General features: G+C 38.0%; 1 protein-coding gene across 1 annotated transcript; it reads left to right on the forward strand.

Annotated features, from left to right (window-relative positions):
• Window positions 1–20,430: 20,430 nt before the first annotated feature.
• Window positions 20,431–51,158, forward strand: LOC131030754 (DNA repair protein RAD51 homolog). The gene is made up of 9 exons (XM_057961663.2): window positions 20,431–20,897; window positions 21,035–21,179; window positions 21,292–21,402; window positions 21,554–21,645; window positions 22,128–22,222; window positions 22,317–22,430; window positions 50,415–50,544; window positions 50,658–50,779; window positions 50,910–51,158. The coding sequence occupies exons 1-9, from the start codon at window positions 20,799–20,801 to the stop codon at window positions 51,031–51,033; spliced, it is 1,032 nt and encodes a 343-aa protein (XP_057817646.2). The 5' UTR covers window positions 20,431–20,798; the 3' UTR covers window positions 51,034–51,158.
• Window positions 51,159–72,089: the final 20,931 nt, after the last annotated feature.

Raw genomic sequence — 72,089 nt, forward strand, 5'->3', positions numbered from 1 at the left:
ATATGGGGAAAGCTTCATCATCTCATTATGTCTCCTATGATTACATAAACACCACATCATCCTTTGACTCCCTTGTTAGTCGCATAGAAGCTATTAGGAATCATGTTAATACTACCACCATTAAGGGAGAGAATAATCCTACTATACCCCAAGGAGGGAGAGTCATTCTTCTAGCAAAATCTAATCCTTCCGTTGATTGCAATGTCACCACTCATCGCCAAAGAGTCACAATTCAAGGGGTTCCTCCCCCTCCACCTTCATCCTCAAACACTCCATCTACATCCCGCTATAATATCCTTGACCGCCTTGGCAAAACACCTTCAAAAATCTCCATCCTTGAGATCCATAAGTCATCACCCATCCATAAAGAAATCCTTGAAAAATCTTTGCTTGACTCACATGTTCTTGATAACATCAATGCCTCACAGTTCCAAGCTTTAATAGGAAATCTCACCGCCTAACATCACCTTGTCTTTACTTCCAAAGACATCCATCCACTGATCCATCCCATGACAAAACCCTTCCATATTGAATCCATTATACATAAGCACAAAATCAAAAGGATCATAATAGATTGTGGATCTGATCTAAATCTATGTACATGAAAATTAATAAAACAATTGGGATACCCTCAGGACATTATTGATTCAAAGGGAAAGTTTCAATCAAAACATATGATGATGCAGAGTGAGTCTCTAAAGGAAAATTGTGTTGCCCCTCTAAGTGGGCCCATCAGTGGTAGAAATAACATGTCAATTTTTTGACCTTGACCTCCCATATAATATCCTCCTTGGTCATCCATAGATTAATTCCATTCAAGCCATTACCTCTACCTACCATCAATGCCTAAAATTCTCATATAATGGTAGGGAATCATGATTGTCACTGATCTATGACCTTTTCAATATTGAAAACTCCTTGAAGGGAAATATCCCTATCATTTCCCTTGTAATACTCTCACTTTAATACCACCCATTGACGTCTCCAATGTTTCCTCCACTTCCAATTCTACTCAACCCGAGATCATATGTCCTTCAAAATACATTTTATGTGGGACATCTTCCTACCTTCCTTAAGTCCTATGGGAGACCTAAAAAAATTCAAATTCAAAAGAAGCCTACCATTAAATGGAATAAGAGTACCTTTCAGCAATGGGGTTTACTCGAACCAAAAAGGCTTGAAATAAATGTCACTTCATGGCTCTACAAAGAAGAAGATGATGAACTTGTCAATATCCCAAAAGACAAGTATCCAAAGGCATCAACCATTATAGAAAAGATGAGATATCATGGACATGGCCTATGACTTAAATGGAAAGGAGAGAAAGAGCCTGATGTACCAATCTCCTACAAGCACAACTGAGGATTGGATTACTTCCCAAAACCTAAGTTAACCCTCGCAGGTGTTCCAACAACTCCTCCTTTTGATATCGCCAACTCTGATGAAGAGGAATTATATGAAATGCCTTTTGAATATCTTGATGACCTTTTCAATGAATCCCATGTATACACCATCACTCCCCCACCTTGCCTGATCTTTTTCTTGTGTACCCTGAACTTATTGATTGGGACCAATAAGGACCACCTACCCTTGACTTTTGTGTTGATGGTAATGCCCTCTTGACACATTTAAATATGTGCAACCTTGAAGATCATGCTACAGTTCATGGCATTCAATTCAATGGGGAGACATACTTTGGTAGTCAAGTCAGCTCCCTTAGTTGCAAAAATGAAATTTAAAATCAAAATTCCCCTAGTGAAAACCTCAATGAGGTGCTACCAGACAAAGAAAAAGTAAAAATAAATGACGTACCGCTAGTGAAAACCTAGATGAAATGCTAGAGGATGAGAGAATTAACTTTCCTACCATGGTTCCTCCATTGCAAGACAAATCATCAATTTTGATTGAGGAAACTAAACTAGTTTACCTAGGGACAAAACAAAATCTAAAGAATACATTTATTGCCAAAACTCTCACTAGCCAAGAAAAGCAAAATGTAATAACTTTTCTCAAATACACAAGTCGACTTTGCATGGTCATATACTGACATGTTGGGATTGGACCCTAATCTAGTAGTGCACCATCTCATAGTAGATCCTATTGCAAAGCCCATCAAACGTAGTTTGAGAAAAATGCATCCTCATATTACTCTTTTGGTCAAGGCAAAGTTACATAAATTGTTCGATGTAGGATTTATCTGACCCATCGATTATCCAAAGTGGGTCTTGAATATAGTACCAATTAGTAAACCCACTTGGGGCATCTATATCTACACAGACTTCAGAGATCTCAACAAAGTATTCCCTAAGGATGACTTCCCCCTACCTAACATTGACATCATAGTGGATCTAATGGTAGGACACAAGATGCTTTTCTTAATGGATGTTTTTTCAGGATACAACCAAATCAAGATTGTCGCAAAAGACCAACACAAGACATCTTTCAGTACTCCATGTGGAATTTTTTTCTATCAAGTCATGCCCTTTGGATTAAATAATGTAGGTTCCACCTACTTTAGCATCATAAATTTTAACCATTACAATTCACACCCCATATTTGTGCTCCTACTTTAGTGTGTCCCATTTTCATTCCCCCTAGGTCTGTTTTGGTCTCTTTTACTCCAAATTTGATGTCACCTGTTGACACTGCTAGGTTGACCCCATCTCATAGGTTGGCCTCTCCTATTTTCTAATTGGCTGGTCCTAGACCAAGCTGCCCCAAAATGTCCTGGTCCCCCTTAAAGTGGACACAATTTGAAATAAGGTAGGCATTTCCCCTCGCTGATGGAATTTGGTCCTTGTGGATACACTTGATTGTTGGAGGTTGGCCTAATCAATAATTTACCTAGGGAGCCCTATATAAAGACATCCTATCAATTCATTTTGACATCATATATATACCTTATCATTTGTGCATCTGTGAAACATTCATTATCAAGCATTTTAAGATATTCAAGGCAACATTTCATCTTTCAAGCATCATGGAGAAAAGTTACATCAATCTCCATGCAAGTATGTGTGTGTTTGGTTAAGTCTTTCATGTGCATGTGTTTGTCATGCCATTACATTCAACATTTGTGATTACATTCAAAGAGAATTGCATCATCAATCCTTCCATCGACAATTGCAAATCTGAGGTATATCTCCTAGCATTTACTTCAGTATTTACATTATTCAATTCAAGGTCAATTCCTAAACCAGGGTTTGACCTAAGACAAACCCCTATCCACAACACTTCCTTCTCTCTTATATGTGCAGGAAATAGGCTCAGAAGATATACTCAAGAATTCTGAAAGAGTTGATGGTGATGAACAAGTTCAGCTTTCAATAGAGTGAAAGTCAAAGGACTAGAGTGTATTTGTACTATCTGGTCCCAAAATATTAGGCCAAACTTTTGAGAAGAGGTTTTGAATATCTTCTTTTGCCCAGATCTCATTTTGTGGCTCCATGGGACATCCATATCTTACTATCTTCATCAATATACTTTAGTTATATCTTTGTTTTGCCCTAATTTCCTTATTCACGTCCAATCTTCGACTAAAAAGTGGAGGCAAACTAAAAAGCCAGTGAATCTAATCAAAATTTCATCCCTTTTCCTTTTTGGATTGTGGCTAGATCTATTCGATTCACCCCTCTTTCAATGTAGTGGTCCCCAAGGTAAAATTAGTGGTCTTACTATCCTTATTGGTGAAGTCCTAGTTTTACCAGCAATACATTTTTGGTGAACCCAACTTCTTGCATGCATGTTTAAGATTTCTTGTCGCGTATTTGATTTGTATGCACTTCAACATTAATATTTGCTTTCTTAAATCATATTTGTAATTAAATTGTATAAATTTAGAGGTTGAATTCACAAAAAACCTAATTTATTATTTTAAAATTGACTTGTGGGATGCATAATTTTTTAGTTGTGTTTTTAGATATAATTATTATGACATGTTGTGTTAAGATTTAGATGCATATAATATCCAATATCATAATTCACATTATTTAATTTATTGGTTAATCAGTCATTTTTATAAATAATCGCATTGCTTAATCATAGTTTTCGATCTTTGCATCCAAATTTCCCTCCTTTATGCATGAGTTTTATTACCATTAGTCCTTCATATAATATTCCAGTGAGAATAAGTTGTAGACTTAAGGCTTCCCAAGGTTTAAATACTAAGGATACGGAGCCTTGGTTGGATAACTTGTTCCATGTGAGTTTTGGTGCTTCCTTTGACCCAACAAATGACATCACTTATCCCATTCTCCTTGTACTGCTCATGATGTGGATGAATCACTAAATAGGGTTACTATCAACCAATTGGAGAAGAATGATACTGAATTTGAGAATCTTCAACAATTGAGGAGTCAACAATACCTAAATAGGGAGGCAATACCCTTGATTGAAGGACTAAAAAGAATGGTGCAAAGTAATAAGATAGGTGTGGATTTTTTGCATGGACTTTCTCATATTGTTGATATTAATATTATGCCAATCAAAAGTTGTGTTGAAGTCCTTGGTTACTCTCAACCCACTAGCCAAGTTAACCATGCCATTCCTATGCCTACATCCTTACCTAGTGTGCCTACATTTACATCTTCTATCATGACTACTTCCGCATAAAATGTTAATCCTACATATGTCAATAATGGGGGCAATCCTATTAATCAATGTTCTTGCATACCTCCTTTCACGAATCTTCTATTTGTTTCGCAACCATCTCTCGTAACAACATACCACAATGTTCCCCCTCCTAATTCTCAATGTCCACCTACTTACAAAAATGTTGCTCCTCCATCACAATCCAATATGTCCAATTTCAATCCATCCACTGAAGCAACCATCAATAACCTAGCCCAAACTATTACATCCTTACAACATCAATTGACTTTCATAACTCAATCCAAGTTTAATTTTCCCACATTTGATGTAGCAAGCCCACTATCTGATGATATTATTCATGCGGTTCCTCCTAAGCATATGTAAGTTCCTCAATTGGAGTTGTATAATGGAAAGGGTGACCCCTTGACTCACGTGAAGATACTTCAAACTTTGTGTAGTGATTTTGCTCAAGACTAAAGACTTGTGCCTAAATTGTTTACTTTAACCTTTAAATATTAATCCTTGCAATGGTATTGTTTGTTGTCTCCTTATCCTATTACTTTATTTCAACAATTAGATAATGCTTTCATTCAACAATTTTAAAATAACATTGGTCTTATGATTCCTTTGACTGGTTTGATTCATTGTAAGTAATGAGTTGAGGAAAAAGTGATTGATTTTATTGGTAGATACAAACATTTGCATTCACAAAGTGTCTGATCGTGATGTTCAAATTTTTTTTATTGTTAATTTACAAAAAGACATTAGAGATACTATTTTATTTTATGAGTTTACTTCTTTTACACAATTGTGTGCAGTGCTTCATCATTGTCACCTTGAAGTGATCCAATTTGGATCATCCTCTTAAATGGCTCTGATTGATAAGAATGAGAGTGTTCAACAATCATTAATGAAGTTTAAACCCACCAAAGGTTTCATCAAGATAAATGACAACATCGACACTCAAGTGGCAGCCACAACATCAGGTTTGCCCCCTTTATCCAAATACTTTAGAAAATAATTAACTCCTCTTTATAAGTTTTTGCATAATATAATGTTGAGGTTGATAAATTCTAATGTGTTGTAACTTCCTCCAATCAAACCAACTGAAAATTTTAAACCATCGCCACCTTACCATGATCCTAAATATTTTTGTCAATCTCACCGTCGACCTGGCCATGATAGTGAGAAGTGTTACAAATTGAGAAATAAGATCCAATACTGCATAGATAACAATATTATATACATATCTAGTGTGAATGTCAAAGGGAATAAATCTACAACTCCTCCTAATCAAAACCTCCAAATATTTACCAATCTACTGCCTTCTCATTCTACCAACATTGTTGAGTCCGAGTCTCTTGATTTTTCTCCTAATGACTTTGGTATAGAATCCAATAATGTTGTAAACCTTGTTTACAAACCTACACCTCCAAAAGATAGTATGTTCAATACTTTCTCCTTTCCAAGTTTGTCTCTTCTTTTGAGTTGTGTTTTGCATATCTTGATGTCTTTTCTCGCATTGAATCATATCTCATGTGAGTACATGTGTGTTCCTCTCTCAAGACCTTTTCTTTGCTAGGATTGCTATATATTTTATGTATAATCTCTCCTTAAAGGTTGTTTAATCCTTCTCTTTGTCCCTATGCTTCGGGGGAATTGATTTCTCTTATCCTTTCCAAGGATCCACTTTTCCTTTGTTGAGTGGTGTTTGCTTATAATACGATGTTATTCGTTGTGTGAAGTTGTTGTTTTCTCAAGGATTCTCTCTTATTCAAGATGTGTGTATCCTTGTGTACAACCTCTTCTTCACTTTTTAATCTATGTCTATTATAAACAAACCCCTCACTCTGTGTCAAAAGTGTGTTATCCTTTATCAAGAATCGCTTTTTCCTAGCAATAGGAGGAAGGTATGAAATTCTTGTTCTCCTTCATTGTGGTCAATGATGTTAATTTTATTCAAAATATCCTCTAGGAGGTAGATATATTTGAGCACAAATCTCTGCCTACTTTTCCTCCAAAGGATTCCCTTTGCACTTGTTGTAAGATATCACTTTTACAACCACCTTTTACTTGCTTCTAAGAGTCCTGTCTCTTTAGCTTGGATTTATGTACATTGTTGCTTAAGGGATATCTCCTTGAGGTTTCCTAACAGACAACCTTGAGGTAATTATTGATCTCGACCTTGAAGATATTATCATAAAACTTTAAAACTTATATGTCTTAAGTATCATATCCTTTGATTCTAATCAACCCAATGATCCCCTTCCACTTGTACATCCCGAACTCATAGATTGGGGGCAAAAAAGAACATAATTTTAATGTTAGATACATCATTCACATCACTCAATTTTACATAATTCGTTTTGTTTCATTCATTTATATCACATATGCATATTCATTAATCATATCATCATCATGCAGATATGTCAACTCGTCAACATATAAGATCATAATCGAAATGCATATAGAACATGATAGATGCATCCACTTCATCATGTAGGATAGAATACATCAAATAAAATTTAATATCCATTTCATTTATAAGTCATCTCATATGTATATAGCACCATTGTTATATTACCATCATCACATAAAAATCTTAAGAAAACACCCATTAGTTCATATAGACATCATTGCACATCACGAGCATTATAAAAATGAATAGAACATCATCATAAGCATGTAATCATAGAAATACTCATAGAAATACTAAGTATTCATCATAAGCATGTAGTTAATTGTAGTGAAAATGAATATCAATGTCTATAAACATAACAATCATCGTAATAAGTGTCGTGAATAGGACATCACCATAAATGTGCATATAGGAATAATATCATGGTAATGTTACACATCATAGATCATCATAAACAACAATGTATACAATCATGATAGAATCATCATCTAATAGTCATCTAGACAGTCTAAATCATGAAATCAATCATCATAGGGATAATCATATCACATGCATAGAAAAGTCAAATAAACTTATAACACATATATAGAGTCCAACAAAGTCCATATGCATATCATCATAAAATAATAAAATGTCCAAGTATACAATGATATCAATATAACCATCTCTAGTCAAATATGGTACATATAAAATGAATCAAATAAAATCTCAAACTAATTGGTACTCCCTTCAGATGTTGTTGGCCTTTGTTTACTTGCTCCACCTACTCCACCTGCTCCTCTTTCCCTAGATCTCCCCGTGAAGCATGTGGTGGCCCCATGACACCCACACTCCCCGTTTGTGCATGCCTAGACACTCGTTGGGAGGTCGGGACATAGCTACCGAATCTTTCATTCGGTGGCAAGACCTGCTCATACAAGCAACGCCAGTAGGAAATCTCCTTACTAGCATGAATCATGGCCATCATACTATCCCCATGTGCTCCTTGGGCTCCAATCTGCTCAACATGCTCCAGGAGACTCTCCGCTCTGCCATACCTCTCGATGGTTGTGTCTCTCTCTAAGGTAATTGATTTGACTTTCTCCTGTAGCTAGGCTAATTGGGCTCTCAATACTACAATCTTTGTATCATCCTATTGTTGTGCCCTTGCCATTTGGTGTTGTGTTGGTGCCTGCTGTTGGGGTTGATCTAGAGCATGTGCTTGTACTTGAGCACCACTAGGTTGAGTCACTCTCCTCCACCAGACCGACTGTGGTCCTTCCTCATCATCTCCTGAAAGTCACCACCACCTCCTCCAACATCCTCATAGCTCCAATAGCTCCTCTACCACCTCCATCTCTCCCTCGTCCTCCATCTCTCCCTCGTCCTCCATCTCTCCCTCGTCCTCCATCTCTACCTCCTCCTCTCACTGCAACCTTGCCTAAAACCCTATCACCACCTCTCCTACTTCCATATCTCCCTCTAGCACCTCCACCCTCATCACCTCCTCCATCTCTACCTCTTTCGTGGTCTTCCTTGTTCATCATCATCATCAAAATTCAATGGTCTCACCAGGATCTATCAATCTCAGGAATGGGTGCTCCACAAAATACTACGCATAACTTGGAGCCATCTCGGGATCTAAAACATGTGGACGTAGATCCACGTCTGATATAATAAATCCAAAAAATCAACCTGTGCTAGCTCAAATGATATAGATAGATCCCAATCTTATCTGTCCTTGTATGTTTGAGCATACAAGGTTGTGCCTCGAGGCATCCCCTGAGTCCGGTCAAATTGTCTACACACCCAAGAAATCAAATGTCTCTTTATGACATAAGGTGTGCATCCTATCAATCATCGAAACTGATATATAAGAAAGCTCTGTCAAATCATATGTCCACAACTCACAATATAGGTATGACCTCCATGCCATTGAATCAATGGTGTATAAGGTATATCTCTAATACTCTATCTTTCCCAGTCTAGTCCAGGAAACTATTCCATGATAAGCATAAATGTACGACTGTCTTGCATCCCTAACCCGCTGGCAAACCAGTCGTGTCACGAAGATGTGCTCCCATGCCCAAATCTAAAGCAACGTCACTCTGACTAACAAACTGACAATATCATCATACACAACTTGATGTAAGTCATGATATAAATGAGCTAACATACACAACCCCATGCATAACGGGTTCCATCTCTAACCATTCGCTCCAAAATGTGCCCCCATCCAATCGGTAACCTGTGAAATCTCCTCCTCGAACATATAAACCTGACGATCAATCCTGCTAGTACTGAAGGTAAGGCCTCATAGTACTCTATCATATCATCCCATTTGACCTTTGTGTCATCTATATCATCATCCTCAAAAACCCTACGTAAATTCACTATACAACCTCTCTCGTGATGATCATACTATATAAGCTCTTTTGATATCAGAATCCTCAAAATCCTATATACATCCTCCAGTGTCACACTCATCTCACCAGTGGGCAAATGGAAGGTGTTATAGTCATTGTGCCATCCCTTGACAAGTGTTGTCAGCAATCCCATGTTCGTCCTAATCTCTAGCATATAAAAAGGTGTGTGAGTCTGCATGTGCCTATGCACTCTCTACATGCATGATCTAGCTTCGGTCGCAAGCGCATAGTCTTTGAGAATCACTCCAAAGACATCAAGATATCCAAATCCTCCCGAGGTCAATCAACGCTACAAGCATTAATCATAAAAGCAAGTTGCATCTATCTTAATCATCCTATTCGGTACATCGTTACCTATCCTATCAACTCTTCAGAGATTATATCCATCTCGTTGAGCTCCTATCAGTTGGCTGCTATAGATCATGACGTCAACATATCTATCTACATTATCAATTTATGTAACTATTTTAAATGTGCTACTTCATCAGACAAAGGCATTAAAAGAATTCACATATGCACTAAACTGGCAAATGCGTTAAATAAAATGTTAAATGCGCCATATCAATTGGTGTATGCGGTAAATAAATAAATGCGATAAAAGACATGTTAAAAGCGTTAAAACATTCAATGTATGTGCTAAATCTATAAAAGTGCTAAAATACCTCACAAAAGTGTTAAAATAAAATTCAAAAGCACTAAACTAATATATGTGTTACAACAACAAACAAAAGCGTAAAAATAAATAATCAAATTGCGTAAAAACATTTTAGCGCCTACAAAAAACAAAAAAATGACCTAAAATTAAAAGCATTAAATGCTTGAAAACAAGGAAGGTATGAATGTACTCATCGGGGGACCATACTCCTCTGGCCTCTGAAATCAACGGAACCACTCGAACTGATGCCTATGGTACAAAATCACCATCTTGGCTGACAACACCTTGCTCTAGTTAATCACTCCTCTCCACAAATTACTCTCAAAGCTCCACGTATGCAAATGAGTTGGAAGTAGACCTAAATTTCCTCTATATAGCTTATTTGAACCTAATTGGAGGCGTAATAATCGCTTGATGTCAGGGCAACTTTTAACAATGAAGCCTATTTCTCCATCATAAGTCTTCTATTTTCTCATTCGTGAGATTGCTCAATAGTTTTCATGCTTTAATTCAATTTCTGTTACAAAAATTAAATCGATCAATCTCTTGAGGGGGCATATCATTCACATCATACTGATGTCAGGGGTAAACTGAGACTTGATTTATTTTTCTTTTAAATAATGTGATAAAACACATTGCCTCAAAGAGGGGCAAAATGTATACACCTAAAAATGACAAGAGATAATTAAATAAATATTAATTATTTATTTATGGATTTATTCTTCTACATCAATAAATAAATTGAATAATTTATTTATTTGATTCACTTGTCTTATTCCCCTAAATCAACTTATTAATTAAATATTTATTATTTAATTAAAATTCATCACAATTCTTCTAAAGTCTATCTTAATTAAATAATCCTAAGTTATTTAATTAATCATCCAACCTAATTCTTCAATTTTATTTCCACACAATTTCCTCTAACTCAACTTCCACGTCATCATGCCATTTCATCACCATGTAGCTAAGCAAAACAAATATTTTTAATATTTAATTCTTCAATTATCTTCAACATCATCCCTAGTCAATAGGATGAGGAGACTTAGGTGTCCTCCTATTTCCCATATTCCCTCTCACATCCCTATATCTTAGAGGGTGGTTTTGTCCACATCAACTTGGTCAAAGTGACTCATTGTCCACTTTTCTTGGGAAGCCTAAATCTTCTCCAACCTCACTAGATTGTTGACTCCTTCGTGTCTTGGGAAACCTATATTCTCTCCAACTATCCTACATCTTTGGAGTCTTAATCCTTGGTCAAGGTAAGCATGTTTCCATGTGTAATGACTTTCCACCTTGTCATCGTACGAGGAACATCTTCCCCCTTTATCTCTCATATCTAAACCAAATTATTCTCAACCATTCATTCTCTCAAGATTCATTCTCAACCATTGATCTTTGCCACCTCAGATTTTAGCCATGGAAAATCTATAAAAGGAAGCCTTTAGCCAACATTTAAGGCCAATCACCATTAGAGCATTCAAGCATTTTAGTTTTCTAGTAAACAAAGCATTTTAAAAGTGTGCCTTTGGCTTAACATTGTACAACATTTGGCAAATTATCATAATAGCTTCATCATAATCATCATTAACTTCACTATAGTTGCATTGTGGTTTCACTCCATTGCATTTTCATATACCACATAGTTCATTCAACTATTTGTCATCTTGAAGCAAAATATCAGTGCATTCTGAAAGCAATCACAATAACAAGATCAAAGTTGATAGGACACAATGGGACATACATGAAGGTTTAACTATTTATGCTACTTTGTTTATTTTGTTTCATTGGTGATTTGGTTACTCTGTAAGATTTTATAAGTCTCGTGGTAGCTTAATTTATTAGTTTTTTAATTTTAAATTCATCTTCTTTGCATTTATGGCTTTGTTTTTAATTAGCCTATGGAGCCGAGTTCGTGGGAGAGCAAGGATATTCTTCTAGTTTTCACAGATTTCATACCCAGTATGATTTATTTTCTATGCTTTTTCCTTCTTGTTAGTAGGGTTTTTGAAACCCTTTCTTTTATTCCTTTGTTTCTTTAGACGAGCGTTCGATTTTTTACGGTGATTCAGGTCTATAAAACCTAACACTCATCTCTATTCCATTGATCAAGTTCTTCCCCTTTGAAGGCATGGTGAAGTTTGGGTTCATGAACCCAAACTACACCAAGGCGTGGTGGAGTACGAGTTTCACCAACCTAAGCTTCCTTTTCTTTATTTTATTTTCATTATTGTGTTTCCTTGGTGTGTGGCAGGTTTGCTACCTCGCCTTGCACCTCGCTTTGCACTGTTCATTTGCTTTGACCTAGTTTGATGGATTGTGGGTTTGTAATCACCCGAACTACACCAAATTTTGGTGGATTTTGGGTTTACCAACCCACACTCCACCATTCCTTCACATCATTTGATTTTTAGAAGGTGATTCTTGGTGGGGCATTAGGCTCACCATGCACCAAAGCATTTTATTAGTGCATGGTGAGTCCACGACCCTATCGAGTACCATGTTTTCACTTTTCCATCCCAAGGTGTAAGGCGGGTTTATATACCTACTCTACACTAAGTGTTTTGAATTATTCTACGGTGTATGACAAGTTTGTAAACACACCTTACACCTTGTGATGATAATTTTCCTCCTCGAGTGTATGGCGAGGATATGAACTTGCCTTACACTTTCTCCTTCCTTCTTAGGTGTAAATCGGAAGTCCAAATTACAACTGTTTTTTATTCTTGACCAATAAGTGTAATTCGGATTTATAAATCTGACTTACACCTATTTTAGCACTTCCCAAAGTGTAATTTGAGGCTATGAACCCGAATTACACTTGTCAACCACACTTTGTCATAAGTGTATTTCGGGCTTATAAACAAGAATTACACCTATTGCACACACGTGAATGGGGTTCATGAACCCGATTCACCACTAAACTATTAAGACACAACATGGTTTTTTGGAAACCCTAATGGCCTCAAATGCATCATTTTCAACAGATTATTCAATTCAAAATGGACAAAATGATTGATCAACTGCACTTCTACAGTATTGACGATTTCTCCTATCACAATGTTATTATTGTGCAAATGACAGATGCTTCTCCAAGCAAGAAGGCGATGAAGTTCAAGAAGCAAGACCCGCATCCTCTCTTCCCGTCTTCTTTAGTTTCATCAAATATAGAGCATATAAGGGACATAGAGATAGGTCATCTTGACCTAGCTGAGTTTTTAAAAAGGGTGGAAAAGCCCCTTTCGTATTACAAAATGGAATCAATCATCAACAATGGTATCCATTTGTTGGGTGTTGGGCTGGGTCGCAAGGATACCCCCATGGTTACCAAAAAAAATAAAACAATGGTATTCATTTGGTTGTGGCTTTCCCTATCTCTGCTCAAGACCCTAAGTTCTGTTGGCATTTTGGATATGTTGATATGGTTTTGTCATTGATGTCAACACTTGTCATCGCTTGTCAACACTTATCAGCACTTGGAGATTTTGGTTATGTTCACCGGCAAGTCAGAGACTTATGCAAAGTCACTGGTATTTGGTTCACCGACAGATTTTGTTGTTCACCGACACTTGGAATAACTTGGAGACTACTTGGTTATGTTGAAGACATTATTTGATCACTTGGTTTTGGCGATTTGGTTAATTGTTTATTCGGGTTTTCATATTTGTTGTTACCCGCAAATAGGTCCAGAATAAGCACCGATAGACATATCTATTCCAGATCAGCATGACATGTTATTGATATGATTTATTATTATTGTAAATGCATTGAGCCGACATCATGCATCAGATATTGATTTGTTTATAATTGATTTTATTGTAATATCTTTTAGTGAGTCGACCTATTCAATTGGTCTTAGGTTATGGTATAAATGTAAGATCTCATTTGTGAGATTAATATGTGAATGCGAAAAGGATTGCGATAAGGTATTTGCGAAAATAAGCAGAGTTATACATGCAGACATCATTTGAAGGTTGAAGGGAAGGATCTTGTGAAGGCAATCAGAACTAAACCGGTACTGAATCCAACATATGGAGATGTTATTTTATGCAGTACATTATCATTGGATTTAACCATCCAATTGTAGTCAGTGTGACTCTCATTTTGTGATTGAGCAGTGAGCTCTAGGCAGCTGGCCTTTCTGCATGTGCAGAATCCATATTGTAAACACATACTATCTGCAGTAGTATCATTTGATTGTGGGTAAGGCTTCCCATAGTGGTTTTTCCCCTTACAGGGTTTCCACGTACAAATAACTGTGTTATGTGTTGTGGATGTTGTTGTCTTTCTGTTTCATGCCTTAATCTTTACCGGTACTGCAATTAACTGTTAAAACTGTCTACCGACATAAAGTTTGGTTTACCAGTGTATGCGGGAAAAGTGGGTCGATAGAACTCAATATGTGAAAATATTGCTAAATACTAGTCCACACACACACACAGGACTTCTTGGTGCAAGCTATGGAGTAATGAAGTATAAATTAGATTTATTCAATTTTAGGATAACTATTTAATTAAATTTGAATTTAATTAAAAGTGGATACGGGGAATTTAATTGAATAAAATGATTTATTCATTAAATTGATATAGTGAATTTAATTTAAATAAATTGAGTAATTTACTTAATTAAATAGAGGAATGTGGATAATTTAATTAAATTGGATTTAATTAAATAGAGAAATGAACATAAAATACGTCTACAACCAGTATTAAGCATTAAGTTTTGGTTAAGTTATTTTTGGTTGAATTTATTGGACAACTGATTCACCCCCCCCCCCCCCCCCTCTTAGTTGTCTCCGGGACCTAACAAGTTCTTTATGGTAGTTGCAAGTCACTTTGACTTAGCTAGCAAAAGTGTAAAAGATGAAACATGTAAGAAGTTGATCAGGCTAGATGAGGATTTCTTCGACACTATCTTTAAGTGTCCCATTATTGAGAAGTATTCAAACATCGCCATCCAATCAGCTCAAGCCTACTATGACATAAATTTTGACAATGTAGGAGGAACATGAATGATAATTGGTTGAAGACCCTAAGGCCTACAATTTCCAAATGGGCAAAAACTCTTCCTAGAAGTGATTTTATTGAAGTGGTAAATGATTCGATAACTCTCCTAAGTATGGTGAAAGGTCTTCCCACTTATAACATCTACTATAAATGGATGTATCAATATATCCACGTTATCAGACATAACAAGGAGAATAAATTATGGGGAAAACAAATCAGTGATGCAATATGTGAGCATCTTATCAAGGTGCCTACCACTCTTAAGTTCTACAAGACCTATTACTGGTGTACGTTTGCAGCTTCAATGAGACACTTTCCAAGACTGTCACAACAGGAGATAGGAGGCAATTTGTTGTGCACGAGTACTACTCCCAGTTAGTACTAAAGAATAGTCTCAATCATTTTCGTACAGTGAATGATGCTTTCTTTGGATACTACATGTGAATATTGAATAAGAATTTATACAATAGAAGAGTATCAGATCAGACTTGGGAGGTGGTAAATGAATATGGATGTATGTTCCTTCAATTCCCTACCTTCACATATCTCGGGTTTGGATGTTTCAATGGTGAGCCTTTTATGCTCTCAAGGTATCCATCAGATACAATTGTATTGATGGAATTAACCTGACAAATGGTGGCAGTCCACGAGGCCCGATCAGGTTCTCACAAAATAGGTTTGAAGTTTACTTTAACCATTGGTAGATATTCTATTAATTCAATCTTCGAAGCTAGAGCAATGGAAGAAGAGATGAGAAGAGTAACCATGAAGTGCTTCAAGGAAAGGAAATACTTTGACTATAGAGGAATGAGGAATAAGTTGAAAAAGGCTTATATTCATGTTCATTGTATTGAGGATGTTTGGGTTGCCTGCAGGTTTGAGCATGATGTTAGAAAGCTTGATTACTGTCGATTAACAACGGATTAGATTAGGGAATTTAATCTTGTAGATGTTCCAGATGACCTAAAAGAAGATGGTAATGTCTTGGACCTTACCTATGTTTAAAAGAAGATTTCATCAACTCCCTTTCATCCAATGGTCACAAAAGGAGTTGAATTCAATCAAAGACAAGTTTCAAAGTATTATCTCGAATACAAATATGTGGCTTTCAAGCAAAGGATTCCAATTGAAACCTTTCTCCTCTGGCTTTGATGATGACACAACTGGACCTGTTGGAAGGAGATAAAAAATCAAAACCAAGAACAAACATGATCCTGCCACTCCTGCAAAGGCTCCCAAGTTGAAGTTCATAGTTGGAACCAAGAAAGGAAAAGCCTAAGGAGAGCCATCCATCAACCTCTAATGTTTATGAGACACAAAAGTCTGAAGCACTAGATAAACAATTGGAAGGTGAGTTTCCTAATGAAGAGCCTATTGATGTTGACCAACTGGGAGATGATCGAGAAGGTAATCAAGAACAAGATGAACATGATGAAAAGGACTACCACAAGCAAATGAGTCCTTACCCCTGGTATCCCTTTCTTCATCTATGATGCAAGTTACTATTTCTACTTCTGAGTCCGAGCCCCCTGTGATCACTTGTATTTCTCCTAGCAACGTTGTTCACGTTTCTTTTGCTAGTGCTAGTGAGTCTGCCTTGGATACCCCCCATGATAACATTGAGAATGTTTTCTCTGCTTTTCCTAATTTTTCTAAAGTATCTGCCTCTATGTTAGACGACTTTGATAAGTTTATGACAGAGAGTGCTCCTAAGTCAAATGATTCATCCCTTGAAAATCCTACCAATGTCATTACTATGACGTCACCTATTGTGACTACTACCCCCAAGAGTCAATTAATCTCTCTCAAAATGTGGCAACATGTGAGGACGATGATTCAACTTTGCCACCTTGGTTGTTTTCTAATGCTCTCAAAAGAAAGAAGCAAGCAAAATCTCCCGATGACTTTTATTTTAGTCAACTTGTTTCAGTCAAATCTAAGACCACCAAGAAAGCTAAAACATTGTCAAGGGTAAAGCTGGATAAAGAAATAAATAATTATGTCGAGGTTGTTGTTCCTCCCCCAAATACAAATATTGACAAAATCTAGGATTCAGACTATGTCATCAAAAGGATTGAGTTAGGAAAGCAAACTCATGATTCTACTACACATGCTCAATTGGCTCTAGAGGATCTTGTATTCAGATATGATGAAGATAAGGTTAAAAAGGATCAACTCAAGGCACGAGTTGAACAACTCACTGCAATACTCATCAAAGTAACCGAGTCCTTAGAAGCCATCGAACTAGTGACTTCATCAATGGATGAACAAGTTGTGAAAAGAGCTGAGCAGGCAATGTCACAGAGTAGAGTTGTGGGGGAATGGGTGGACAGAATGTTGAGTCAAGGAACACGACTTTTAAGATCAACTTTTACTATTATCAATAATCTTGATGTTGTAAGAATAGAAGTGGACAACACCATAGAGGATTTCTCCCAATAACTTGAATCACAAGAGAAGGACTTTGAAGCATGTCTGAAACTTGAAGATGTTAATCCAGATGATCTCATACAAAATGGTGTTATTTCTTCATGATGTATGTATGTTGAACAACGAGAGGTTCTAGAGCATCAAATGAATATCCTAGAGTGCCTTATCAAGGACATGAGAAAAAGCCCATAAAGAATGTGCTAACAAGAAGAAAGAGATTGTTGATAAGATCTCTAAAATTCCATGTGCTTTTCTTGATGAAAATGAAAAAGATCTTGATGTTGATGAGGTCATTAAAGAGTTTAGCTTGCTTGTGACCATTAGAGAGGATTTCTCTTTGTCCTCAATTGATGATTGGTTGACCTTCAATTCGTCTTAGATTTTCTGGATTCACTGTTGAAGAAAAACAAGAAGTGTTGCACTAACTTGGAGGATTCCATCACGCGGGTTAAGATCATCACTAGTCATACCTAGGGATTCGATGGAGTTCAGATGAAGAACGTCTTGAAAAAAAATTGAAGAGTTCCAGAAAAGAGACTTGGCATGAAGAAAATGACAATTAGTTATTTTAGTATCTTTTCTAGTGGCATTTTGTTATGTCAATTGACACCTCAGGTGTCATTTTGTATATGCTCATGTGCATATGTTGGGTGCACAAATCCTAAGTCAAATCAAACTCTTCCTTTGACTTAGTCTTTTAGTTAGTTGTAGTTTCCTATTTTCATGCTACACCCCTCTTCTATATATATGAGGGTTATCATTGTAATAAGGATCTTTTTCCCATCATTGTTTATGCAACAAAACTTTGCCAAAGTGAAGAGCAAATTGAGACTTGGTGTTCATTTTGTAAATTTGCAATTTAATCAAAGAGAAGACAAGTTTGGCTTTCAAACTTTGCGTTGAGATCAATCTTGCATATGGTATAAATGTTCTTACATCTTTTATGTCATATTTTCTTGAAAGATTAATGTTGAGTATAGTTGTTGAATTAGTAGTATATTTGTGTTTGGGTTACAGTGGTTGATAGGACTTAGGTATTCAAAAGAATCTTTGAGTTCTTGGTGTACACAAGCCCTTTCCCCAAGTCATTTTCAGATAAGAGAAGTAACATAAGACTTTATTCTTTCAAGGACACTTTACTTCCTAGTTAGCTTAGTTTTAATACTAGTGCAAAATTGGAATTGTTTTTAGTTAAAGGAATCTGTTCTAAAAAGATAATTAGATATAACTGGTTCTAAAAAAAGAGGACTAAGTTGTTGTTTCATCCTAGAATAGTGTAAAGTTAGCAGTCAGATAGAATAGAAAATAATTGTAGTAGAAAGGGGGAGCCTTCCCTTACAATTAGGAGAGATCATATCTCGCCTTCTGAGAGATATTATTCCATGTGCTGTTGTGAAACTCACAATTTGCAAACCTTCACAAGTTTACAAAATTTTTACCCAATAATGTGCTAGATTTAAATTCTATTAGGCTTGTAATGTTTGATTTAGCCTCCCTAATAATGTCTTCATAAGTTTGGCAAGGTTTAGCATTGTAACTTGTAGTGTCATAAATTTAAACCCCTTTACGATTTCACACTCCTTTTTGGGCCCTTTCTTTAGCATGTCTTCTCCTATGTCATTTTGAGTCTATTTTGGCCTTATCACATCCATGTTGTTGTCATATGCTAATAAGGTGACCTAATCATATGTCACAAGCTCGTGCACTCTGCAACGACCTTTAGTTTTCTCTTTTATGAAAATTTGAACATGTTATGAGTGTCAATCCCTGCCATTTGTGATCTAATCCTAATATTTTGGTACGATTTTTGGAAGTCAACCTAAATGTGAAAATACTTTGAGAACCCTATATAAGACAATCATTTATCATTCACAAATCCTAATCCACAAGTTTCATTCAAGCATTTATATTTTTCCATCAATTTACAACAACTTATCTTTAAGTATGTCTTCATGATGGATTTTGTTATGCTTTGTCATGTTATTGAATCAACACTTTGAGGACTTATTTAAAGAGTATTGCATCACCACCATTATCAATACTAAGATATAATCTTTCAATTCAAAATTTTATTTATGGTTTAACCTTTGCCTCGCTAAGGGTAAGCTCTCTTTCTCATTATTATGGTTGTTGTGGAGGTGGAAACTCCAACACGGGGTTTGACTTAGGCAAACCCTTATGCAACACTATTTCTCTCTCTATGTGTGCAGGGAGTAGAAATGACTGCTGAAAGTGACATATTTGTGCAAATAAGATTGAGGTACAAAATTTTCGATTTCGAATAGGTGAAAACCCTATGATTAATCTGGTTAGCTCCATAGTCAAATGCTTTTTGGTTGAATTTTGAAGGAAGCGATCTACAAAACATCATGATCTAAGATTTGATGCCTCAACTAACAAAGACACCTATAGAACTAAGGTGCCTAACTTCATAGTATGCCATTTTCAGCTCTAGATTTCAGTAACAATTTCCTTTCTAGATTTGTACTTTTGAGTTGACTTTTAGTTCTATATCTATCTATTTATGCTAATTATTGTCAATTTTGGATTATTTTGCTTAGTCATTACACTTTTTGCACCAAATCAAATCAAACACAAAAAGAGGAAATGATCATACACAACATTCAACTCTCCTTTAAGACTCAAGTTAGATCTTGGTGACTATTTCCTCCAATGAATGATATTGATTTGGGATCTTAGTCAACATTATTAAATATAGACTAATGCATACAAATAGAACAAATCCAAATAAACACGTAGCTTCACAATCTATTTAATAAGTTAAACATCCAATCTACAAACTATATTAAAAAAAAAACCAAACAAATTTTAAACTTAAAATTTTATAAAAAAATAATAATAATCGACATAAAAATTTAAATTGTCCAATCCTTAACTAGGTGACGACATAATTAGGCCCCTCTCGCTAGAGCTCCCGACCCTCTGTCCCGAAGGACCAGGATTGTAGGTGAAGATTGTCCCAAAGGACCAGGATTTTGTTTTCCTTTATAACTGCGATTTTGTCGCAACATTGGCGCCCATATTAAAATTTGAACAGAGAGCAGCCACCAGAGCCATAATCAGCCAGCAGCTAACCCAATTACAGGGGAAGACCATTTGGGTGTTCCTAAACATCCTCCTTCTGTATTGGCAAAGTTGAAACAGAGAAAATCTCCCAGCACCATCATCGGACAGCACACGAGCTAATTACAGAACAGGACCATTTGGGTGTCCTCGAAACGCCCTTCTGTTGTATTGGGTATCTCAAAACATCGTTTTCGCATTATTTTTCCATGGAACAACAACACTACAAGCAGCAGAAACAAGTTGCGGAGGAAGAAGAAAACATAGAGGAGCAGCAGCATGGACCTTACCCCGTTGAACAGCTCCAGGTTTGTATGAACACAGATTGATGCATTTCCTGAAGTTCTTTCAGATACCCATTGTTTGTAAGTTCAATTAGGAATAGATTTTGAGAGAATCGACCATGGTTTTGAGTTAAGGTACTGTGTTTCTTTTTGGGTATTAGGCCTGTGGGATTGCTGCAACTGATGTCAAAAAGCTCAAGGAGGCAGGATTTTGCACAGTCGAGGCTGTTGCGTATTCTCCCAAGAAAGAACTTGTTCTGATCAAGGGTCTCAGTGATGCCAAGGTTGATAAAATAATTGAAGCAGGTTCGGTTATCTGCAATCCATTGAGGTTCATTTATTTTCAGCTGTCGTTCTGGGTTTTCTGTTTTGTTTTAATATACGATTTTTACTTAGATTTGAATCTTGTTTTTTGCAGCTTCCAAATTGGTCCCAATGGGCTTCACCAGTGCTAGCCAGTTGCACGCTCAGCGCCTTGAGATTATTCAGATAAGTTCTGGGTCAAGAGATCTTGACAAGATACTAGAAGGTACCACTATCAGATTGAATATTATTTTGTTTTTCTGTCCTCCTTTATTTGTTATTTGCGTTTGTGTAGATCATACCGCGATTCTTTGAACGGACTCTTTTAGAAGAGTTTTTGCCCATTGTCAATTCTCAGAGAATGCTGTTCTTAACAGGAGGAATTGAAACTGGTTCAATCACAGAAATATATGGTGAATTTCGCACTGGAAAAACCCAATTGTGCCACACTCTTTGCGTTACTTGCCAGGTATCCTTCATTTGATTTTAAACCTGAGTGTGCTTTTTCCATTTTTTGTGTAGTGTCTCAGATATTCTTCATTTAATTTAAAACCAATCTGTTCTTTTTTCTGTCCGGGAAATTGTAATACACACCCTTAGTCTAACACAGCTGCTTCAAAATAGTGCATCATGATGATAATCACTCAACCTTGGCACTAGACTGTGGCCTCCTGACCTAAAACCCGTTAGGGTTTGGGTTGGACAGTTAGTGTACAAATTCAGTAGAATAAGATTGTTTGGTTCAATTTTAGCTATTTGTCAGTTTTGCTTCTACCTAATTGTCGAGAATGTTCCTTCCTTGGAAACAGGGTTACAATCTGCGTTTTAGTTTATAGAAGGATTGTTGCTTGTCAAGAACTTCAATGCTAGGGTTTGGGATTTGAAATACTTTTTGAATCTTTGATGTTGTGAAAGTGATTTAGTTAAACGCTAAATATGGTCTTTGTATAGTTGCCTTTAGATCAAGGAGGTGGCGAAGGTAAAGCACTTTATATTGATGCTGAAGGAACCTTCAGACCACAGAGACTTTTACAAATTGCGGAAAGGTTGAGTATCTTTTGGTTTCAGTTTTACACTTTTCTTTGCAAAAATCCAGCATCTAAGTTCTAATGTACTTTTTAAACAAATTTTTTCTTATAGATTTGGGCTCAATGGACCAGATGTGTTGGAGAATGTGGCCTATGCCAGAGCATATAACACAGATCATCAATCTAGGTTGTTACTGGAAGCAGCTTCAATGATGGCAGAGACAAGGTATGGAGTACTATCGCTTTAATCTGTATGAATGGCTTTTTCATTTACAAAAACCAGCCTTTGTTGGTCCTTGTCCTCCTATGTTGGATGAGCAGTTCGTCCCCAAGTGGGGGGATATCAATAGTACAAAGTGATTCTTGCAAATTGGGCGTTTTTGAATACTTTAGTGATTCTTGTAGAAAATTTCAATTTCTCATAGAAAATTTCAATTTCTCATGTATAATAGTTAAATGATAATAAACTTCTGGAGGATTTTCCCCCTTTTTTATTATGCAATATTGGTTTCATTACACTTTTGCTAGTCTTAAACTCCCATTTCTGATGCACGTCTTTTAGGCTATGTTACACCAAGTTTTTGTCATGGGGACAGCAGGGACTTTTTGGGAGGCCATTTTTGGGGGATGGCAGGGAACAATTATTGAAAAAATAGAAAATTTTAAAACTATAGGAAACTTCTCATATTCATATGAGAACATTAATAAGGCATTCATCATATGCATTATAGAACCTGTTGGTGTATGTTTTATCATATACCGAACATTAGAATAAAGTACCCAAAGATAATTTATCCTCTTGAAAAATCACTGCTTATGCTAAGATTGCTAGAAGATCATATGGCGATTCCAAGGTTTCTTTTGTCAGGTCTTGACGTGTCGATAAGCTCAATGGGCGTTGTGATTTGCTGGTAATACACAAAGGGACTTATGCTTGGATTGTTCAATTCACAATGAAGGTTTAGACAATGAAGCTCTATCAATTAGGACTTAGATCATGGAAAAACTGAAAAAGGAGACAAGGGTTTAGAAATTCTAATCTATTCCTAGGAGTTCAAGAGACGGTATTGATTTGGTGAACTCAATAAACCACGCTTTGCTTCGCCTCACTTAGGACAACTACACAAAGCGGATGTAATCTTCAAGGGATGTGCTTATGATCGGAAGTTAAGCATACACAAAGGAAAGCTCAGACTAACTTTACACAATGAACAAAAATCATCCGTCCATCAAAAGTATGAGTGAAGATACACCATAAATCAATACTTATCAAATCTTGCATTCATCTAACATACATGAAATAAAATCTAAACCATTGTGTTGAGGAAATTGAAAACCTTGCTAATCATTCAGATAAAAGAGATTACAAGGCCTTAAGAGAAAGCACACAAGTAATGTATCATCTGAAAATGACCTTCTTGCAACAATATTTCAAAAAAACCTCACACTCTCCAAATGAGAGGAGGCAACCTTATATAGTAGTCTAGAAATTTGAATGACCGAGGTCGAATAATGATCAAGGGCCCAAATTAAAAGATCAAAACCCTAATTAGGGTTTCCCAAAACTAACTACCTCTCGACCAATGAGAAAATTACATTTGGGGACACTTGTCCTTCTTGCTAAATATGAACCAACAATAAAAATAGAAGGTTGTTGCATTGTGAAGTGTGCCCTCTAGAAGCTTCTGTGGATAAGTCAGGTTCATTGAACCTGGACATGCTGACTTGGAACAATCTAATTGGTTGGAAGATGACGAGGTGCCACGTCAGCGTGTTGGATGTCTTTCTTGAATTCTCCAATCTGTGTGAAGAAATTGTCTAAGTATGGAAATTCGATTCTTCTTGTCACCATTTGATTTTGATTGGGAGCTTGTCTTTAATTCTGTAGGAGATGAAATCCTTCAAGAAGTTGCCCTGATTGCTTCCATAGGTCTAGGATTGTAGATGAAATTCCCCAAGAAGTCTGAAATTATTTTTTATATTTTCACCAAGTATGAGGACGTTTCTTTCTTGGTGCCTTGAGATTCTTTCAAGTGCCTTGAGATTCTTTCAAGTGCCTTGAATTTGGGGAGGAATCCCTTTGTGAAATATTTCTCATACTTAGCCAAATTTTTGTCATCTCAATGCTTGGACGAACCTTGCTTGTGAACCTGTCTTCAATTCTGAATCTGGCTTGTAATTCCATTTGATGATCCCGCCTTAGCTCTCATCCAAAACCTTCAAAACCAAAAAAATTAAGTTAAGATTCTAACTTTGAGCGTAAATTTAGAAGGTTAGCAGTTAAGTGTATCACAATTTTACTCTTTCTCCAACACTTAGCACTTTAAAGGGGATTTTTCAGCACTTGGATATTCTGAAAATCTCAAGAAAATCCCTTGAATATAATCAAACTCAGGAAGCTGCATGTCTGATTTCAATCGAAAATCAGAACTAAGTCCAAGACAACTTGATTGAGATCATGCTGACTTGTTCACAAGGCAGAAAAGGAGAAAGAAGAGAAGGAAAATCTGTTGGATTCATTCTTTCTTAAAAATTTGAAGAAAAACCAGGTTGAGAACCCAATACTCTGCCCATAGAATCCATTTTCACCTTTGGAAGAATGAAGAAGAAAGGAAAAGAAGCTGCCAAGGAGATAAAATCAGAAGTTTAACTCAGAAAATTAATGAATTTGCCCTCTAATCAATCAAGGTTCTTCCAAAATCTGTGTGCAAACTCGTGGAAAATGGTTGAAAACTCAGACTTATACTTGAAATTCTCTTGAAATCTTCTTTCAACCTGCAAAACTCTTAAAAATTCTCTCAAAATGTCCTTCACACTGTCAATTTGCTCTTGTTAAAAAAAATGAAAGAATGAATTTTATTTGTAATGAAGTTCGAATTCTTAATTAGAAACATTGAAGATCTCTTAAAATTTGTTTCTAATTTGTCCATACATCGAATTTGGACATTCAGTTAATGAGCTCGATTTGAATCTCTTAGAAAGTTTCCAATTTTGATGCTCTGTTGAACTCAGTCCTTTAAAGGCAACTTCTGTCTTCATTTTGAGTCTGACTTGATCCCTTAAGAAACTTTCTACTTTGAATTTTGAGCTGAGTTGAATCACTTAAGAAAGTTCTGATTTCTAAAATGAAAGTTTCTATTTTGAATTTCAGTCCATGATTCGAACTTAATCTTCAATTTTCCCATTTCAAAAAACTTTCTAAATTTGCCTTAGTTCGAACTTGATCAAGATCTTTGCTGCATCATATGGGAATATTCCTTTATTCCAAATTTAACAAGTTCCTCATGAGGGCAGACTTCATTGATTTAATTCTCCAAACTTGGGCAGACTTGGTTAAGTTTGTGCACCATTTACTTGCTTCTTATCCAATCAAGGGCGAACTTTGTGAGTTTCTTTCCCAAGTAGGAAGGCGAACTTTGTTGAGTTTTTGCATCACATATCATGCTAGGGCGGACTTCATTTATCTTATGCACCTTAGGAGGGCGGACTTGCTCAAACCTTTGCACTTCTCCCACATGCTACTTCCTTCTCCTTTGGGCGGACTTGATCTGATTCTTGGCACCACTTCATACACTTAGCCATATTTTCCTTATCTCAAGGCGGACTTGGATTGATCTTTGCACTTCACTTATTACCTTGGGCGGGGTTCAATTCACTTAGGAACCTTTCATCTGCAGCATAGGGCGGACTTTGCTCAACTTGTGCACCATCATTCATATGTTGTAGGGCGGACTTCATCACATTTAGGAACTGCTGGTTGCAAGTTAGGGCGGACTTGCTAGCTGTTAGGAACCATACACTTGGGCGGGCTTCACCAAGGTTGTGCACTATTCACTTAATCAAGGGCGGACTTCATGAAACTCAACACCATGGGATCAAAACTCAAAATCTTCATAACTTGTGCAAGTTTTTCCAGATTTGCTTGAAATTTGAATTTCGTACATCTTTCATCCATTGAATTCCACATGACCCCTAAAATCTAGGATATTGGCTTTTTTGATCAAAACTTGAATTTTGGAGGAATTTGACGATTGTTTTCAGTGCATCTTGGAGCCAATAATGCAAACCCTAGATCCACTTTATAAAAATAGAAAAAGCAAGGTTCCCTAAAAATAGGAAAAACTTTCTAAAAATAGCCATTTCGGGGATCGTGTTCAAAATGCCAAAAACGAAACTTCCTAAAAAATAGGAAAAAGCAAAAAGCAAAAAGCAAAAAGCAAAACTTTCTAAAAATAGAAAGTTGTCCAAATTAGCTCAAATCAATTGCGATCTTCGTCCTTTGGGATTTCTAGACACAATGATGACGTCTAGACTGTGTTCTAACCATGACTTGCACACACTGACTCATAATGTTCAAAACTTAGGTCGCTCGAAATTGACAAACTTTGGCAATACCGATGCAGGAAGGTCACAAGGCCCTAACAAAAACCCTAGAAAGTAGGAAAAAGGGAGGGTCCCCATTTGCAGTGGGGCGATGTGTGAAAAAGGTCACAACAAAACCTTAATACATAAGTTACAGTTGACTTGAGCTTTCACATGAGTTAACACAAAAATTAACAAAATTCATTACTTTCATTGTTAGTGTGCATGTTAACCCGTATTAATAGTTGGGCATCTATATATATTAAATTGAATATGCTTGCCACTTCGAATTGTCAAATGTTTGTTCCCTTATAGCAAACCATATTGATAAGTGTAGTTGTAGGGAGGTACATCTCCGACCCCTTGGGACACACTTCTTATTTTGGGACATGTCTCTTGTATCGTAGATGTGTATGGAGGTGTCCCCATGATAGGAGATGTCCCATTTACATCTTTACGTTTCCTTAAGAAAAACTTTAAACGTAGAAAGAACAAATGCTAAAAATAGAATAAAAATTCATTTTAAAAAAATGAAAAGCAAAATTTAAAAAATTGTTAATTAGTCACTTTATAATTTCTTTCCCAAAGGTGATTTAGTTCATGTGGCCTAGTCTATATTATATGTGTATAATATAAAGCATTATATTATATGTAACAATAGTATTTTGGAAAGGATAAGATGAATTTTGTAATAGTTCTATAATATCAAACTCTCAAGTTTTTTTTTTGTTTGATTGGCATGTGCTACCATAGGGGGTTGCTCCCTCTATTAAAATAAAATCCCAGCACTGACCTCAAACATCCTAACCTTTTGTGCCTGAGAGAACAAATCACTATTGGCACCTAGAGAAGAACTAAGGTCCTCCATATTGTTCTTATCTATCCCTTTTCTAAACAAAGATCAGGCTTTCTTCATTAACCCTTTCTTAGCTTTTGCCTTCATATAAAAAATCTCTGCTAGCACACCAGTGATCAGACTAACAACATTGTCTATTGCCTCTATGACTGCGTCCACATTGTTCTCAGCAATCAGAAACCTTCTGGAGCGAACTTCCCATAAGTTGTCTCCCAACGATTGAATTACAACAAAGAAAAAAGATCATAAATGAGCCCATCATGGACATGCCCCTGCAACCAAGTGGAGGCACCAACCACATTGGCCACCACTTCTTTTGCCAATTCCTCATGATACCAAAAGAGCCTGGCCAGCTTCTCCTCGTGGGTCTCTACTAAGCATCTACTCTGAGCACCAAATTGGGTTGCCATATTGGAATGCCTTCACTGTCATGTCCCCCCGCTGATATCTCCTAGAATCTGAAATATATCACTGATTAGAAAATTGTCTTATTTACGAGACATCACAATTTTCTCATACCTACCCAACCTCCTTGGGTTTGACGAAAATAAGTAAAAAGAAAAGCCGGTGAACCCTTATGGGAACAAAACAGAGAGGATAAACATGGCTGAGGGCTGACCTAGCCCTGAGGAGGCGAAGTAATTTAGCAAGAAATAATCAATCACATAAGGGCGGACTCATTTCCTGACCCTACCCAAAACAAGGGCATATATATAAGGCCGATCTATAGGGCAATGGGGATACAAGAAGCCAGATACAAAAATGCACATTTAATTATTGCAGAGCAGTGATTCCTAAAACTGCACCAGTATACAGCCATCACCATTATTAGCTATAGAATACAATCTGGTTAAAGATTCATATAATCACAAGAATAAATGGACAAACGATTAGTTTGGGAATAAAATAAAGATTATCATTGCAGGCAGCAGTTTATGAAGAGTTGGATTTATGAAAGGTTGTGACCACTGCTGAAGGGTCATCAACTCCCAAAGGACATCCACCTACATGAGGTGATTAAGATATACATAGAGAGGGACATGCTGGGGAAGCAACAGGAAAAAAAGGCATTGGCATCAGCATTCAGAGATCTGAATATGATTCAGGAATAAGTCAGCCATTTTGTATTTTCAAGTGGTGGTATACAACAGCATCAAAAAAACACAAGAGATATATGCTGCATATTGACCTCCAAAGGAAGGGATAGAGAGTGGATAGGTAAGAAAACATCATACAGAATTAAGGCAGATCCAGGGCAGATCTTGAGCAAGATTTTTATAGCAAATTGTGTTGGAAGAAGTATATGCAGATCTAAATGAAGAGGGATCAATCACATAGGGATATGAATAAATGAATCATGTTCAGCATACAGTCCCTGTGCACTATATCAGTGATCGAATATGACGCATGATACATAGAACTCGGTTCTTGCTGACTTGTTATCTTGTCTTCTACTTGATAGGAAGTAGGAATGCTATGTAGATAATATATTGCTACATATATATTTATGTGTTGCTATTCTGGCCATTATGATGTCTATGCATAATAGAGTCTATACGTAAGATTCTTTAATACTTAAAACAATGAACTATCCCATTATGGAGGGGAGAAGGTACATATGAGGGATGCAAGTAGGTAGGGATCCATTCAGGTAGAGACACCCCAAGTGGGGCTGGGAGGCCAAATGGTGGGTGTCATTCCGTGCTCTTGGGCTTGATGGAACGGCTCAAGGTGCCTTGTATGATATCCCAAGGGGCTCTATAATGAGTATAGGTTGTTACAGAAAGTATTATTGGAATGCATATGAGGGACGCAAGTAGCACCTAAGTTCCATTCAAGTAGAGCCACCTCGAGTGGGGCCAAGAGGCTGAATGGTGAGTGTCATTCTGTGCTCTTGGGCTTGATGGAAAGGAATAAGCTCGAGGCTCCTTATATGATTTTCCAAGGAACTTCATTCATGAAACTAGTTATATTATATGATTGAGTTAATGTTCCTAACCCTAGTAGGAAAGATCTATGCTTTTGATTGAGATAATGTTACTAGTAGGAAAGATATATTTTATAAATTATGCTTCAATGATAACATAACCTAATTGCAGAGTCTCAACCAAGATCTATTTTGTTCCACAATTAGTAAATGATATCACTAACTCTATTCCATTTGTTACTTTACTTGGAATTATAATTTTAGGGCAAAAAACTAGGGCATTGGAAAAAGGGTACATTACAAATGGTATCAAAGACTTGATCTTGGCAGCTTACAGGGTAAAAATAAATCAACGGATGCATTCTTGAAGGGATCTAACAATACGTGTATGTGGATGTATGCTTCGTGTTTGCATATATTCATGTGTATGCTTTGTGTTTTTGTGTATGCTCCGTGTTTGGCTCATAATGAGGATGTAGATGTTGTTAGGTTTCGTGAAATGCGAATCCCACAAGCCTAGTTACTGCAAGAATACCTGTCACACATAAAGAGAGAACTGAACAGCAAAATAATTGAAGACAATAACAATGAAATTGATTGAATTGCTTGAGTTACAATGAAGGATATGACATCCTTATAAAGAAATATAACTCTAAAGAAAGAAACCCTAAATGGTGGAGTCTACAAGATAGTTTGAGAGTTTGAAACACAATGCATGAATCAGTCATGTATGCACAAAAAGCATAATAGACTAATTAAATGCACGAGACTCGAGAAATCTAAACATAGTTTGTTTTTCCTAGTTTGCATTATGCATGGAGATAAATATTAATTAATTAACTAAATAATAAATGCCAATAATTAATTACTAATTAAGGTTATTTAGTGAATTAATGCAATTAAGTGAATAATTAATATATAAATTATTTATTCCAACAGATGTCTGTCACACTTCTAATCCTCATCTTAATATATAAGTTCTTTCTTTAACATGATGCAAACTTTGGAACACCTAATCGAAGTGGTGGGAAACAAGGATAAGGAAAACTGAAAAACCTTGCCAACTCTATACATTGTTATTAGGAGTCAGCTCAAAATTGCAACTAGGGTAATATCAAAGTCAAGCATAGCAAAAGCTAATAACACCACAAACTCTAAGGATTGGTTTGGGATCATCATAATAATAAAAGGATACAATGGACAAAGTGAAAACTAACTTTGCCTGAGGACAAGCGATCTCGAGAAGGGCGGACTGTCAAGTCCACGCCTTGATATCTATTCAAATCTGAAATATATCACTGATTTGAAAATTGTATTATTTATAAGACATTACAATTTTCTCATACCTAGCCGACCTCCTTGAGTTTGACAAAAATAAGTAAAAAGAAAAGTTGGGTGACCCTTATGGGAACAAAAATAGAGAGGATAATGAAAGGTCCCCCTATTGTACTCAAATAGTAAATGCTGAAAATCTGCTAAAACAAGGTAGGGTTTAGAGGTACCTTTTTCCTGCGATGGAGATCCTGCAAACAGTTAGGAATTTCTCATAATCACAACTTATCAAAATGGCTAATTTTATTTAGGATATAATAACATATATAAAAGTATGAATTCAATCACAGATTTCTTAACATAATTTTGAGAGGATTCATTGGAAGGCTAAGATCGCATGACTCAATAGGGTGTCCTAGAGACCCTCTATCCCAGGCCCAAGGGCAGAACTTGTCCCCCTTGGCCTCATGTGGCCCTTGCCATTCCTATGAGCTGGCATACCTGGAGATGCATCCTATCACCGTTCTCCTTGATCTTGTCATTTCTATCCTACCTCCTATGATTGAATATCCTTAAGACAAACATTCACCATGATAGAGAGTTTGAGAGCGGTTTACCATAGGGCGCCCAAAAAGTCCACCCTTCACAGACCCAAAGGCAGCATCCTTTGGGATTCCCCGGTCATATGCCATGAGGTGATGTGCCTGGAAGGTAATCCCAACCCTGTTCCCCTACTGATAACCTCCTCATCCTCTACCATGGCTGAAAAGCACTCAGATTATAAGAAGATATACACAAGTCTCAAGTAAGCCAGTTAAGTATAGAATATTCATGATCAAATCTAGAACATATATAGATAATCTATTAATCTTATCAACAACATATAGATTGTTATAAAATTACAGGAGTAGAGGTACAACAACATTATGCTATGTAAATAATGGTAGGTAACAACATATATCAATCTGAAGTATGGAGATATAAATATAATTATTACGTGTAGATCATACCACAAAGTAAGATATATAATCGCACAGCTTATGTGTTAATAACCAGTAGTTATCGCCTCTTTTATCCTTTGATGCCCTCTTTGATGCTAGCACCTTCCCATTTATATCCCTCCATGGGCTAGATAGGGTGGTGTCTCCTCACTAGAGGTGTGTTCACTTGGACCAATGCACCCTTTCAATACCTGATCGCTCCCTTTAATTACCCTTTTAGGATTAGTTATCCTTTTTCAAGAGGTGCTAATGATTATATGTTGGATGTAATGGAACGATCTATACATGATGTGCTGTCCATTGCGAATGGATCCACAATATACATAGTGGGCTGTTTGCTGTGAAGAAAGTCCACAATACACATGATGCGCCTGCCCACTAAGCAAAGAGACCACGATCTGTCCCTGGTGATGGTGCCGATTTGCCTGGGTGTGAATTGCTAATTCGGGGGCATGACAGAAAAATGGCTGAGTGCCGAACTAGCTTTGAGGAGGCGAAGTAATTTAGCAAGAAATGATTAATCACATAAGTGCCGACTCATATGCTGATCCTACCCAAAACAAGGTCATATATATAAGGCCGATCCATAGGGCAACGGGGATACAAGAAGCCAGATACAAAAATGCACATTTAATTATTGCAGAGCAGGGATTCCTAAAACTGCACCAGTATACAACGATCACCATTATTAGCTATAGAATACAGTCTGATTAAAGATTCATATAATCACAAGAATAAAGGTCATTACAGGCAGCAGTTTATGAAGAGTTGGATTTATGAAAGGTCATGCCTAATGCTGAAGGGTCATTGACTTCCAAAGAACATCCACCTACATGAGGTGATTAAGATATACATAGAGAAGGACACACTGGGGAAGCAACAGAAAAAAAAGGCATTGAACAACTTCAGCAAATAGAGATCTGAATATGATTCAGGAATAAGTCAGCCAATTTGTACTTTCAAGTGGTGGTATACGACAACATTGAAAAAACACAAGAAGATATCTATGCTGCATATTGACCTCCAAATGAGGTGATAGAGAGTGGATAGGGAAGATACAAAATTAAGGTAGATCTAGGGAAGATCTTGAGCAAGATTTATTATAGAAAATTGTGTTGGAAGAAGTATATGCAGATCTAAATGAAGAGAGATCAATCACGCAGGGATTTGAATAGATGAATAATATTCAGAATACAGTCCCTGTGCATTATATAAGTGATTGGGTATGATGCATGATGCGTAGAACTCGGTTCTTGATGTCTTGTTATCTGGTCGTCTACTTGATAGGAAGTAGGAATGTTATGTAGATAAAATATTGCTACTGATATATTTATGTGTTGCTATTCTGGCCGTTATGATGTCTATGAATAATAGAGTGTATATTAAGAATCTTTATTACTTAAAACAATGAACTATCCCATTATGGAGGGGAGAAGCTACATATGAGGGATGCAAGTAGCTAGGGATGCATTTAGGTAGAGACACTCCAAGTGGGGTTGGGAGGCTGAATTGAGGGTGTCATTCGATGCTCTTGGGCTTGATGGAATGGCTCGAGGCGCCTTGTATGATATCCTAAGGGGCTCCATAATGAGGATAGGTTGTTAGGGAAAGTATTATTGGAATACATATGAGGGATGCAAGTAGTAGCTAAGTTCCATTCAAGTAGAGCCACCTGGTGTTGGCCTAGGAGGCCGAATGGTGAGTGTCATTCCATGCTCTCGGGCTTGATGGAAAGGAATAAACTCGATGCATCTTATATGATTTTCCAAGGAACTCCATTAATGAAACTAGTTATATCATATGATTGAGTTAATGTTCTCAACCCTAGCACAAAAGATCTATGCTTTTGATTGAGATAATGTTACTAGTAGGAAAGGGATATTTTATGGGGTATGCTTCAATGATTACCTAACGTAATTGTCGAGTCTCAACTAGGATCTATTTTATTCCATAAATAGTAAATGATATCACTAACTCTATTCCATTTGTTGTTTTACTTGGAATTGTAATTTTAGGGCAAAAAACTAGGGCATTGGAAAAGGGGGACATTACATTCACAAAGTAGCCCCATCAGTTAAATAGCTTCTTAATGCCCATGACAATCTCGAACCGAAATACAATAAGGATCACGCTAGCTCAACAAAATCTACCTTTGAATCCAACTAGTCGAAAGTTCAGACAACTGAATCACCAATGCCCATGCTAACGACTTCAGTGAAGCCACCATTCACCCTCTCTAATCTCAAAGAGTTGCCTCATTGCCTAAGGCGAAGAAAACAAGCAAACCAAGGACATCAATCCATATGGAAAAATTAGACATTCTATCATGCACCTGGGAGAATCCAAAACCTACCTCTTTCTCCAAAATATCCTTTAGCCCATCCCATTTTATCAAGTCAAAATCTAAACTTATCTTTTGTCATCCTACCCATTTTTGCTAGAAGGTCAATCGTTGCATTAGCTTCACGATACACATGTTTGATTGTGAACTCCATTTTATCCAAAGAATACCAAGCTATATCGATCAATTTAGCAATTTTCCAATCGGTAGAACTTTTGTTGATGATAGCTCTATAGACCACCATAGACTTATCTTCTATATCCATTGCTCTTTGTCTTTGTTTGATGCATTTGTGAAATTTCATTATCAATGCATACATTTTTGGAACGTTGTTTGTCTCAACTCCCAAGTGGCCTGAGTGGCTTCTAATCAAACCACCAAAGCTGACCTGTAAAATACGTCCAAAACTAGAAGGCCTCGAACAAAACTCTCATTTTATACACATACACACCTATATATGTATATGCATAGATGCCAAACTTGCAGAGTACTCACCGAGTCTTGAAAAACTTGCAAGTTTTTTAGCTTGGCGAGTTTTCACAAAAACTTGCCGAGTCTTTGGCAAAAACTCGGCTGCATAAAGTTGGAATTTGCTTATGTAGGTCAAATCATGAAGTTGGAATTCGCTTCTTTTAGTTCTTTACATGAAGTTTGGTCATCTTCAACAAGAAGATAAATTTGCTCATGTAGCTTGATTCATGAAGTTGATATTTGCTCATGTGGACTTGAGCATGAAGATCACTCTAAATGGCGTGCACATGAAGTTTGTTTCTCTCACCTTGCTTATTAAGTTCACTTATCTTTCTCAACTCATGAAGTTCACTTGTATGAAATTCGCTCCAAATGTTCAACTCATGAAGTTTGCTCCGAATTCTCAGTTCATGAAGTTAAAATTCACTCATGTGTGCTCATTCATGAAATTCACTCCAATCTTCTAACTCATGAAGTTTGCCCTTGAACGTTTGAACACGAAGTAAGTGCTCTCAAATTTCCCTCACTCTTCCACTTTCAACGTGAAGAAGTTTGCTCCAAATGTCAACTCATGAAGTTCGCTCCAATTGTCAACTCATGAAGTTCGCTCCAGATTCTCAACTCCTGAAGTTCGCTCCAAGTCCTCAACTCCTGAAGTTCACTCCAAATCCTGAAGTCATGAAGTTCGCTCCAATCTTCCAAGTCATGAAGTTCGCTCCAAATCCTTAAGTCATGAAGTTCGCTCCAAATTGTCAACTCATGAAGTTCGCTTCAAATCCTCAACTCCTGAAGTTCTCTCCAAATCCTTAACTCCTGAAGTTTGCTCCAAATCCTCAATTCCTGAAGTTCACTCCAAATGTTCAACTCATGAAGTTCACTCCAAATCCTTAAGTCATGAAGTTTGCTCCAATCTTCCAAGTCATGAAGTTCACTCCAAATCCTAAAGTCATGAAGTTCGCTCCAATCTTCCAAGTCATGAAGTTCGCTCCAATTTGTGAACTTATGAAGTTCGCTCCAAACTGCCAAGTCATGAAGTTAAAACTTTTGGAAAACTTGGAGATGAAGTAGATAGCTAAGGACTCTAACACAACTAAGAAAACAAGAAAAAAGTGGGGGTCCCCATTTGCAATGGGGTGATGTGTGAATACCTCTCAACAACCTCCCACCCTACACGCAGCTCCTCCGTTCGAGCCTCACGGTCAGCTCCGTCATTCCAGAGGATAAAGGGCTTGAACTCCGCGTCGACATCATCCTGTAGTATTCCTTCTCCAAATTGCCTCCACAATTCTTCACCCACCTCCACCCTCGCCATGATAGAGGTCATCCCACACAGTGAATGATCAGGAACAAACGCTGGTGCCACCCACACCACCTCCTCCTTCGAACGAAAAACCAACCCCCATGCAACTACCATGGAGATAATGTCAGCATTACTTTTGTGGCGAAACTCTGATTGCAGATACTCCTCACCAAGCAAGACTTCATAATCTACAGAAAGGTGGGATCATCAAACTTGAATATGCCCCAAAGCCTTTTCTTCGAGATCTTTCCAAAAAAGGCGAGTTCTTGTTTAATGGAATGGAGCGAAAAATTTGCCTACATGCTCGCTAGTTGTTACTCTCCCAATTACCCCCCTGTTGCAATCTCAAATGCTTCCTCTGCACACCTCTACTTGGGAAATGCAAAAAGGTCGCCCATCCTTATATTTAAAATGCACCACCTCACCCTTAGTCATATCCAAAATTAATAATTATTAAATGTTACTCACTCGGCGGCGTACAACTCACCCATTGGCGAACTCCACACCTTGGAAATCCTCCCACACACCTTCCTCGCCCACCTCATGCAATGATGTGGCTGATTTGGAAAGTACATCGACCAACTCATTGCCTTCTCTCAATACGTGAGAGATTTGAAAAGAATTAAAGGTCTCCAATTCCTTTTAAATTAATTGAATATATTTATTGATTTTCCATGAAGCCGCCTCGCCTTTCATAATTGCATTTACAATTATTTGTGAATCACCCTCCAGATGTAAACACGAAATGTATAGCTGCTGCGCCATCCTCACCCCCCACAACGCTACCTGCACCTCTCCTTCATTATTTGTACCACTCACCAATATCCTAGCCCCAATGGCCAGGATGTCCCCATTCCAATCTTGAGAAATAAATCCGGCCCCCGAAGGCCCCAGTTTACCCTTTGATGCCCCGTCAAAGTTCACTTTCACCCAACCATTCTTTGGCTTTTGCCATACCACTCCTACCCTTATATCCCCTTCTTCCAACTTCTTTTCTAGATCCACCCGAGAAAGCCCATTAATCAGAGTGGTCGGAAACTCCTTTGTCCCTTCTTGGGCACGCGTATTCCCATATCCGTTCCCATATCCAAAACAGATACGTATCCGATACAGCTCGGATACACATCGAATACTGTACCCATACGTGCCCAAAAAACCTTGATTTCCAACCATGCTAGATCCCATGTGATTTGATTTGTTTAAAATTTGACGTAAATCTTCCTAAATTTAATTTTAAAAAACTTCATTCATGCATTTAAAAAAGAAAACTGGTATAACCAAAACCTACACCAAATGAGAAAGACAAATCAAATGTTTTTCTATTTCAGTGGCCCATTTTTTGGGTTATCTTCCAATGCAACTCTACTATTTTTGCATATTGTAAAATGTTAAATCAACTTATCATTATTTATGTAGCAATTATGTGTCTATATTGCTTTTGAAGTAATGGGAATCTCCTCGAATAACTTAGAAAATTGTGTTAAATATGTGTATGTGTTTTTTATGAATGACGTATCCAGCCGTATCCATATTGGGGGTCTTAAAAAATGGCCGTTTCCGTATCCGATACCATATCCGTATTTGTATCCGTATCCGTGTCCATGCAACTTTGCCATTATTGGGCTGATATAGGTCACATTATTATTCATAATAGACCATTTTATATTATATATGGTAATAACATACATGTTAGTTTTCTTTAGTAAGATGAATCAAATGAATGGTGACGGTCTAGAGCTCTCATCATTCGGTAGAGCAAGACACCAATGCGAAGTGGACTTGTAAGGGCAAGGGTGTACCCACCCATAGGAGGGCCAAATCCCTTCAAAGGGTTTATGGCCCATCGAGTCCTCCAAATGGAGATTGCCATGCCCTCACCCCTACTCCTAAAATAAATAAAAACCTATTGTATGTATTTGCATGGCGTTCCATTATAGTCCACATAATTTTTGTCACTATAAAATATAGTTTGACTACTCAGCAACTTGTTGAGCACTCACCGATTGCCACTAATTCATGCCTCGATTTGTTTTGCTGTTTACTCCTTCAGTTTGTCAAACGAGTTGTCCACTAATATTTGCAAGTTTATGGTTGAGTACTCGACAAGTTTGTGTGAAAAACTTGTGATGAATAGATATGTAGGAAAAACATTGAAAAATGCAATATTTACACTCAAAATATGTAGTTTTTTGCCTTTTAAAAATTTATAAAAATGACGCGTGCTACAAATGTTTTTGTGGTCTTGCAGGCCTTTAATTGAACTTGTGTTGCCCCTAGACCCCCACCAAATTTTGATACATTTTTAAACTATATTTTGTGTAAATGAGGGGATAGTGAGGACAAGTCTTTGGGATGGGGATCCAAGGGCCTAGCTTTGGGGATGATGACACAAATAGATATAGTACTTTAAAATATAATTATAAAAAAAATATTCAAGGAAAAATATATGAAACTTTGACTCCTCTAGCTGCTTCAAAGCAATACCAATCAACTCTACCTACGCTACATCTTCATCAACCTATGTTGGGTCCTCTAGCTTTACATCCCGTTAGGTTGCTGGACTCTCCTTGTACATAAGAGTGATGTAGTCAATGAGATGCAATGTAATATCCCCAAATAGGGATAATAGAAAAATAACAATTCCATAACTAGGGCACAGAAAATTTTGAAACTTTATTTGCATATAAGAAATCGTACAGCAAACTAAGATTTATAATCAGATTACTGATCTGATTTTTCTGCTAATAGAAATGAATTTCTGATTATTACTGAACATAGAAAAAGTTCTAAAAATCCTTTTAATTTTGCCCCAGAAGTTTCAGAAATGGATTACATTGATTTTCTCTTATTTTCCTGAGATAAAGATGATTAAAATTTGCAGATTTAGATACAAATACCTCATAAATTATCTTCAAACCCTAGCTGACCTTGTTAAACTCCCAATAAGCCAGTGCTAGGTCTGATAAACTTGTCCTTTCTGTTGCTGTCCTTAATGATGCTCAGAAATATGAAGATAGTTTGCTGTAGCTAGTCCAAATCTGAACCTGTAACTGTAATGACCCCTTTTTTGGGATGATCCTCTATCTTGCCCTGAAATCACAAGTTCAATTAAAACAAAAGATGTAATAGTGTTAGAATTGTAACTATATCAATTAAAATGTCTTTAACAAGATAAACCCTGGTTTAGGTCCTGCAATCATGTTGGTCAGCATATAAAAATGTAATTTGTAATCTCATTTACTTCCGTGAGGGTTAGGGATCATTAAGAAATATAATATATAAGCAACTGTATTAAGTAGTATTTATAATCAAATTGAATAAGTATATTAAGTTGAATAGATCATGCATTGGGATATAGCTCCAAGAATCAACCATAGAAAGGATTAGAGAGAAAGCATGATTGAGAGCTTGGAACCATTTGCCGCATCTAAGCCTAGGGGTACGGGGCATTCCACTAAGGCAACTCAACCCCTTGGCCCACAAGTGGCAGGACCCTTGGTCCATCCAAGCTTGAGGTGGGCTACTTGAAGGGGAACCCATATTGGTTTCCTCAAACATGTATCCTTAACCCATGCACGATTGCTTCTTTCACTACCAACAATCAACCATCGGGGGAATAGGTGAGGACATACAAAGGGCACTCGGAACCATTCGCCACAACTAAGCCCAAGAGCGTGGAGCATCCTACTAAGACAACTCAACCTCTTGGCCCACAAGTGGCACGACCTCTTATTCCATCCATCTTGGAGTGGGCTACTTAGATGGGGGAACCCATATTGGCTCATCCCAAATGCATCTTCTTCCTAACCCACATGTGATTGTTTGTGGGAGAATAATATCCTTTTACCTGCTGCTATGTTAACTTATATAAGGATCGTTGTATATTTTTATGCATTGATCTACCTTCTCATCTTTGCTTATGAAGATAATTAGTGGTTTAATCTATTGACTCCCACAGAAAATTGTGAAGTCTTATAAATAAGATGATCTGCTGAGCATTGACACCTTCTTTCATGGTGGGGGCATGACAGTCCGCCCTTCCTGAGATTTCTTGTTCTCAAGCAATTTCAAGTTTGGATGATTGAAGATCTCAATTCCTTTGCAAGTGGTGTCTTTTGTAGGTAGGCCCTCCCACTTAACCAAGTACTTGGGAATTGATTTGTTCCTCAACCCCTTCTCTTGCACATCAAGAACAGTTTCAGGTTCCATAATTAACTTGCCTTCATCATTGAGCAGAGGTAATGTCAAACATGGAGTAGTATGTTGTCTTAGCACCTTTTTGAATCGGGATACATGAAAGATATTTTGGATCTTGCTATTTGCTGGTAGTTCCAATTTGTAGGCAACCTCCCCTATCCTTCTCAAAATTTTGTGTTGTCCATAGAATTGGGGTTTAAGTTTCTCAGCTCCATGGACCTTGATTGATGACTGCTTGTATGATTGTAATCGTAGGAAAACTAAATTTCCAACTTCAAATGTCCTTTAGGTTTTGTTTCGGTTGGCATAAGTTTTTTTTGGTTTTGTGCGTGGTGTAGATTATCCTTGAGTGTATTCATAGTATCCATGTTTTGTTGCACAAAGTCCTTAGCCCCTGGTGCACGAGTTTTGTAGAGGATCAAGCTTCCAAATGAGGTTTCCTTGTATCCATACAAGGCCTTGAAGGGGCTCATTCCTATTGACATATGATGGGTGGTATGATAACAATATTCTCTAAAGTGTAACCACTTGATCCATGCATTTTGTTGTTTTGTTACATAGTTCCTTAGGTATTCTTCCATCCATTTGTTTACAATCTTTGTTTGTCCATCAGTTTGGGGATGATAGCTTGTGCTTGGTGTGAGTTTTGTCCCAACTAGTCGGAAGAGTTCTTGCCAAAACAAGCTAAAGATTCAGCTGTCTTTATCACCGACAATGTTTCTAGGGAGGCCATGTAATTTGAAAGTATTCGTGAAGAAGATATTGACTACTTCGGGAGCCCTATAATCGGTAGATATTCCATCAAATGTGCATATTTGGTAGGCAATCCACCACTACGTATATGTAATCTTTTCCTCGTTCTTTTGGAAGTTCGGTTATGAAGTCCATAGAAACATTCCCATTTTTGATTAGGAATGGGTAGTGGTTGTAGGAGGCCTGTTCGATGGGTTTGTTTTTCTTTGTTGCTTTGGCAAGTTATGCATTCTAGAACATGTTTTAGGACATCTTTCTTGAGACCTTTCTATATGTATCTCTCTCTCACTTGTTTATAAGTTTTGTAGTACCCTTGGTGTCTTGCTAAAGGATTGTCATGGTATTCTCTAATGATCTTCTCCTTCATCTTTGAGCTTGGTACAAGGTATATCTTATTTTTGTATAGGATGAGTTCTGTTCTTATATTCTTCATTTTGTATATTCCCTTCTAGGATGTCACTGGCTCGTGGATCTTTGGCGTACTCGACAATAATGGAATTCTTCTAGTCAATGGAGATGCTTGTTATGGAGCATAGATGGGGTCTTTGTGAAAGGGTATATTCTACCACATTGTTTTTCCCCTTAATGTATTGGATATCAAAATCATAGACCCATTTCTGTTGTTTATCATTTAGATCCTTTTGGCTTAGGAAGAATCTTAGGCTATTATGATTGGTTTTTACAATGAATCTCCCACAGACTAAGTATTTCTTAAATTTAGGTAAGGCATGCATAATTGCTAGCATCTCTGTGTCATATATGGAATAGCTTCTTTTGGTTTCCTTTAGTTTTCTACATTCAAAGGCTATAGGATGTTTGTTTTGCATTAATACAGCTCCAATGCCTTCGCTAGAATTATCACATTCTAACTCAAATGGTAGTGAAAAACATGGGATTGCTAGAAAGGGATAGGAGCTTGTTACTTAAGTTTCTCAAAAGCTTGTGCCTTATCATTCCAAGAGAATGACCCTTCTTGGTTAAGTCGGTCAATGGGGCTGTCAACATTGAAAAACTCTTGACGAATCTTTGGTAGTAGCTGCAAAGTCCCAAAAATCCCCTTAGGTGTGTTAAGGTCCTTGATTTTGGCCAACTCCTTATGGCTTCAATATTTTCCTCATCAACGCTAACACCCTGAGCACTGATCTTGTGTCATAGATATAGAATCTTCTCCAATCCAATTTCACACTTGGATAGTTTCGCAAATAGGGATTGTTGTTCGAGTATTTCAAGCACTTCGTCTTTGTGTTTTAAGTGTTTCTCCTAAGTTTTGCTATAGATTAGAATATCATCAGAGAAGACTAAGAGAAATTTCCTTAATTTTTCAAAAATGTGGTTCATAGTGTTGAATTTATGGTAGTGCTTGTTAACCACAGGCAAATGTCAGATCTGTTGCCTTCCCAACCATATACGGTAAGCTCTTATCGTCACCCCGAGCACACTACATGTCCTTCGTGTTATTGAATTCATATCTATTGATGCAATCATGACCTTGCATATATATGAATCAATACCTCCTAATAGACCTCAAGTCGGCCATATACTTTGGGCGGGTCAGACCTATATATTACAAGTTACATATGAGTCTCCCTTAGTTGCAAGTTACATATGAGTCTCCCTTAGTTGCAAGTTACATTTAACTTAATCACAAGTTACACACAAGTGGTTCGCCCAAATAGGGCCTGCCCCAAATCAGACTCATACAATTGAGATATCCAAATGCCAAGACCGACAGGCCACTTGGCATTTTGTGCACTAGGTTGGCGCTAGAAGGGATCAGACCTAGCTACACAACAACACATACATGATTGGAAGGTGGTAGGGGCATTTGTTAGGCCAAAAGGTAAGATGAGAAATTCGAAGTGTCCAAAGTGGCATCCAAAAGTTGTTTTGATGACATCTTCCTTTCTTACCCTTATTTGATGATACCTTAAATGCTGGTCAAATTTCGAGAAATATATTGCTCAATGAAGTTCGTTGACTAGTTCATTGACCCTAGGGATGGGGTATTAGTTTTTGATGGTCTTTTTATTAAGTGCCCTATAGTCAATGCACATTCTCAGCGTGCCATCCTTTTTTACTAGTACTATAGAGGAGGCAAAAAGACTAGAGCTAGGTTGGATATGTCCCATTTCCAACAACTCTTTTATGGCTTTTTCAATTTCTTCTTTGCATCTTTGTGGATGATGGTAGGGTATGGCAATAACAAGTTTTTTAACCTTACTCAATTTCAATTGTGTGTTCAAGGCCTCTCTTTCGAGGAAGCCTTAGAGGAATGCTTTCAAATACCTTCTTGTGTTTTTTTAAGATTGGTTGGATGTCAATGTGTATAGTTTTTCCTTGGCAAGAGGATTTGTCAAGAATCATGCACTGGGCAGCCCATTCTCCTTGTCCATGTCTAAAGATTCTTTCCATCCTCTTGGATGAAACTACTGTTGGTGATCCATCAGATAGCCCTCATAGGATTTATTGCCTATTATGTTTAAAACAAAGCTCCAATTTTGGAAGGTCTAGGTATAAATGCCCAAAAGAGTGTATTTATGGGGTGCCCAAGAATCCATCAGTATTCCTCAAATGACCGCATAGAAATCTTCTTTGATTGGATGCTTCCCCAAGGTGATGTCTAGTTGTGGAATTTTATTAGTACATGGGGAAGTGGATCTATCAACTATGGCTATCTTGAATCCCTTAAAGTCTTTTGTTTCTAATTTCCTTTTTGCAACCAGATTTTCGTCCATAAAATAATGAGATGCCCACTATGCACAAGGGCAATTACCTTTTGTCCTTTTAAAATACTTCTAATTCAAAAGGGGTGGTGTTTGGATGCCTTTGAGATGGCAGCTATTGTTCCATGCTCTTCTTCGTTGCATTGTCTTCTTTTGTTTGGGCTTTCTTCCTCTTTTTTCCATGCTTCTTCGTTTGACCATGCTTCTATATTACGTGCTTGGCTTCCTTTTCCACATTTATGTCTTGGTTCCCATTTCCCCTTGCACTTCTAACATAATTTTTTCCTTTAAAGCTCTTTTTAAAGCACAAACATGACCATGCTCCTGTTTCTCTTTGCACTTGAAACATAATATTTTCCTTCGAAGATCTTTGTGGTCATCTCTAGGCAAAAATCCCCTTTGATACCAATTTTTCTTAAAGGGGGGTTTAGTATGTGTGTTTCATGTTAGATTCTTTGAGTAGGGTTTGTCTTTTGATGAAGTGATTTCCAACCTTAATGCTTTTTGAATGGCATCATCAAGTGTCGTACGATTCAGAGCTCTTACCAAACCTCGAATAGACTCCTTTAACCCTTCTATATATAGGTATGTGAGTCTAATTTGAGAAGCCACCGGTACCATGACTGAAAGTTTTTGGAATTCAATGGCATAATCTTCTACGGTTCCATGTTGTTTTAATTGTGTTAGCTCTTTAAAGTACTATGCGGTGCAAAAATTCAGACACTATCTGTTGGCGACACCGTTCACATTCTACGTAGACCATCAAGCCCTCATGTACTTGTTCAACAAGCTGATGATTCAGGGAAGGATTAGTCGATGGCTACTCTTGCTGCAAGAGTTTATGTTCACCATTATCGTGCGGCTTGGGAAAAGCCATGTGATAGTGAACCAATTATCACGCATAAAGTCAGAAGAACCAGCGGAAGGGGTGAATGATGATTTTCTAGATGCCCACTTATTCCAAATTGCTGCATTGCCACCATGGTACACGGCCGTTGGGGAGTATCTTTCTACTTCAGTCTTTCCGCCAGGGATGCTACCAGGAGAACGAAGGAAACTAGTTTTACGAAGTCGAACATTCCAACTGATCAATGGACTGTTATATAAGATGGGACCTGATCAAATACTCAGAAGATGTGTGATGGAGGAGGAGGTGCCATGAGTTCTTCGAGATGCGCACGAAGGGCCGACGGGGGGACACATGGGACCGGACACTACTGCACAGAAGGTGCTACTCGCGGGCCTGTGGTGGCCCACGCTATATAATGATGCCCGAGAATGGGTTGTTGGTTGCGACACGTGCCAAAGGGCTGGGAAACCATTGAAGCGGGACTATATGCCACTCAACCCCTCGCACGCGCATGAATTATTTGAACGATGGGTGTTGGACTTTGTCGAACCACTCAAAGTCAGCCGTGCTAGGCGATGCAGATACATCGTGGTAGCCACAGAATATTTGACTAAGTGGGTGGAAGCACGAGCCCTACCCGATAACTCGGCGGTGAGTACAGCCAAATTTATTTATGAGCAAATCATTACTCGTTATGGTATCCTCATGTAGCTGACGAGTGATCGAGGTGGCCATTTTGTCAACCATGTTATTAAGTTGCTCGCGACAGAATTTAAGATCTTCCATTCACTGTCGAATCCTTACTACCCTCGAGCCAACGAGCAGGCGGAGGCCACGAACAAGATCCTTGTAGGAGTCATTTATAAGTCGTGTGGGGTCGAAGGGAAAGATTGGGAAGAGAAGTTACCCTCAGTGTTGTGGGCTTACCGCACGACGTACAAAGTGACTACGGGACAAACGCCCTTCCAACTTATGTATGGGCAGGAAGCAGTGGTGCCCGCCGAATTCATGGTACAGAGTCTTCGTATTGCAATAGAAAATAGACTCGGCGATATGGAGAGCGACTTTATGCTCTGAATAAACTTGATGAGAAGCGGATGATGGCTCTGTGGGCAATCGAGACAAAGCAGCAGAGGAGGAAGTTGTGGCACAATAAGCATCTAAAGCGAATGAAGTTCACCCCAGGACAACTCGTGTTGAAATATAATGGGCAAAATGAAATGAAACCTGGAAAATTTAAAGTGAGGTGGCTAGGACCTTACAAAGTTCGCGAAGTCGTAGCAAATGGATCGGTTCGGCTGTGGACACTGGACGGCCGCGAAGTGACCGAAGCCGTGAATGGGCCCAAATTGAAGGTTTACCATGAACGGAGGGAACTTGAACCCTCATATTAGGGTGTTTGAAAAGTATTTTGAAAAAAATAAAAAATTCGTACGATCCGCACAACACAAAAAAAAAACAAAAACAAAAAAAAACATGGTGGTTCGGGACCACCGACGGTGGAGCCACCATGCGGTGGCAACATCGACGATGGGACCACCGTACGGTGGATACCACCGCTGCCGCAAGGCATAAAGGCGCTGCGGGTTATAAACTCACCGCACAAACACGCAGCCCGCATAAAAACGCAGCCCCACGCTAAAGCACAACCCGCATAAAAATGCAGCCCCAACCTAGCCCACCACACACGCACTCTGCCCAACAACGCAACGCCCACGCAAGCACAGGGCAGGCACACGCAAAGCATACACAGCCATCCAGGAGGTAGTTAAGGTGGTTACGCAGGTGTTTCACGACCGTACGGCTATAACTAGAAATCAGGTACACAAGAAATTAATGGAGTCGGCTGCGAAACAAAGCTGGAAGAAGCAGTTAAAGGCTTCCTCTAGTAGCAGCCGGATGAATAAAAATACCAGGGTCTTGTCGTTAGGCGTGTGTATTGCAGGCAGCACAATGGATGCCAGTGCAAGTCAGAAGAAAAAGCAAAAAACACCACAACCTGCGGCAAGTGGAAAAAATACATTGACTCCTTAGAATATCACCTTCGAGGGACTAAATGGGTCTGAATGCCGGAAATGGTGGCAGGACACATCCGACGATGATTTGGTGAAGTAGAACCTTCGTAAGGCAGGAGTGGAGTGGGCTATCCGAATGCCCGTGTTTCCTATCCGAGAGTATGAGGGTGCCCTACGGTTCATGGTGGACACCTTCGACAGACACACGCGGATGAGTACTTTTGAGTGTCTTGGGAGGGATGTCGCCATATCCTTCAAAGCTGTGGACTTTACCAGAGTGTTCGGCATCCCAGGCAGACAGGGCAAGAAAATCGAGTTGAAGGCTAAGAAGATGAAGCATGAGGAGAAAGAATATTGGATTAAATTAGTATCCAGAAACTTGACGACAGCGGAGCTGGACAGCATGGCTCATGCCACGAAGGGACGAGGAATATGCAAGACCTTTGTTGCAGAGGGCCACTGGCGATGCATAATGGATGTCGTTAAGAGCAGGTTGACGGGATCTGGTAGGGTGTCAGACATCGCCCTCCCTTAGATTATGCTCATGAACGGGCTTATGAACGACATTGTGTACGATTGGGTTGTGCTGCTAGCAGAGAGAATGTGCGAGTTCTTGACGATGCAGCATACGTTTTATATGCCCCATTATGCCATAGGACTGTTCTTGGAGGCCATGCGGGAAGCAGTGCTGGAGGTACGGCCGTAGGGACCGTTGGCAGCAGGTGAGCCTCCTATCATGTATTGGAGACACCTTGACATTGGGCACTCTTTCGCAAAGCGGAAACGGATGGTAGATATGGCCTCAGGGGAACCTGATAGTGGGAGGGAGACTTCCAGTAGTACAGAGGATTCGGAAACGGAGGATGAAGAGGATGATAGCAACAAGGCGACGGAGGAGAGGGTCCTTTTTGCCCCACCCTTGCTACCGATGGGCACACCCGTGATGTCATCTGGAGTGGGAGGCACCTCTATTCTGGCATTTGGGTAGAGCCGCACGCCAGTTGCACGTGGCCCCATCCAGCAGAAGGTAGCATCACCTCCGCAGGGTCGAGCACCACCTTCGGGACCGGCCCCGACCACGGAGGCACTTATCGAAGACATGGTGGAGTCATGTACAGATGGGTCGCCGCATCGAGTAGTGGTAGATGAGGAGCAGGTATTGAGGGAGGTGGTTGATACGGAGCCTCAGGTGCGGTTGGTTGTTGTTGGACCTGAGGTAGTGGTGACCGTTTCTGCCTCCTTGTTGGAGGAGCCTGGCGACACACACTCCGATCGTAGATATGTAGAGAGTTCCGAGGATCCCTAGTACAGACCCGTCGGTAGTGGCTATGGAGAGTTGGCTGACTCAACGATTTCAGATGACAGTGGTACCACCCGTGGGAGCTGCTGTATTCTCACCTTGTCGAGAGACTCCAGTTGAGGTAGTAGACTTGGACGATTCATTTGGCGAGGCGCATGTACCAGCCGTTTGGAATGAGGTTGGAGAGATCGTTTGTGCCATCCAGGAGTCGGGGGATATCACACCTCTAGTGGCGGAGGAGGTACCTTCATACAAGCAGGATGCGGCAGTATCGGTTCCGACAGAGACTTCTGAGTTACCCCTTGGCGCTCTTACACAGATGCCACTTCCATCACGGTCACAACCTTCGGAGCAGGACGGGGAGGACATTAAGGCCTATTTAGTTGACATGGTGACGAGGGGTAGGCAAGTGGTGGCCATGGCCCAGATGAGAGCATTACAGCAGGTCGTGGTGGAGTTAGAGAGGGTCCTACAGTTTATGCGGGTGGGCTGCCCCACAGCCTTTGCTACATGCTTTGAGTCCCTGGGATGGCCGATTACTCAGACGGAGGAGATGCTGCAGGCTTGGATTGTGCGTGAGCCCATTGTGGAGAGTCGGGTGATGGTAGTCGTCCAAGAGATTGAGCAGGTCTATCGAGACGCCTACTATGCATTAAGGCGTACGCAACATGAGTTTGCGGTCCGCGACGCTGCTCGAATCGAGTTGGAGAGGGATGTGGCCAGTCAGGAGGCCTTGTGGGCAGCAGAGAGGGCACAGTTGTTGGCACACCTTGAGATGGCTCGAGCAGAGAAGGCTGAGGTGGAGACTCGCCTTTCGACGGAGCAGAGTGTGAGGAGCCTCGTGCAGTAGGAGTTGGATGCAGTCATTGCCGAGAGGAGCTTGTTGCAGGCTCGATTGGTCTGTATGACAGAGATAACAGATACGAAAGAGGAGTTACTGGAAGCCGCACATATGGTGAAGATGGCTTTGGAGAAAGTGTTGGTGGCGGAGCGTGATGTGACTGCACGTACTCAACAGGTTTATGAGCTCCGCACTCGCTTGGCGGCCTAGACACTGACATCTCAACCTTCTACTTCAGGATCGCTTCCTCAAACCCCCTCCTTAGTTTTGTCTTGGATGTATAATTTGTATGGGTTGCATTGTCTCCCATTTTGTTGTCAGTCGTCGGAGACGACTTCTTTTTTGGGGGGGATGATGTTGTCGGGAAATATGTATATCTTATGTTTTGGTAGTAATGTTATTTGTTAGTTGTTAGTTAGCCGACAGGTAGGTAGTTGGAGTTGCGACGGTTGTGTCGCACCCCTTCGGCTGTTACATATTGTACTACCTGCGGGTATTGAAGAGGGCGATGTTTACGACAGATAATACTATGGACATTGAGTGCATTCTGAGTCATTAATGGAAAGCTTATTCTCATATTCATCTTGTACTTGCATTGTTCATTTCTGCATTACTTCTGTACTCTTTCTGTTTACCCAGTGAGGCAAACAGAGGAGGGTTCCATTCTCGAGGAAAATCTTGAAAATAATACCAATGGGAGAACTCAATTGCCTACCATATGATTGTTTAAGAATGTGTTGAACAATAAGAAAGTCAAAATCACAATAATTACAAACATAAAAATAGGTGAGGATTTTGAAAAATGGACCAATTCATTGGTTCAAGCATAGGGAGAGCCAAGAGGGATCAAAAATCTCTATGAGAAGCATAAGAGAAGTGGGCTTCTCTTACCCAAGTAAATTCCACAAGTTGAGTTTCAAACCCATGTATAGACTTCATCAAATTTCACATTCACACCATGTGAAGCCCCCATATAAAAATGTCCATACTTGACCTGTTTTAAAAAATATAATAAATATAATCATGAATTACAATGAAGCCAATTAACTACCTGTTTCTCCATTCATATCAAGTTTATTACAATCCAAAAGCTTCCCATGTTTATTTGAAGGTGCAAAAAATTGCAGTGGTCTCACAATTCACAAGCTTAATGAGAGAACTTAAAAAACATTAAAAAGGCTGTAGAAAGAAGTTTAGGTCTAGCTTTAAGAGAAGTGACCGATTCGACTATGTATTTAGAGTGAAGAATTGGGGATTAGTAACTCTATACAAGTGCCGACTTCCTATCTTTATGGTGAACATGTGTAAAAGAAGTTAAGGGGAATGTGCTAAGTATCCAAAGGAGTTACTGTTAATGTAACTTCCATATTCCCCAATTGCAGGAATATTCATTTGAGGAGACAATGTTACATGACTTCTATTACGTTCCCTTTGTAAGAGAATTAAATAAGTGCAGATAATTGATAATCCTAAACACAACTTATTTTATTTGAAATGTACAAATAAAGACTGGTCTAACACAAACAAAATAAGCACCCGATTTCTTTCATCTCTGAAAACTACCACAACCTGGTCTTTTATAGTTATCATTAAGGCTGTCTCAAGATAGTTCTTAACCTTGCCCTCTGAAAGGGACTACCATTTAGCTCTAGGTCTTTGAAAGAGGCTACTGGCAGCCTTTCTTGGTAAAGGATCAATTTCAAGTATCTATCCATTCACAATATTTCTAGAGGCAGTTGAAGTAGCTAAATCAATGTCAAAGCAGTTAAAAGTTCGATATGGCTTTTGTTTGAATGGTAAGGTATTCTACTTTTCTTTTACCGATCAATGGCATTGTAAGGTCTCAACTCTCAAGTTGATTTCTACCCTATGCGTTTCAGTTTTACCTAAAAAGAATTTAATGAATTTTTGGGCAACTTGTCCTTTTATGTGTTTCAAGTAATACTTTCAACTGATGGGTTTTGTCTTATTTTAACTCCAACGTGATTTGTATGTTGACAGGTTTGCATTGATGGTTGTGGATAGTGCTACATCCCTTTATAGAACAGATTTTGTAGGTAGAGGAGAATTGTCAGCTAGACAAATGCATCTTGCCAAGTTCCTTAGAAGTCTTCAGAAAATGGCAGATGAGGTAGGCATCTGTTGACCTAAATAAGAATAGCAAGGAGCATAAAGTCATTGGAAATGTGTTATTATTATTATTGTTATTATTATATTTTAATGGTGTGTGATTCTCTTGTATAGTTTGGCGTGGCAGTTGTGGTCACAAATCAAGTTGTTGCTCAAGTAGATGGGTCTGCTATGTTTGCTGGTCCCCAAGTTAAGCCAATTGGAGGGAATATCATAGCTCATGCTTCTACTACAAGGTATGAATTGAGTTTTCTAAGTTCTTCAATGGTGGGCATCGGTTTTTGGCCAAAGTTTAGAGAAATAATTTTTTTATGACTAGATCTGATCACATGGCTTACAAAAACATTCCTTTTTTCACAATAATAGGCTTGCTTTTCGTAAAGGACGAGGTGAGGAACGCATTTGCAAAGTGATCAGTTCGCCTTGCTTACCAGAAGCAGAAGCACGATTTCAAATTTCTACTGAAGGTGTAATTGATGTCAAAGACTAATGTTGGGACTTTGTTTCTGCATAATCTGATGGAATAATTGTTCGCCTGTATAATTTGTAATGTTCCAACGTCCATTAACCATATTTGTTTTGTGAAATTATTGAATCTACACATCATCCCATTTTTATCTGTATTCTTTCATTGTGAAGATGCCTCAAAAGTTAGATGATGGCAAAGGCTTCCTAGTCAGCTTCTCTGAGATGTAAGTTTTAATGTAATTTAGACATTTTTTTTGGATAAGACATTTTAATTGGCATTTCGATTGAGGATGCACATGCTGCTGTTTATTTTATTTTTGACCATCTATACAATTTCCTGAAAATGTAAGCATTGGATGCAATGGTAACTAGCAGTATATTGAACATTTCATAACAATGAAATTCTGACATTGAACTCCTACAATGGGAGTTTGCTAGATGACTTACTAGCCAAAAGACATTATTTTTTATGTAAAATTTCAATCACACAAGCAACTTATAGAATTTATAATTTTATAAAGGAGAATTTGAACTAGGAAACTGCATCCAAAATGTTTATGGTTACTCTTATCTGGCATTATATTGACTTGTTAAAGACTAGCAGTAATTTGTTCAAAAGCTAGTTAATTACCAAAGGAGGATAAAGCAAGAATTAACGAGTTATGTCTACTAGAAATTATATTCTAGTTCTTATGGAGCAAAATAAAGGAGTTATCTCTGCTGGGGATTATATTCTAGCTCCGAAGTGAATGCAGAACTTGGCAGTGAGGCATCAAAAGAAAATGGAAACAAGGGCCACTCCCATGAGTTTCCGATGGTTGTAGAATTGGGTCTTGTTTGTGTGTGTCTTAAAGTAGTACCCAGCTCTTTACATAAGCACAAAGACAAGGCAGTGTTCCCTTTGGAAGGTCAAAGATTGGTGAAACTCTCCTTCTAAGTTTCCTAATACTTGGAACTCTAGGATATTTGTGTGAATAGCTTGAGTTGTTTCTCATTTAGTTAGTGACTCAAAGTCGTGTTAACTGAAACATATGGTCGGAAAAAGAATTTGATGGATTTTCAAATTGAAGGTGTCTCAGTGGACATCTTTTACAATGTTCAACACAACTCTCTCGAAATAATAAAATCCTCACTGATGCTTCTTCCACAAGCACTCCTTGGTTGAGATGAAACCACCTTTTAAAGGTTCACAGTTGGGATCAACTAGGAATGGATGGCAGATGAATCTGCTTTGATGATAATGGCATTTAAGAACTAATTAATCTGTAAATATCTGTGCCCTTTGTGCTAACAAAGGAGTAGGTAGAAATAGTTTAGCGGGCATGACTGAGGGGTTAGCTTAGTTATACCGTGATAAAGACCTGGGTTTAAATCTTAGCCAGGGAGCTGCTTGGTTTTTTCCCTTACCTTTTTAAAAGACATGGAATGATTTTAAAAGAAATTGTGGCAGGATATTCAAAGTTAAGGTTTCTCAGTGGAAATAGTAAACTTTTCTGACCCAACAAGTGTTATTGGTTTAAGATGACACAACCTTTTACAGCTTGGCAGTTGGGATCAACTAGGGAATAGGTGGCAGATGAATAGGATTTGCTGTTAATGGCATGTTAGTACTAACATATCTGCAAATATCTTCTCCCTTTGTACTTACAAAGCAGTAGACATAAGTAGTCCAGCAGGTGTGACAGAGGTTAGCATAGGGCTACTGTGATAAAGACTTGGTTCAGATCTTAGCCTGGGAGGTGCTGTGCTTTTCATCTAGTTTACATGGAATGATTTTAATAGAAATTGTGCCAGGAAGCATGTGGTATGGTATGATGTTCAAAGTCTATTGTAAGCATTTATTAGTTGTTTTCTTAATGAAGTCTCTCAGAAGTTAAATCTACCCTAACTTGCAGTCAATATTTGTACTGAAAATATTTGTACTGAAAAATATGAGTTTGTACTTAAAAGATGGAACATGCAATAGTGAACAACTGCCGTAACGCTTTTAGTGATCTATTATATAATTATTATATCAATATGTTTTATTTATGCACACAAGGACTAAAAGTCATGGCAGGACGCATGCATCAGAAGATACTGTATAATGTTCAAAATATATTCAAACAGTTCTCAGCTATGTTCCATGGAGTCGCAAGATGGGTAGGCACAGGGGATGGGGGTTCCAAGGGCCTAGATTTGGGGACAGTGGGGAGAATGGTGGTCTGTGAAGGCTTGGGGGCAGAGTCCTTACTGGGTGGTTTAGGGATAGAACCTTTGGTGTGTTCCTTGTCATGATACAGGATGCTGTTGAGGGGTAGAGCGCCTACCATCAAGTGCAAAGTAAGGTCTTCAAAACCACACAAACTTTCATGGTATATTACATTCACATTTTTATCATTTTGTTTTTTGCAACGCCAATTCCTTACTATTTTAGAAACTTGGGAGAGATTTGAAATAAGGCTTAGATGCCTATTTGAAAGTTTTTTGTGAGTGTGCAGGGTTTGGGTGGGGCCCATTAGGGCTAGAGTTTGTGCACACAAATCAAAGACATTTGTTTGGAGTTTTTTTCTTTTTCTTAAATGACTTTTTAATTTTCCTACCATGGGGGATGCCTAGAAGTCCTAAGGATGGTTGGGAGACTCCTGCAAGTTCTCTAGATATCTTGAAGTCCCCAAGCTGTGTCCAAAGCAGGCGTACATCTTGGAAAAGTTCCCTCTTTGAGGGTTACATCCTAGAAACATCTTCGGGTTGGTAGCGGAGGTGGTGGGATGGCAAGGGGATGTTTGCCCCAAGGGTGCATGTCTCAGAAATGTCCTTGTTCTGAAAATGTGGGGATTTTGTTCCCACGGTTCTTATCATGTTTTCTTATGGGTAGAGGCGAAGAAATTATGGCAGGAAGCATGCAATAAAAGATACGTATAATGTTCAGAATATGTTGCAAGCATTTCTTAGGTGTCCTCTTAACAATGTCTTAGATCTTAAATCTACACCTTAAAATTGCAGTCATACTTGTCCCAAAAATATTAAGTACTCTTTAGAAGGAAAAGGTAAGAGCGAAGTGGCTGGAATTATGTCTTTGGTTAAATGGTTACATTTTATCTACTACCATACATTCTCTTTACATGCTTAGGTAAAAAAATAGCGGCAGGAAGCATGCATCAGAGAATATAGTTGATATTCAAAGTATGCTACAAGATTTCTTGCCAGTTTTCTTAAATCTCAGAAGTTAAATCTACTTTGTAAAATTGTGGTCAATATTTTCACTGAAAAATGTGTACTCAAAAAGATGGAAAATGCAAGTGTTAAGTGGTAACAGTAATGAGTTTGGTTTATTGACTACAAGATGTCTACTGTTATACATCTTTTTAACTAAGGAATTGTGAGTAATCATAAATCAGAGGCTATATTATGATCAAAATATATTAAAAGAGTTCAGAAGTTATTTCATTAATGAAGTCTTAAAAGTTAAATTCACACTATAAAATTGCATGAATATAAGCATTGAAAAATCGAGTTCTTAAATAATTGAAAAAATGCAACATAGAAGTTTTTGATTAAGGCAAAAATAGGTTTTGAAGGGACCCGAAACCCTTACAATGTGTGTATGGCTATGGGAGACTCTCAACTAGAATGTTGTCATAACAAAAGGAACATGAAAGCACCAGATAACCATGGGTTATTTTGGCTCCCATAGCCACACACATGGGTATTAAAAATAAAGTTGCAAGAATAACAACCAACAACTAGCCTAAAACCAACCCCCAACCAAGAACCATCAAGATTTACATTTAGAGCTACTCTTGTGGGAGCAGAGAGTCATGTCAAAAGGGGGCTTAGGGAATTTAGCTTTCTTACCCTTTACAGAAATCCAACCATTTTCCACTTGCGTTACCTTACTATGCCAAGCCAACGAAAGACCACCATTATCTTGAGAATGAATGCTTGCGGAAAGAGTCTCCACCGTCTTAGAGATAACATCAGATTTCCTCCTTTCAGGCATGACATTGTCAGAAAAGCCATCAGATTTGATAGCCGGAATGCTATCACAAGAAATTGCAACTTGAGGCCCATTCCCTCTCTTTAGGGGTTGCAACATGATAATCTTGCACAACTTCAACAACCCCACCATTTGTGACATTCAAAGAGGATGCCACAAGACCCTGTGAATCCATAGCAACCACTTGAGAAAAACTCCTATGTTGCTCAGATTTCTTCTCAACCGTATAATGCTGTTTAGAAGTACCTTTCCACCACGTAGTTGTCATTGCCTTTTTCTCAAATCCACATTGTGCAGCCACATGACCTGTTTTAAAACATCTTTTACACTGGAAGGGTATCCCTTCATAGTCCAAAGATTGAACCCAACAACTTTTAGAAGATTTGAGTAATATCTCAAGAGGCATCCCTTTTGAAACATCCATTTCAACTAGAATGCAGACAAAGCTGGAGTGAAAAATATAAGATGATTCATCATCCACCATCAAAAAATCTCCAAGGGCTTCACTTGCTTCCTCTAAAAGAGAATCAACCCATAAATGAAGGGGGAGATTAGGAAGCCGAACCCAAATTGTGATCTTGTTAAACGTTTCAGAAGGGTTGAAATCAGAGTGCCAAGGTTTAATCAACAACAAAAATCTGTCCTCCTAGCTAAAATAATGATCACATAAGATTTTATTTCTATCTTAAGCATTCTCAAACTTTGCAATAAAAAACCCTTTAGCCATGGGGTAAATATGAACTCTACCAGTAACGAGAGGCTCCCAATGTTTTGAGATCCAGGTATGCAGTTGAGGGAGGCTAGGCCAAAAACCCCTAAACTGACAAATCACACCATGTGTGGAAAAACAGAAACATTAGAATCAATTTCCTCTTTCATCTTCGCTTTCAACTTAATGGAAATGGCATTTGCAACAGGAATGAACCCACCAACAAACGACCGTCTCCCTTGTCGTGACCTCGAAGCCTCACCAATCCAACTCTGCCCAACAGACACATCGACACCAGAACCAATGGCGACATTTGGCAAAACCCTAGCATCGACAGACGACAAAGTCTTTAAACCCCTTTCATGACAAACAACTGCGTCTCCTCGCTGGCAAACTGCTGTCCTTTCCCCTTCCTATCCAGCATGTCGCAAGCCCTGCGAACTACCAGCGACCTGAGTTGCAGACTTCCCTGATTGATCTCGCTGCCCAAAGCTCTTGCCTAAACTCCCCATTCAAACTCAATGTTAGAGCGCAACAGAGAAGCTAATGATGTAATTTTTTTCTGGTTAATTGGCTTTTCTTTTGTATTTTATACACTATAAAATTGCAGTCAATACACTCACTAGAAAATGAATCTGGCTAAAATGAAGCCATTTTAAAAAAGTAGTTAAAACAAGGAAAATACAAACGCGAGGTTGCAACAATGCACACATATAATTGGCTATTTGCTATCTAGTGCACATATGAAATGAAGTTATATTACATAAAAGAGAAAGTACTACCCATGTTATAGAATATGTTAATAAAAAATCAGATCTAGACTATTGTAGGGAGGAAATCACATGCTTCAAACTTTTATTTCTATAATTTTTTAGGTCATTTTTCATAAATGCCATACTCATTTTGGTTCATTTGGCACATTCACTAACCCTAAACATAGACCCCACTAAATCATCTAGTTCAAAAGACTATTAGCCTAGTTCCGAAGACTTAATTTCTTGGATAGGATCATAGTGGATAAAATTACATGTTCAATCTAGGTCAATTTCAAAATTTAATTTTTTTGTTTTTAAAGACAACAATCTTGGGATATAGTTGCTATTTGTTGCTTTGTATATCAACGTTTTCAAGTAGTGAGTTTTATGGTTGTGTATTTAAGAAAAGTATACTTGGCCACTTTCATAATTGATAAAGAGCATCTTGCAACAATTCATAAGGATTTGGAAAATAATTTTCTTCAATAGAATGACGTTCTTTCAAAGTTGTGGGCTTTGAAACACACCCAAGGGAACCAATAGAGTGATTGTTAGTTTCATTAAAGGACATTTTTTGCTAGTGCCAATTTTTTGAAATGGTTGGTTTTGGCTTGACAATAAAACCAAGAATGATCTAACCTCTTCAAATTTTGGACAAGAATGCCTAACACCTAAAAGAACAATAGCTTAATTGTATGAGTTGCTAATGTTTACAAGTAAATTGAGAAATTATGTACTATTTTGGTATTAGAGTAGATTATCATCTTTAGATATATGAAAAGTTGTATGATAGCAACTAGATATTTGGAGAGCAAAAAATTGCTACTGTACAACCCAATAATCTCTACTCAGGAGTGGAATTATGAAGGAGTCATTGATGAGGAGGGATCTCAAAGAGATCTATCCAGACCAATCAGCAAGAGTAAACACAACATAAACACAACGATATGATGGAGGTAATGCAGAACATATTGTTTTATTGCATGAAATTTGATTGCATCCAACCGGTAACAACCGGGTTACAACATACCAGCTCACAAGCCTGGTAGAATAGGTCACAACCGAGACCTTGAATCTTATGATCTATCTTCTACGCACACTCTAGCTATTTGGTTCTCTGATTGATTCTAATTGATTACATTCTAATGCGTAATTACAAATATATATATCGATCCAAAGGGTCCAGTCGACCCAAAAGGGATCAAAACCAAGAACAAGACCTAACGTGCAAAATAAACAAGGTCGGCCTCCTCCAAGAGATTCCTCTGGAAAATCCAAAGGATGAAACATAGATCGCGGGAAAAGGTCGACCACACACCAAGGAACATCAAAATCAATGCCCAAGGCTCCGCAAGCTTCAGAATGGGTTCCGATAGATCACCAAAATAGGTCCAGGCAACCGGTAACAAAGGAATAATCGGTAACAAGAAATTGTCATGGAAACCGGTAGTGATATCTTGCCGGAAAATGATCCAAATGTGTTGTGGTTTGGAAGCAAGATAGATGATAAAGTCTTCAAGTAGAATCCAACTCCACAGGATCCGGTGAACCAAAACCGAGACACAAAGGAAAACTGAAAGGAAAATGTTTTTGGTTGATGCAAGATTGCTGTTAACCGAAGATGCTCCTACATCAGACATTCGGGGTTATTGAAAAAGTGAGCCTCTCACTTTGCCGGGGTTAGAGGGAAACCAAGGCGATCTACCTCTGTCTGAGAAATCCAAGATGAATCTTCAATTGGTCTGTCCTTCCACTTCACAAGATATTCCTTATACTCACTACTCTGGGTACTATGCCCAATCCCATAGTCCAAAATCTCTTCAATCTGATTCGGTTCCTTCCGGGGTAACTGTTTCTCCGAGTTTGCAACACTGTTCTCAATGAATTTTGGTTCATGGTACTCATGAAGATCTGCAATGTTGAATATAGGTGAAATACTTAGACTATTCGGTAACTCCACTTCATATGCATTTCCTGAACTGAACTTCCTCAAAATCGTGCAAGGTCCAAACTTCTTCATCTGCAACTTGTTATAAGTTCCAACTGAGAATCTCTCTTTTCTCAGATATACCATTACTTCATCGCCAACCTCAAATTCCTTATGTCTCCTCTTCTCATGTGCCTTCTCCTTATACTTACTGTTCATGTCTTCCAAATGCTGCTTAACTTGAATATTCAACACTGCCATGTGATCCACAAGGTCTTCTGCTTTTGAACTCCTCCTGTCTTCACTGCTAATGTCTCTCAATTCTGATATCCCTCTAGGATGCACTCCGGTAACAATCTCAAAAGGTGTTTTTCTGGTACTTCTATTCACTGAATTGTTGTAGGCAAACTCTGCTTGTGCAAGGATTAAATCTCAACTTCTGATTTTATCTCCCACTAAACATCTCAACAAATTTCCCAAACTTCGGTTAACAACTTCTATTTGTTCATCAATCAGTGGATGAAAAGTAGAACTAAACTTCAAATCTGTCTTCATCTTCTTCCAAAGTGTTCTCCAAAAATAGCCAACAAACTCAGTATCTCTGTTTGAAACTATGCTCTTAGGTAATCCATGCAATCTCACAACTTCTTTGAAAAATAGGTTTGCTACATGCAATGCATCTGATGTCTTCTTACAAGGTATGAAATGAGCCATCTTCGAGAATCTATCCACTACCACAAATATAGAATCATTCCCTCTCGGTGTCTTAGGCAATCCAAGTACAAAATCCATGCTTATATCCTCCCAAGGTCTTACCGGTATTGTCAAAGGTTTATACAATCCCACATTTTGACTACTACCTTTTGCAACTTGACAAACTCTACAATTCTGCACATATCTGTTAACATCCTTATGAATTTGGGGCCAAAAGTACTGCTCACTCACGAATGCTACTGTTTTGTCAATGCCAAAATGTCTAGCTAAACCTCCACTGTGTTTCTCCTTTATCAGATTCTCCCTCATAGAACTCTTAGGTATGCACAACTGAACTCCTTTGAATAACATCCCATCCTGAATGAAGTAATCTAACCATTTGCTTCTTTATCATAACCAGTTCTCTACATGCTTTCCAAGGTTCTGCAAAATTTGGGTCTTCATCATACAAGATCTTCAAATCATCAAATCCTAATACTGTCACTCTCATCTCAGTCAACAAATTCCTTCTCCTACTCAATGCATCAACAACTTTGTTAGATTTCCCACTTCTATGCTTCAACACAAAGGTGTAACTCTGCAAGAATTCTACCCATCTCACATTTTGATTCAACTTACTCTGACTGTTCAAATACTGCAAAGCTTGATGATTTGTATACAACACAAACTCCTTAGGCAACAAGTAATGTCTCCATTTCTTGAAGGCTTGAACTATGGCATAAAATTCTTGATCATACAATGAATATCTCCTCCGGGCATCATTCAATTTCTCATTGAAATAGGCTACTGCTCTTCCTTCTTGACTCAAGATTGCTCCTATTGTTGTTCCACTTGCATCACAATCCACTTGAAATACTTTATTGAAATCCGGTAAAGCCAACACAGGCTGCTCAGTCACTTTCTGCTTCAATAGTTCAAAAGTTTTGTTTGCTCCGGTGGTCCACTTGAATTCTTTCCGATCTCCTCTCATGGTCTCAGTCATAGGGTTACAAACTGAACTGAAATTTCTGATAAACTTCCGATAAAAACTAGCCAATCCATGAAATGATCTTACCTCTCCTATGCTTTCCAGTGTAGGCCATTCAACAATTGCTTTCACTTTCTGAGGGTCCATCTTCAAACCATCCTCAGATATCACAAATCCCAAATAGACTAACTCATCTTTCATGAAAGTACACTTCTTGATATTGATTAGCAACTTCTCTTCTCCCAATCTTTGCAAAACTTGTCTTAACGACAACAAGTGCTCCTCTTTTGTCTTATTGAAAATCAGAATGCCATCCAAATACACAATAACAAACTTACCCAAGAATTTCTTCAATACCTCGTTCATCAACCTCATGAAAGTACTCGGTGCATTAGTTAATCCAAAAGGCATCACCAACCATTCATACAGTCCTTCATTTGTCTTAAATGCCATCTTCCACTCATCACCTTCTCTGATCCTAATCTGATGATATCCACTCTTCAAATCTATCTTTGTAAAGTATTTTTCTCCACTCAAACAGTCCATTATGTCATCCATCCTAGGCAAAGGAAACTGGTATTTCACTATGATCTTGTTTATTGCTCTTGAATCGGTACACATCCTCCATTCTCCATTTTTCTTAGGTGCTAATACTGCAGGTACTGCACAAGGGCTCAAAATTTCCCTAATCAAACCTTTCTTCAACATCTACTGCACTTGTCTATTCGGTTCTTCATTCTCTGCCGGTGTCAATCGATGTGAAACTTTGTTAGGCAAACTAGCTTCGGGAACGAAGTCCATGCAATGACTAATACTTCTCACAAGTGGCAATTAATCAGGTACATTATCTGAAATTATCTTCTCCTTCCGGTTCCGGTTTCCCAGTCTTCTTAGGAATTAAGGCAAAACACACATTCTCATGTCTTAGTCCATCCATGAATTTCCTTCCATCTACTAAACAGATTCTAGCATTCGTATAGACTTCATTCTTCAAAGGTTCCTCCAAAGGCAACAAGGTTTGGTTCATCCCATTGGCCACAATAGTGTATGTATTCTTCCTCCCATCATGTACTGCCTGCTTATCAAACTGCCAAGGTCTACCCAACAAAAGATGATAAATATCCATAGGCATACTATCACACAAGACTTCATCATGATAATTCCCAATTTTCAATTTCACTAAACATTGTTCATCCTGAATCCATGCTATATGATAAGGCTTAGGGTGTTTCAATCTCTCCAAATTCAACTTATTCACCATCTCTTCTGAAACAAGATTATTTGAACTACCACTATCAATAACAACTTTACAACACTTATAAGATACCTTACATCTGGTATTGAACAGTATTTTCCTCTGCAAGGGCTTTTCATCTCTTCTGGTATGACACAAAGCTCTCCTCATCACCAATAGTTCTCCATCTTCCGGTTTATTGTTTGATCCAGTGGGATTTTCTTCTACCACTGTTGCTCTTCTGGTAGTATCTGTCTTCTCACACTCGAATGCATGATGTCCTTCTCCTCCACACTTAAAGAAGGTTCCTCTGAATGTCCTCTTGTCTTGTCTTCCAAAGTTCTCATTCCGGTAACCATCTGGTTCTCTCCTTCGATAGAAATTTCTCTCATCCTTCCGGTATGAATTACCTTCTTTGCTCACTTCCTTGTCCTTGTTCTGATCTGTAATGGTTCCTCTTTCTCTGGTATATCCTCTTCCTCCTTGAAATCTTCCTCCGGTAATCTTCCTCCTCTACCTCTCTATCTCTGTTCATGTCTTTTGTTTAACTTCTCTCCTGCCTTTAGGGCATACTGGTAAGGTTCTCAACACTCTCCAATTTGATCATACTGAGTTCATCTTGTTAGACATCCACAATCCTTTCAAATATCTTGCAACTTGTTCAACTTCATCATCAACATGTCCGGATCTGATATTCAACTTGTAAAATGCTTTAGTGTACTCCTTCACACTAGATTCCTTCTGTCTCAAATTCTGCAACTTTCGGAACAGATCCACTTGATAATTCGCCCGCACAAACTTTGATTTCAACTTAGCAATCATCCGATCCCATGTCTTAATCTTCTCTTTACCTCTTCTCTGTCTATCAACTTGCAAATGCTACCACCAAAGAGATGCATGACCTTTGAACTGGGTACATGCATATTTCACCTTCCTCTCTTCTATAATGTTTTCAAAATCGAAATACTTATCCATCTCCAAGATCCAATCCATCAATTCATCCGAATCTAACTTCCCATCATATTCTGGTCGGGTAAAATGAGGTTTAGTATTCGCCCTACTCAAAACCCTAAAAAACCTTTCCTCATCTGGATCAACCGCCGGTAGGTTTGCTTGTTCTACCGGGGTTTCTTCTCCTTCATCTTCACTTACATGTTCAATATGTTGGCCTCTTGTCTGGGCTATCTCCACAACTTCTAACTGGGCTGCTATTCCTCGCAACATCTCCATCACAACAAGGTGTGCATTCCCACGCGCTCCACCATTCCTAGCCCTTGTTTGTACCATCGTTCATGCTAGTCCTCTGCAGCTGCAGGTTGGATCCGCAATTCACCACCCTACAACAAAATTTCAGGACACACAACCTCCAGAACGAAACTTCACTCTAATACCACTTGAAGTAGTCACCAGTGAGGAGGGACCTCAAAGAGATCAATATGGACCAGTCAGCAAGAGTAAACACAACGAAAACACAAAGATATGATGGAGACAATGTAGAAAAAATTGTTTTATTGCATGAAATTTGATAACATCCAACCGGTAACAACCGGGTTCCAACATACTGGCTCACATGCCTGGTAGAATAGGTCACAACTGGGACCTTGAATCTTATGATCTATCTTCTATGCATAGTCTAGCTATCTGGTTCTCTGATTAATTCTAATGCGTAATTATAAATATATATATCGATCCAAAGGATCTAGTCTTCCCAAAAGGGATCAAAACCCAAAAAACAAGACCTAATGTGCAAAATAAACAAGGTCGGGCTCTGCCAAGAGATTCCTCCGGAAAATCCAAAGGATGAAAAGTAGATCGCGAGAAAAGGTCGGCCACACACCAAGGAACATCGAAATCAACGTCCAAGGCTCCGCAAGCTTCGGAATGGGTTCCGGTAGATCACCAGAATAGGTCCAGGCAATCGGTAACAAAGGAATAACCAGTAACAAGAAAATGTCATGGAAACCGGTAGCGATATCTTGCCAAAAAATGATCCAAATGTGATGCAATCTCGAAGGAAGAAAGATGATCAAGTCTTCAAGTAGAATCCAACTCCACAAGATCCGGTGAGCCAAACTGGGTCACATAGAAAGGAAAACTGAAATTGCAAACATAAAACAAACAGAAAGGAAAATTGTTTGGTTGATGCAAGATTGCTGTGAATCGGGGATGCTCCTGCATCAATTAAGAGGCGATGGTGGGTAATTTAGATGTCTAAGTGACAACCTTAGAAAACACCACAAATTAGATTGCGTAAAATTATAATTTGATAACCAGGAAGAGCACACGAATAACCAACAAGAGGGAGTGAGCCAGGAACAATCGTCCATGAGAAGACATGTTTGATAGAAGTGCATTCTTAGAAGACAATAAATGGAAAAAGTTTATGTAAAATAAGAGCACTGTCCAGTTTAAGTCAAAATAATTGAAATCGATCCTTGTAAAGGGCGAATAATTGTTGAATTTTAAAATACATATATATAAACAAATGAATATTTATTTTAGTGTGCGTAATATGAAAGAGACACAATATTTCCTTCACACATCTCAAGATGTCCAATTTTAATGCCCCTCCAAGGAACCCAACAAGATAAAAGAAAAATAAGCTCAAGTTTGCATAGATTTTTTTTTTTGTTGAAGTATTAAGTGCAAACTTGCATGTATCAAAAGATTACTAAGCTCAAACCTTTAGATTAGGTCAAATTATCGTTAATTGACAACACAAGCATAAGTCTTGTTGATGTGTTTTTTAGACACCTCTAACATAGAATAAAATACCATGGCATCTTATCCTCTCTTGAACAAAATCTTCCCAAATGCTAAACTATGTGATCAATGGCAAGACTCCAAGGTTTCTACTATCATGTCTTGACTCTTGGATAACTCAATGGCTAATGTGTTTTGCTGGTAATCCAAGGGGACTTACGTTGTACATGAATGCTTGAATGTTGTTGGAACTTGATCATTTGATATTGCAATCTTGTGATGCTTTATCTCCTAAAGTAACTTGAATTGGAAAAAAAAGAACAAAAGGAGAAGGGTTTAGGAAGCTAGTCTAATCCTAGGAATGTAAGTAGTGAATGACTTGGACATGACTCTACTAGACTTTGCTTTGACATTAATGAACAATTCCACAAAGCTAGTGCAATCTTCTAAGGTAAATATGTGATGTTCAAATTACCACCAACAACATAGACACCATCAAGGAAATGCATATCAATATGCAGATAGCAATTAAAGCTAAGCTTGAATGAGGATTCCGGTTGACCACGCAAGGCAAGTTTACAATAATCAAATTGCTAGTAGTATGGATATGCAAATTTCACAATTAATCATCCACACAATATTTCATTCAATTAACCATCATTGAAACAAATGAGAAGTAGAGACCATGCAATGTGTTGAATCAACATACGCAACTCACCATAACTTGAATGAAAAACAATAAGTCTTCCAAGAAGATCTCGACAATAATCTTTACCTTCTCTCCTAATTTCCTTCTACTCTAAATTCTAATTCCTAATTGCCTTAGCAACTATTATTCTACTCTTCTAACATTAATCTTTACAAATGAGAGGGCTAAGCCCTTTATAGAAGTCTCATGACAATGAATGACTCAGATTGATTCACAATCAATGGCCAACGTCGAAAGATAGAAACCATAATTTAGGTTCATTACAACCACTATTACATTGGCCAATGCAAGATGAGTATGGGTAAGATAAATAATATTTGATGTAGTTCCACATGTCACTTGTTCCTTTCTTGAATGAATGTTTACTTGGAACCCTTTGATTGGATGAATGGTGACTGGAATGCCATCTCAACTTGCCTTGTAGATTTGATCACTTTGCCTTGAACATTCTTCATGATGTTTGGAATTCCATGTGATAGTTTGCATTTCCTCCTTGAACTATTTCCTCCTTAACATTATTTTATTTTGAAATCCCTTGATGTAGTTCCTACTTATAATGTGGAATCCCAATGCTCATGTCTTGGATTTGTCTTTCCCTCCTTTGTTCACCATCACGGTGAAGTTTTAGTCCTCATCTTTGCTTTTTTGAAATCCTTGTCTTGAAATCCTCTTCCCATCCTTGAAATGCTGATCTTCCTCATTCACATTTGTGATGTTTCCCTTACAATATGCCTATAGAGTTTTTTGAATTTGAACCTTGATTCCTCCTCATAGCATTATTTGTTTTTTCATTCTTGCATTTCACTTGGTTGTCATCTTGGAGTTGATCCTTCATCATTTGTTGCTTTGAAGTGTTGAGCCCTTGGTATTGTTGCAAGATGCATCCTCTTTCACCTCAAGCCTTGATAATCATGCTTCCCTTCCTTGTAGCAGACCTATAAAGCAAACAAATATCGAATCAAACAACTATGAAATGAATGAAAGCACCATCAATCCTTTCACCACATGGGAATGGGAACTTGATTTTCTTAGGGATTCATAAATCCTTAATTCCTTTTATTCTTTAATAATGTTGAACTCTTAATGGAAAATCGAATCCCATGGGGACCAATTTCATGTTAAATTGAGTCTTCATTAGTGGGAATTTGCTGGTCATACGGACTACTTTGTCATTGGCCCTTATTTCAATTGCTTTGTCTGATAGGGACAAATCATTTTGCACATCCCCTTTCAATCTCTTCACAAACTTAGTTCCCAAGTGGAGAATCGACCTCCATAGGGACTATTTAGTCCTTATCATTATTGCAACTCCTCATTGATCTCTGAGTGGAAAATAGAACCTCATAGGGACTTTGTTCCCAACCTTTGTCCCAACTTGTGATAGCTAATTTGAACAAGTAATTTTCCAGAATTAACTTAGGTTCTGATTTCAATTGATTTTCTGACTTATTAGCTTTCTAAAATCATAAAATTGAAACTATGTAATGTTGATTATGAAAAATATAAAGGATTTGATCAAAATTTGGAAATTTCGCCTTAAGGAAACCTAATTATTCAGAATTAAGAAAGGTCTGATTTTAATTTGTAGGTTTGAAATATCCTCCAAACTTAGAAAATTGAATGATGTTACAATCCAATTCATTGTCCAAGTCAGATTTATGAGTGTAAAAGTTTGAAAAATTCTCAAAAAATTGAAACTACATCCTTAACTCTGAAAGTGGAATGATAAATCTGCAAAGCTCAATTATTTGGGTTTGATTTCTAAGTCTCAAAGGTTTGAGACAAGGTCAGTAAATTTCCCCCCTTGCAATCAATAGGTCTGGTCTTTGACTAGCCTGGAATTTCTTTCTTATGTGATTCAAGTGGCTATTTATGCTGATTGGAAAATGGTGCAATTTTCCTTGGATGCAAAGACGTTTTTAGTTAATGATGTCGCTTTCAATGGTGCTACAAAATGTCTCTAATGGTGGCACAATATCCTCTTTAATGGTGACACCATATGGTCTCCAATGGTGGCTCAATCTCCTCTATACCTTAGATGATCTTCAAGCCTCCTCTCTTCCAACTCACTTAACCTTGAATCAACAATTTAATGATATTATATTGCTTGCTAGCATATGTTTTTATTCAGCATTTCACCTTTCACTTTCACCATAATGAATGTGGGATAAAAAAGAATATTGCCTCAACAAGGTGGTAAAAATGATACGAATGGGGAGACTTAAATTTGATCTTATTTCCCTTTGATTTTGTCCACCAAATGGAATGGTGGAGAATTGCTTTCCATGGGGACATATTTGTCCTTGAAATTTCATGTAATTTTGATTTCCAACCCCTTGGTGGAAAATTGTTGGCTATTGGGACACCTAATTTTCAATGAAATTCAATCATCTCCTTGTAATTATTGCCTCAAGTGGAAAATTGATGCCCATCAGGACTCACAATTTTAGTTAAATTATTGCAATTCAACCCCAAGTGGAGAATCAACCTCCATCAAGACACATTATTTTTGCTTTACTTTGGTCATTTTTCCCTCAAGTGGAAAATTGTGGGTCATCAAACTCATTTTCCTGTTACATCTTCACCTTTGTGAGCCTAATGGAAAAATGACCTCCATCGAGACTCATCATTTCCATTGTTTTTTCCTGAGTGGAAATTCTTCAGTCATCGAGACTTTCCACAAAAACATCTTCATTTGCTTGAAAACTAAGTCCTAGAGTGGAAATTCAACCTCCATGAGGACTTTTCTTGTCCTGAACATTAAATTGGTGCTTTGATGCTCGAAATGGAGTAGAAAACCATCCACCATCGGGACTTTATGCATTTTCATCTTGATTGCTCAGTGGAGAAACACCTTCCATTGAGACTTTGTCAATTATGACTTAATTGCTCAGTGGAAAAATATCCCTCATCAAGACTTAGCTGATTTTCATGTATTTTGAGTCCACAATTACCCAATTTCATCAATTTATGCTGTCGACATTCTATTTCCATTGGGACTTTACGAATTTTCCCAAGTTTTCAAGGGTGGAAAATTGAATTCTATCTAGACTTTATGAATTTTTGGGTTCATTTCACCTCTTAGGAGTGAAAAAATGACTCATATGGGGACTTTTAGCATTTTCACACAAAATTCACATCAATTTGCAACGTTTTCATCATTTTCACCCACATTTAAAGGGAAAGTGGAAATTTAATGTTCATGAGGACAAATTGACATGTTAAAGTGACTTAACACTTAGGATCATTTCCTTGCAATTTTAACACCCTTCTTGCATTTTGACATGACACTCTCTCATAAACAAAAGCAAATACTAGGAAATTATTGCTAAACTAAGACAACCTAAGCAAAAAAGTGGGGTCCCCATTTGCAATGTGGCGATGCGTGAAAATGTCACAATAATTCTATACACCCAAAACTTCAACCAGAAAAAGGAAAGGTCTCCCAAACTCTAGGACAAGGTCATTGATGTGATTAGGATCACACAAGACCATTCTCAAAGTTGCAAGATGTGATTTGACAAACATGACCACCTGCAAGGTCTTGGGTGTCACTAATGAGTTATAGCAAAACCCTAGATGCAATTGGATTCTCTCGACACCATCCAAGTTCAATTAAAACATACTCAACAAACCTCTGAGGGTTCCTTGATGTTGCTACCTTCGCACTGCATCCGAAATTGGGTCAAATTGACACCTTTAGCTCCCATAAACATGTCCAGATTGAATATTCAAACCTAGGCTCTTGTCTTGGAACTAGACATTGCAAAATGAAACTTGCACGTTTTGGGGACACTATCTTGATGTGCATGTGTCCTTGACTCGATCATTGGACCTTGATTCATTCTAGCGTCCTTCGGATTGGTGAACTCACATTGCCATCCTTTGAGACACGCATATATCCGAACTATTTAGCTTTCCGGCTGGACAATTTGGTTTCTTGGACACTCCAAAACCCTTGGTGAAGTCAAAATACCCACACGACACTCAAATCAAGAGAATTGGATGAAAATGTGTGGAAACGAAGTAATAATCATGCCATTGAGTCACCTAGTGACACCTATAAGACAAGTCAAGAATTGGGTGAACTCAAAACATACTCACTCCACCCAAAAATTCTCAAAATTGACTCCATGACACTCATGGGTGTTTGAACTATCTAGAAACCAAGTTGAGAGACTTTGGGACACCCTACGAGTTGTCCCGATAGAGCCTGAAATGACTCCAATTCACACTAAATCACACTAACTTGGTCAAGAATTCATGACCACAACAAGAGACAACTAAATCAACCTCTAATTATACTCATGACTTGTCAATTTAGAGCACTAAGTTCCTACAACATAGCCATATATCATTAAGAAATGATGAACATACAAGATCATAACTCGTGCCTAATTCGAATACTAGAGCATGTAAGATTACACTAATCCAAATTAATAGATACCATTACATCCAACAAATCCTTGAGTGTCACTACATACATAATTAATGTTTACAATACATGGTTCAGTATACAAATAATTACAATCTTACAAGAAGGAGAGAATGAGAATGAACAAGTGTTGAGGAAAGTGGACGAACTCTCCAAGCTTACGATCCAAATCCATCGGTCTCCAACGATGGTTTGCAATCCTACCCGACCATGTGGTACCCTTAGGTCCACCTCACTGTGCTCGTGGAGATAGTCACATGGCCCAAACAATCATACAAGCATACAAGCGGGAGTAATAGGCTTACACAAATGCAACACTCATTAGGGAGCACACATTCAACATGAGCAACTCAACCAAAGCAAGGACCACAATGAAACATCAAGAAAAGAAACACCATCCACAATGTATCACCACCATCATAGAGCAACAATTAAATAAGAATGGTTCCTAAGCAACAAAAGAAAACATCAAAGGAGAGAGGAAGCATCCCCAATTGACAATAACAAGATCAAGGAGGCACCATCAAAGGAAACACCAATTTGGCCATCCCACATGATTTACAATGCAATAACCAAATTGCTCAACAACAATAAATTCATTGGGTGCTACTCAAACTACCAAGACCTAGATACTGGAGTGATAGTGTAGGGAGTGTCATTGTGTGTTCTCATGAGGATACACCACACAACTAAGCATTCTCTCATATAGATGAGAATGATGATCATGCAATTCCCAACACAACATGTGTTGGCATACCTCTCTAGATAAGAACCTATGCCTACATGATCGGGCATGCCTTCCCAATACATCCTTGGCCTCATACTAGCACTCAAGGCATGATAGGGGCAACCAATTATCCTATTTAATTTTTAACCCATCCCAAGATTATAATTATGTTTCCACTTGGTTAAGAGACTCCTCAACATGATTGCCCGAGTGTCACGTACGGGCCAGGTATGTGTTAGGAGTCATGTTGGGGTAGCTCCACTCTACTACCTAGAACTAAGCTCATCCCATTCAATCAAATGAGGAATAAAAATAACACACAATGTCACAATTCACTTGCCATTTTCAAAGGATTCCAATTCGGATTTCAAGGCACTATTGCCCAATGAATCCTCAAATTACACATATGCATACAATTGCCCATTTGGGCATAAGATAATGGAGATGGATCTCATACAATCCCAATATGAAATTTCCATATATAAATACACGATCCCACATAATAAAATCCATTTGTAATCATCAAAATTCACTTTTAGACAAATCTCATTTTGGACTAAAAACTAGTCCAAGAGGCCATCAAAATTGATGGACCTCCAAAACACATAAAATTCAACCTGCCCATAACAAAAAACAAAAAGAGACTCATTTGAGGAAATATGTACAACAACACGATTCCAAAATGAATATCACCAAATATTCAATCTACACAAAATTGGGCAGCATTTCGTTTCACAAAACTAGGTTTTCAAATAAAAATTGAGATCTTTTAGTTTAAATAATGAAAATGTTTAGATTCCAAAAGAAAGTATGTTCTATTTGATTACACTAATAATTTGCAATAGATTTCAAGCAATAAGATGGACAAAGTAAGGAGAAATTAAATTTCCTACTTCTCAAATTGCCAAAAACTTCAAATGGAGATCAAATTCCACACACCAAAAATGAGGGCACAAAAGCGGACCAACAAGAAGCATTTCCCAAGACAAATCCAACGAGGTGTCACTCGTAAAAATTCTCCAACTAAAACTTTCACAATCAATCAATTGAATTTCCAAAGTAGGGTTTTTTTTGAGAGTACAATGAAGAAAAATAGACTAAGTCCTCCAAAAATGAACCTCAATTCATAATATAAACTCACTTTTTGGGTGAGGGATTAAAATAATATAAAATCCAATTAAGACTTAAATATTAAATAAACCCCAAAATGACCCCAATAAACATATCATGCAATTTTCATCATTTCAAATGCTCATAAGGCATATTTTTACAATTAAATATTAAATCAACCCATTAATATTAAAATATCATTAATATACATAAATTCAATGACAATAATTCACAATTGATTGACTATGCACAAATAATCGTTACAGGCCGACTAAACACGATGATTGGGTTTTTTGAAAGCTACCAACTGTGGTAGTCGAGGCTCAAATAATAAAATGCAAGGAAGTTGTCCTTATTATGGGACGATGGGTTTTGGCTTAGGGTATTTTGGCCAGTGTGCTATCTCCCATTAACTAACATTGGGGAAATGGACACGCTTAGATCTATGGAGCTAGGTGGAGTCGATGCTCTATACCTGCATCAATAATACAACAATATATTTGCACATGCATAATATAACAAAATGCATATATAATCATTCTCCAATTGGGGTCACATAATAACATTGTTAGTAACATGGTATCTCATCAATTGTATCTATAAGTATTTAATCTCCTTAGTAAAATAATATAGGATAAATATAACTTATTACTTTTAAATCAACCAATCAAGTTAACATTAGTTGTCTCATTCTAATCATTAATCAAATCAATATTTGTATCAACATCTTAAATATGGTAACCCCAAATAATAACATTAGTCTATCTCAATCATCAAAGCACAACTGGTCCACATCACACTATAACAACAACCATAATGGGTCTAGTATCCAAATTAGGTATGAAATAAACAATAGCACAATGGTTCTCACAACCAGGCACACGAAATGAAGCACGTACCTCAATGTAACAATATAATCAAGAAAAAAATCCAAGACATCTGGGCCTTCTTTTGACATGACTCTTCGTTCCCACAAGGGTGGAACTAAAAACAAATCTTGATTTTTCTTTTTGGTGGGTTTCTGGCTGGAGTTTCTCTAGTCTTCTCTCTAATCTTTGGCTGCTTGTTGGTTTTTTGGCATCTTTTCTTTCAGGTTGTGGGAGCCTGTT

This window comes from Cryptomeria japonica, chromosome 2, assembly GCF_030272615.1.
Source record: "Cryptomeria japonica chromosome 2, Sugi_1.0, whole genome shotgun sequence".
Classification (NCBI taxonomy): Eukaryota; Viridiplantae; Streptophyta; class Pinopsida; order Cupressales; family Cupressaceae; genus Cryptomeria; species Cryptomeria japonica.

Coding starts and splice junctions, on each gene's coding strand:
- LOC131030754 (XM_057961663.2), top strand. CDS start 20,799: ATGGAACAACAACACTACAAGCAGCAGAAACAAGTTGCGGAGGAAGAA. Junction 21,403..21,553: donor TCTTGACAAGATACTAGAAG/GTACCACTATCA, acceptor TGTTCTTAACAG/GAGGAATTGAAACTGGTTCA. Junction 21,646..22,127: donor CTCTTTGCGTTACTTGCCAG/GTATCCTTCATT, acceptor GTCTTTGTATAG/TTGCCTTTAGATCAAGGAGG.